Source organism: Rhipicephalus microplus, chromosome 9 (genome assembly GCF_043290135.1).
Source record: "Rhipicephalus microplus isolate Deutch F79 chromosome 9, USDA_Rmic, whole genome shotgun sequence".
In the NCBI taxonomy this organism is placed as follows: Eukaryota; Metazoa; Arthropoda; class Arachnida; order Ixodida; family Ixodidae; genus Rhipicephalus; species Rhipicephalus microplus.
In genome coordinates, this window is record NC_134708.1 from 39,581,972 (window position 1) to 39,654,060 (window position 72,089).

A 72,089-nucleotide genomic window follows, 5' to 3' on the forward strand; every position below is an offset into this window, starting at 1 on the left:
TGTGGGTGGGTGTGTGCGCGCATTCTTTCGGGATTTTCTCACTGTTCATCTTGTGAATTGTGAACACGCACGAAAAAAATAATGAGTGTTGTCCGAAGTGTACATACCGTATAAGTTTCTTTAGTAGCCGCCTTACTCCTTGTCAGCATTAGTTGAAACTGCGTTGCTTTTTGCGTTCATAAGAATGCTGATTAGCAATATCCTGTGGGAAGTAACATTCTAAAGGAAGGTCTGAGAATTGATTTCCGACTTCGACTGGCTAAGCGTACAAATAAACTGTTTCATGTCTATAATTGGCTTTACCAAGTAGTTAGTACGGTGACTTGTTATTACAGAGGAGCTAGGAGGATGGCCTAGATCGATTTTATGAGCTGCTGTTCAGAGTTAGAAAAGGGGAGCGGGTGGGTAAAGATCGAGAGGTAAGTCGGGTGTGCCACTGGGCGGGGGGGAGGGGGGGGAGCGCAAATTCGGTTCGGTTTCACACATTGACATAATAGGGAGGGGGACGATGTGACGAACCTCCCCCCCCCCCCCCCCGAAGGAGAATCCCGCGCGCACGCGCATGGAGGTGAGAAAAAATGTTGCTCATGAGAATGAATATAGTGATGCAACAAAACGTTCAATATCCGAAAACTGTTGACAGTCTCCTGTCTAGTTCCGCCTCGCACAAAATCTAGGTTATAGAGTTTTCAGGATATTGCGCTGATGGGGGTCCGAAAGGGACTTTTCCCGAGACTTGTACGAGCCTCGACAAAAAGGCGTCGATCGACTGCGTGATATCTCGCGAAATCGCATAGCGTACCCCGGGTAAACGCACTATAGGCGTTCAGTGGTCTCTGGCAGTGGAGTAATAAATCCATAAAGACCCAAGGGGGACACACTCTTGCAATGGCGGCCATTTTGTTTTTGACACAATGCCTTACTTTCAATCAAAGGAAATTAAGCTTATCCATTTGCATTTAATGAAATAATAATAATAATAATAATAATACTTCACCAAGCTTGAGCATCGGCACCCTTGGTCAGAAGTAGTAGTACTGAGTATGGATGGATGGATGGATATGGCTGTACCCTTTAGATCGGGCGGTGGCTAGCGCCACCAAGCCGTATCACCTAATGAACCAAATACTAGATTTATTTTTTCCTTTAAATAGCGAGGTGGAGGATTTGTACTTTGCAGCGAAGGGTTTAATTTTCACTCGTGCCTTGACTTTAGCCACCAATCAGATAACCTCCTTCTAGTTAATTCTACCCGCTTAAAGTCTATTTTTCCCTCCCTGTCCCTAAACCCCAGTGCTTTGAAAAACTCTGCGCCATCATCCTGAACTATAGGGTGAAGCCCTTTACAGAACATTATCAAGTTTCCGGTAGTTTCTTCTTCCTCTCATCTAAGAGTATATAAGCGACATCACGTGGCGAAGTTCTCGTTGGCAGCTGCGTCATTCAAGTTAAGGCATGAAATAAGTACAGTAGTAGCAATTTTTAGTGGTTACACATAAAGGTATTGTCCATTGTGTGCCGGCTACACGTACCTAAAGTTTCTGTTTAATGAAAGTGTTTCAGATATCATAGTTCGTTTTACGGAACTTGCGTTGTCCTCGACAGTCAACAAATTTAAATGAGGCACTGGGAACGTAAGTCCCGAGTGGGGGCAATTTCATGACGTGTCCCTCCCAGCCTGAACACATAGGGGAACCCCTGATTTATGCCACTGGTCTCACAGTTCGGGCTATCTGCACGCCCGATGAGGTGTAAGTAACGACATACATACATACATACATACATACACACACACACACACACACACACACACACACACACACACACACACACACACACACACACACACACACACACACATACATACACACACACACACATACATACATACATACATACATACATACATACATACATACATACATACATACATACATACATACATACATACATACATACATACATACATACATACATACATACATAAAAAGAAGAAGAAGAAGACATGTAACTCGGCACAGCGGCATCGAAGAGAAGAAATTCAAGCGGAAATCGGAAGAGAGTGAGCATGCGTGTCGAATCCAACACATGTGTGTGTGTGTGTGTATGCAATGGTGTGGTGACGCGGTTCCTCCTCCGCAGGAAGTCACGCGCGAAACGACGAGAAGCCGCGGGAGTCGGAACGAATTCGGTCTGTTTACCCGCGTGCGGCTCGCCTGCTGATTGGGTTAGGCGGTGATTAGGCCTAAACGAGTTATATGGAGCCGATTCGAGCTCCGCCGTGTTGCTGCTGGTACACTCCGGGCTTTTCTGTTTGTTTCGTTCTTCCTCTATTTTCTTTTTCTTCTTTTCTTTATTTTGGCTGATTCTTTCTTGCCGGCATCTTTCGCGTTATCCATGGTTGTTAATACCTCCAGCGCGCGTGCCTTATTTTGAAAACACGTTGCTGTGTTTTGTTGATCATTCCTGTCCATGCTGGTTGATACGAACAGTGATGTTGACTGGATCGAGTGTGTTTGTTTCTACTTCAGGAATAGAGTATACGAAATCTAAGAGGACAACGGCTAGCCGCTGTATTGTGCGTGTGCCAAAAACTCGAGAGTGAATTAAATCAATAGTACTGATAATTTGGGCGGTTTAGCGTTCCAAAACACCATATGATGATGAGAAGCGCCGTGGCGGAGGGATCCGGAAATTTCGACCGCCTGGGGTTCTTAACTAATCTAGGCACGTGGGTGGGAATCAAATTAAGAACTAAACAATTCGAGAGTGAATCAAGTTAATTGAGAGTGCCTGGAAGAGCATGGGCTTTCTCCTGTGATCTCGTTAGCGTTAAACGATAGGCACCCAGTGACTTTCATTTCTATTTGATAATCAGATGTTTAGTATTAACGAGTCGATGCGTTCCAAACGTGCAGTGCGGTTAAGGAAACACTGGAATCAGGCTTTTAGTGTTTACGGCTCCCTAATGGCGTGTCAATGTGGAAGCGTTTCGGTCGTCCTAACTATCATATAATCTTATTCAAATCTACACTTCTATGTTTTGTTTTGTTTTTGTTTTTTTGCAAAGGGACGAAATACGGATTTGTGCATTTCTTATTAACGGACGTTGAGTATTGTAAATGTGGGGGGGAGGGGGGATATATGAGGTTAACCATACTTTTTTTTAATTTTTGGTAAAGTTTATTTTTTATTAAAGATGTTGAGCGGAGTAGACAGGGGCTGATATAAAAGTTGAACACGCCAGGCGCCGGTGTTCCATTTAACAGCGGACCCATCTGTAAATGGTCTCGCATGCCTGAAAAATTGCGTGTCGCTGTCGCTTTCCTGGCGCTCTCTTTTGCGAGGAGGGGGGGAGGGAGGGGACAAGTAATTCACCTCGTCGAGTCCGAACGAAACAGACATCCGCAATGAATGCAAAATTGGCAGTGAGGCAATGACGCAATTCTCACGGTGAGTTATGATAGGTCCCCAGCTTCCTAGCGGGTGAAGGGGGATACTAAACAGCTCTTCGAAAGCAACATGATTATGGGGGGAGGGGGGAGGGGTGCTTGCTTGTGCAAGCCTACATGGTCGTATAGCACGTAAGGGGCGAGGCAGGCGATGTGGCTGCAACTAATAGTAATTATCTGGAGTTTTACATTCCAAAACCACAATGTGATAATAAGAGATGCCTGGCGTAGGACTCCGGAAATTTCGACCAACCGGGGTTCTCTTCAACGCGCACCTAAATCTGTACGTGTACACCGGCGTCGAGCATTTTCGCCTGCTCCGAAATTCGGCCGCCGGAACCGAACCCGCGACCTTCTGAGCAGAAGCCGAGCACCGCCACGCATCCACCGTGACGTACCGGCTGCAATCATAGAGTTTCTCGAAATTAACTAGAGGGCGCTCTGGCGCATCGATCGTTCAGTGACCATGGGAATGATGGGTAGTACACACATTTGCCTAGTCTTCTTACTTGTGGGCGGCAAATCGTACTTGCGGCTTCGTTTATTGCTGTGTTTCGGTTTCGTTTTGAAAGAAAGAACGAACTTTTTTGAACTTAGGGACTTGATTCGAAATGGTAAGCCTAAAGAAATAAGGTTGTGAAGCGCAAACGGTGAAAATTTGCTAATTTATGTTTTCGTGAAAAAAACAGCTCCAAGCCACACGAACACACATGGAGCCAGAAGCAGGCCAGAAGTTCGAAAATTAGACAAATGTGTGTACTACTCATCATTACCATCCATGCTCGTTGAAGTGCCGTGCGTTGTAGCTCCCATAGACACTAGCGCCAGAGTTCCCTCTAGTTAATATTGTGGGAAACTCTATGGCTGCAACTATAAGACTATTTTACGGATGGATTTCACTGCCGCCACATTGAGATAATGTTAACCTTTGTATTTTGCATTTATATCAACTAAGCTAACAACAGACCCATAGGCATGCAAACAGCTGGGTGTGCGTATACGGTGTTTAATGGCCTTTTTTTTTTAATTCTCGTCGCAATGTACACAAACAAGAAAACGTCGGGTTAACAGACCATTATGGCGGCGCCCATAGCAGACGACCCCGCCCCCGGCTTGGGCCAGACGATACGCGATGCGAGGCCTTGCTTAGGCCTAGCGTCTCTGGCGTCGACTGCTGTCGAGCCTCGGACGCCTGTAATAAAGCACGATTTATCAAAGGCGAGCACATCGTTGCTCATACGTATCTTTCGTTCGAGCTCTCTTTCATCCCTTCTCCCCAGAGAGATTTCTTTTTTTATTCTTTTTTTCGGTGACGCGAGCGCCGCTCCGCCCAAACGTGATATTAGAAAAGGAAGAAGTATAGAGAGATAAAAACGACGAGTAACGACGCGGCCCCTGTATGTACTAAACCGCCACGGGACTCTGTGTGTTCATCGCAACGAGATTTTAGTCCTCCACGGGCCCGACACACTTATTACTATACGCTTTGTTTACTACTTATTGTTCTTTGTGTGTAATTTTTCTTTAAGGTAGCGAGTTCTCGCCGTTCACATCACCGCATATAGCTTCGGCGCTACCCGTCTCGAGAGAATACGCAAGCGCGCAGCGCAATTTCGAAATAGTTTTTTTTTTTTTTGCGCTTATTTCGATCGTGCTTTGGGAATGATGAGCCGCCCGAACCTGCAAACGGAAGCTAGATAATAACGCGTTAGGCGAAACAAAGAAAAGTGAACACGCCGTAATGAAAAGCAGAATAAACAAAACACGGTTTATCAACACAATTAGAAAGATGGATTTTTTTTTTCGGGTGGTGCAAACGCACGGCAAAGCCGTTGCATAAGTAAATATACCTCGCGTATGTGAGGAAATTTCGAGTATTTTTGTTTTTCGATTTCATTTCTTATTAAAGACGTTGAGTATAAAAGTACGCAGGAGGGGCAGTGGGCGGGAGGGATGATGTTGGAGGCTAACCAATCTTTTGTTTTTTTCTCTTAATATTCTCTAAATTTTATTTCTCAATAAAGGCGTTCAGTGGAACGAAGAGGGACTGATATAGATGGTGAACCGCGTTCTCTGCTTTTTTTTTTTCCTCTTTCGACATTTCGCTTCTGTAATAACGGCCTAAGACAGAGATGTCTCGAAGAAATTTAAACGGAGCCCACTTCTATATTCAGCTATCTTCTATGCCATAATTCCATTCTTCTTTCTTCAACCGCGAATCCAGACGTAGTTCGGTTCATAATTCAATGCCGAGAGCCGGGTTTATTGTTCGGCGAAGCCTTTGTTTTTGTTCAAGCACCGAATATATATATATATATATATATATATATATATATATATATATATATATATATATATATATATATATATATATATATATATATATATATGTCATGTCTACATGAGCGCAGGCGCCCGGGTGGGTGGTTTAGTTTTGTGATTTCGCACTTCGAATATGCATATAAAGAAAGGCATAAGACAAAGAGCGCTACGCCAGTTTCCAAGATGTGTCTATGTGCTGCGCTCTTATTACGGAGATCGTTAAACTTAAGAAGGCCCCGTGCCGGTTTTTTTTTTTTCCCTTTCTCTTCTCGTCGCGATGGAGTGTCTGCTGTTATTCTCGGCACAACGGATTTCCTTTGCAGAATGAGGTTGCTATTTTTCTTTCTTAACTTCTTTTTTTTATCTTGTTGACGTTAAGGTTTCGTTGTCGAAGTGTCTACTGTTAGTCTTGAAAGGACGAATACCTAATGGCCTTCTTAGATTCGACTAGATTTCCTAACTCTCGTTCTTACGTTTTTTTTTTTTTTTTTTTTGTTAGGTTGTCGCGAAAGTGTCATCATTAGTATTACTCCTGTTCTCTTCATGCAAATGTATATAAAGACTGACCGATTCGGCGCGCGTGTCCGTATTGCTTCGATGTAGATTCGATTCACTTTATGGTTGGTTGTTTCGTTTTTTTTTTCATTGCGATAGCAATCATATTGACAATCTCGGCTGGTTTTTGCCGTCGTCGTTGCCGCCGCCGTCATTAACGTATATGTATATGTATGTATTCATATACAGGGGAAGGACGCGCTAGCTTCCACTCCATGCGGAGAGAACATCGCCTTTCCACCGGGGGCGTCTGCGCGCGAACTCATCCCGTAAGCTAACAGGGGGTGAGGGTGAGGGGGAGCTTATGGTTGTTGCGCTATCGCGGCGACGATCAGCAGGCGGGAGCTTCTAGGGCTGCGCTCTCAACACGAAACAAAATGGTGCCAAAAGTGTACCTGGAGCGACCGTGTTCTCTTACGCCAGCGTTTTTTTAGAGTTATGTCAGATCAGATATAAATGAGTTGACTGCCTGCCTCACTTCGTATAACGTTACAATTTGTAGCCATCACATTCATCGCTTCACCTTTTCGGTGAAACTGATTTTGCGCAATCACCTCCGCCACTGTCGCCAACTGCACTTGACAACATGCGCACGATTATACATAGCCACCGGAAAAGCTTATTGAGGCACAGCTATAGCTATCCAGCGGCTATGCACGTTTTGCAGGTTCTGTACCGCTCGTCACAAGTTATTTAAGCCTATAGGTGAAGGATCTCAAACGTGTGGTACCGCATAAAACCGCATGCGTGCCACGTAATTTTCTTTACTGCGTTCTGACCGTCTCGTTTATGTACGGACAGAGGCAAACCAATACCGCAATTGCTTTTATGTCCCGGTTCTGCACGACTTACCGACCGTGCGCATTTCACTTCGCCCGCATACGTCGGCGAACGCCTTTGCGCGCGCATTTCAAAATTTCAGGCTACAACAAACCAAGGTGTATGTATACGCATGCCCACTCGTACATACGAGTGCTTGCGCTGCCGCTCCTGTCCCTTGCTTCGTGAAACATTCGAAATTGGGTAAGTCCCGCTACTCAACACTGGTCCCTCTATAGAAACAAGGAAGGCAACAGATAGACAAAGGAGCGGGTGTACGTCAGTGTGCAGCCTATTAGAAGACTGTAATCATCAAGAACGGTCCGCAAGCACTTACATTAAGGCTTTTGCAAACGCGGACGTACCCTACATTGAAAATGTTACACATCATGTACCCTGACCTATACCCAAGCAATCTTTGCCCACATTGTGGGGAAATAGCTTCATTAGAACATTGCTTTGGCAGTGTACCAAATTCGCTCATTTATCAAACACCACCTCTGCCAGATGAAAGGCGGCAATCCGCAGCTCGTCCTTGGCAGATCAGCTCTGGGCTGTCCACCAAGGCCGCGAGGCGGCTGAGGAGCTCGGCATCTCGGTACCCACGTGGGAGCTGCCCGCAACACAGTGATCTGTGTCTTGGAGGACCGAATAACAGTTTATCCAATCCAATCCAATCAAGAACGGTTATGTGCCACGTAAATTGTGTAAGCCCCGGTGACTCACAATGGTGACTGAAACCGAAGAACGGCAACAGTTAGTCCCAACAAATGGCTCCGAAGCGACGGCGGTGAGCCGAGGACCCCCGAATATACGCGTGCAACGAGAGGATAAAGGCAACGACGGGCGCGAGAAGACCTTCGAAGCGATGGAAGGTCCTATACGCCAACGACAATGTGCCCGTGTCGTGTCCGTGATCGTGTGTGGTTTAACTCGGATCTGGTTGAAGCCTCGCAATTACTTAGAAGCAGCCTAGAAGCTATAGCATCACGTAGCTGTACGGCTAAGAACAAGCAACCAGATTAGTTTTTAGGGGCGAAGCTCCTTATAGCGGCACCCGTTCGTCCCTCGTAGTCGTAGTCGTAGTAGTGTGTAACCAGTCTTGCATATTGACCTCCAAGGTGGTGCCAGTGAGACATTTTTTCTGTGCGTTATTGAGCAATAAAACATTCGCAGCGTGCGCGTTAGCTAAAAGCCGAATTCTCCTGTCTCTCATTCCCAATTAGCAGCCAATGGCATGTACATTGAGCCCTATCTGACAAGAAAGGGTTGCTACGTTATACTCGCTGGGCGTAACCACCTTGGTTTTAGAAAGGTTTAGCGAGCGTTGGGCCGCAGGGCCATGAATACAGTGAACTAGTATATACCATGAACTCGAGGTGGTTAAAGGTGGGAAGTAGACGCGAAGCGCAAGCCGTAAGAAAGTGTGCGTGTGCCTCCTCTCGTTCAGTCCTAGGAATGTCCGCTGGATGGCGGTGCTTCTATATGGGGAATATATGATGAAAAGATGCGAGATGGTGGTACTTGGAGTGTTTAATAGATGGACGAACGGACACACAGACAGATGCATGGACGGACTCGCGGATGGCTGCACCGACGGATGGACGCATGGACGGACGCAAGAGCGGATGCATGGATGAACGCAGGGACGGACACACAGATGGACGTACGGACGCACCAACAGACGCACGCACGGACGTGTGGATGGACGCATGGACGGTCACACAGACGGACGCATGGACGGACGGAAGCAAAAACGAATGAACGGACGGATGCTTCGCCCCACTCTCCATCATTCATGCCGTAGATATGCTGCCATTTTTAGTCGTCCAGTCTCGCTCTTTCAAGGCGTGTGCGTTTTTCCCCCACTTTTTGATTTTTTTTAATTCTTTTTGTTTTTACACTGCTTTGTCTATGTGCTCGTTTCGTGCGCGCGTGCTTGCGTACGGAGGGGAAGGGGGCGGATTCTCTGGAAGAATTCTGATAGGGACAGACATCTCCGTCAACGTATCCTCCACCGTTTAGTCTGGCGGGTTATATATTGTTCGGCTGGTTGGACTCTGGCTAGTGACGCACTGTAAGCTTCTTTGTCCTGTATGTAGCATGTCACGTTATATGATCCGCTATGTCGGGACCATACAAGCCGTTTGGTGGTATGGGCACGCGGCCCCAAAACAGCACGAGCGTGCGTGGATACGCAGAGGCACTTCCTATGCAGCTGTGTTTATGTTCCACGTGTACTGCTTTCTGGTGGCCGCTTATATATATATATATATCTATCTATATATATATATATATATATATATATATATATATATATATATATATATATATATATATATATATATAATATACTGTCTGTTATATCTCATTTATCATTGTGTTAAACCACGGAAAAACGAGCCCTTAGGTATACACTTCTTTCCCTTATATATATATATATATATATATATATATATATATTCCCGTCATCAACGCGTTCCAAGAACAGTTGATGACTGGGATTCATTACCTCATGAGATTTTTCTCGGCCGACAATTTCGCTATATCGCTGGAAAGTTATTTACTTGGTGATTAGAGTGTTCAAATGTGTTATAAATTTTTTTGCTGTTTCACAGACATGTAGCCTCTGTTAGCGTATAGATACATGTGATTTTTTTTTGTTGTTGTTGTTGTTACGAATCACTTGATGTTTCTTATGCCCCTCCTGCCTAGACCAAAATGCTGGTCTGCAGTGCGTCTGAATAAATATATATATATATATATATATATATATATATATATATATATATATATATATATATATATATATATATATATATATATATATATATATATATAGTGTTTTTGTGTGCGTGCGTGTGGCATGGGCAGTTTTCTTCGGGAGTGGGAAGGTGACTTTGATTCAACCGTCTTCTGTATATATTAGTGCGTGTCTGTTGTATGAATACATTTACATACAAAATTCAAAAATCACGAGGAGGGGGGGGGGGGAGGCGCTGAAGTTTGAACCCCCTGGCTACTCCGCTGGTGTGTTTTTGGTGTGTGTTAACACTCAGCCTCTCTCCCGACACCCTCTAGTAGAGGAGGAAGGTAACTTCTGTGCGTTGTGTTTTGACTATTTTCTGGCTGTCGGTCGTGCTTCCTCCTCTCCATCTTTCCAGAGCCGTTGCCTCTGAGATAAAGCAGGCAGTGCATCTGACGAGGATCATATGTTGTACACAATTACACAGAGTAAAATAAATTGTTCTTGCGAGCCGCTCTGCTCATTGTGGCAGTAAATTATTCATAAGAGCCGGAAGAAACGCTAATGGCGATATGATTTGCTGTCTTCCTTGTTTCTTTTTTTTTCTATCTTGTCAGCTCTCGCGACGGTGGTATATAGAAATTTAAGAGGCTTAATTAAGAGCGTCTCGCTTCATTGGGCTTCAATTAATATCACTTAGTTTCCACTTCGTTATTTATATCGCCCACTAAGTGCTCGTCTTCGCGTTTGTATGCGTGACACGGACTAAGAAAAACGACCTTAATTCGCTTCTGCCCTCCATGGTGTCAGTGCGTGGTGAAACCATCGCGCTGGTCATGAAAGCGATACAGCACGCACAAAAGAGGAAATATGAAGTCGCTTGCGCTATTGAGAGCATAAGCCACAGCATATGCCCTCATGAGACATTAGTTTTTTTTTTCGTAGATCGAATACTTAGTGCATCCTCATTTTATGCTTCTGTTTATCTTGTAAAACTGCATTTCTTTGTCTGGTTCTCCTCATTGTCTTCCTTTAAATTTATTCCTAGAAACTATCGTTCTTGTTTAATTTTGTCTGTTTATATTTGTGTTGTCTCTATTGTTTGCCAGTGTTCTGCATCCACACCAACTCCTGCAATATCGTATCAGCTTTGTAGTATGTACAAATAAATAAAATAAATTGTATCATGATGCATGGTCATCCTTTTGTACTTTGTCTCGTCTCTTCTGAATTGTCATATCTGGTATAGTCTGAGATCACTATTTATGGTTGTATCCTGCTGAACTTGGCGTCATGTTTATCACTGTTAACTATTCTTTTTGTAGACTATTATTTATCCCTGTTACGTACACGTTAAGTGCCAGCTGGAATTATATTTGCAAGATGTTTCAGCGCGCGAACAAAAGAAAAAGGACCGGTAGACAGAAAGAGCGTTTTCTGTCTACCCTGTCCTTTTTCCTTTGTTCGCGCGCTGAAACATCTTGCAAATATGAATACGCACCAACTAGCCCAAGCTTCCACTCTTGTGAGCTGGAATCATTTCACTGGCTTCGTCGGAGGAGTGATGCAGTTGGTTAAGCTGTCTCCAAATGAAACCCGTCCCCTACCCCCTCGCCCACCCGAAACACATTAAATAAATCATCTGGTCTTTATTTTGTCCAGTGCCATGCGAACCCTGCTGGCCAAGCTGCCGAGGCCCTGGATAGTGGACGAGAAGAAAGACGACGGCTACACCGCACTTCACCTCGCTGCACTGAACAACCACGTGGAAGTCGCCGAGCTGCTCATTCATCAGGTGACCGTCGAACTGATTTTTTTTAAAGACGATAGTCTTTCTTGGGGACCTTCGACGCAAAAATTTTGGTATGTCTGTCTGTACATTTGTCTGTTTGTTCACACTTACCGGCATTGGGTACTTGAAACTGCCGACCCCATCCGCAGCGACCACCAATGTTGCTCAAGGTTGAGCGTTCATGCTTGTGCAATTGTCAATTAAAAAGCAATTATTGCGCATGTCTGAGGCACCATAACAACACGCATATATTCTGCATATGCATTTCTTACTAGAAAAAGCATACATAAGTTATCTTAAGGACTGTAGCGCTTATCAAGCTGCGCTTACTATGCAACGCTTGCACGGAACGGTGAGTGTTTCTAACGCTTTGCTAAGACGAGATGGTGGTGGCACCTACCCGTCGCCTCGCGTTCTACACCGTATCACCTCTGAGAGGGGCGTGCACGGCCACGCGCTTTGTTTTCCAAAAGAAACTGCCAGATGGCGCTCATGTCTCACGTGTGACGTGACTTGATGCGCTCGTTCGCCTCCGCTGCACGCTCGAGGCACTTCTAACGCAGCGCCTCCGGAATACCATTCACGATTTTCTTGCGCAGAACATCAAATGTTTTTTTCACTCTCTCTGGACGCAAGACTATCGTCTTTCGACGACATTTGCAGTGTAACATGCAGATCCGGGGCCATTTTTTTTTTTACAATGAGCTACTGTGAAGGCAGTGACAGAAATGTTTTCACTTTTCGTTATATCTGACGATTTGGTGTATCCGGTTTCGCTGTATCAGTGTTTCACTTTTACAAAAATAATTGGTTTGACATATTCCTGCAAAAGTCAAGTCGGGCCTCAATATAACGAAGTATCGCATGCAACGAAGTTCATGATGAGAATAACGGTTTCGCCGCTAGAACTAAGCACTAAATGCGACAGCAGTAAGTTGAAATGTTTCACGAAAGCAAGGCCAGTATTTGGGACTAGTCCAGTCGTGTGAGCACAAAATGAGTGGTAGCTTTAACGCCCGGGTTTCGCGTCTCCTAGGTGTAGGTTAACCTCGTTTTGCTGTGACCACAATCGGTGAACGTCTAAATAATCTTGTTATGCTAAGTACGTGTCCCCCGCCGCGGTGGTCTAGTGGCTAAGGTACTCGGCTGCTGACCCGCAAGTCGCGGGTTCAGATCCCGGCTGCGGCGGCTGCATTTCAGATGGAGGCGGAAATGCTGTAGGCCCGTGTGCTCAGATTTGGGTGCACGTTAAAGAACCCCAAATGGTCGAAATTTCCGGAGCCCTCCACTACGGCATCTCTCATAATCAAATGGTGGTTTTGGGACGTTAAACCCCACAAATCAATCAATTAAGTACGTGTCGTATGTATGCCGTGCATTTATTGCGTGTATCTGCCTGGCTAAAAAATAAAGAAGATAGTAGATACGGCTTTAAGGTTGTTGGTATACGCCTGCCAGCAACCTAGGTAAGATTTGCACCACTGTGCAAATAAAAATTTTGCGAATAAAAGACAAGAGGCGGTCCAGTACTTGTTTCGTAAAGTACACTGACTAGTTCACTGATCGCCGTACAGCTGTGGTGTATAAGGTTCCTTTTATCGGCGGCTGCTTTTACGTGAGACAGGCTGCATTAACTAGATATTATCGAGGCATAAAAGATCGCTAAACAGTGACTCACGTGCCGTCTAATCTTTATTCACCTTGCCGAGAGTGTAAGTGCGCGCCAAAATTTGCCGAGTGCGCAGTTTCGTACCGTGGCATATGGGAACGACGAAACGCGTCTGGCGGTTGAGGCATGCATGACATATCGATAACCGCGGTATAGCGCGTGCGTCAGCGCCACCTTCCGATTAGCTTGCATAAAGATGAAATCAAATTTCTCGCAGCTATCTTTCACGTAGACATACCCCCGTATTCAAGAACCTCCCTTCACTCAACGCTTCGTCTTCACTTGAGAAAGCCGATTGGAGCGCTATCTCTAAGCGCGGCAAGTGACTGCATATCAACGATAGTCTGCTGCGATTCTTGAGTGGCGCAGCGTCATTTTCAGCCGAGTGGTGGCGCAGTGGTCCCCTCTGTTAAGCGAAGGGTGAAAGTCGAGTCGAGGAGCGTTTGTGAATACGGGGGATAGGTTCGTCTATAGCATGGGCATGCGCAGAGATTTAGGCACTGCGCCGTGCTCCCGACCGGGTTGCAGAAATTAGGTGCCTTTTCTCATCTTCTAACCACTACCACCACCAGATAAGTTTCCGTGCCTTCTTTCTTCTCCGCCGTATATAGTGCGCCTCTTCTATCGGTGGTCGGCGTATCGCGGTGTCTTTACTGCTTCATTGCGACCATGTTTGCACGCCTCTGTCTTTAGAATAGCTAACTCGTGGATCCGGTGTCGCGTAGCTCTACAAAGGGCCGGTTTTAAGCGATGACAGCCGCACCAGGGAGCGAAAGGAATTCGCGCTGTCTGTCGTCTGCGCTGAGAGCACAGCTCGTCTGGTGATGTCTGTCGAGATAGCGCATGAGCCGACGCTCGCGACTGCGCCCTCACGATCAAAGTTCGCAAGTTCGCACGTAATGCTCTAACGGCGCAGCGAGACCACCGGCGCCCCTTCATGCGCCCTCGCACCGACAAAAGATTGGCGGGGCGTAGTAGTAAGTGATTCCTAAATGTAAAGCTGTTGCTTCGCCTGCGTACTGGCAGCGTCTGGCCTGCGGCACGCATGTATTCCGCGGGTCGCTCTTCATCGCCAGCGTGCCGAAGGTGCGGTGATGACGAAACGCTGCAGCATATTGTTTGCTCCTGCCCTGACCTGGCCACTGAGCGTTGCGCACTGGTAAGCCGCTATCGTCTGCTTGGACTACCTGCCGAAACAATGGAAGACATACTTTTTCCCGCGCGTTCGAAGACGAAAGCCCTTCGAGCCTTCCTCGAGTTCTGTGCTTGCGCGGACCTCGCCGCCTTATAGACGGACTCTTTTCACTCGCACTACTGACTGTACTGACAAGACGTTCTCTTGCCATGACATTCACTTTTTCTTTCCTTCCTCTCTTCTTCCTATCATCTTTACTTCCCCTTCCCCGATCCCTAAAGGCGCTGAGCCGTGCCCCCGCGACGGGAGGCAGAAAATAGCGTCCTTTTTGTCTCTTCCTCTTTCATTAATCTCTCTCACCCCTAAATGTAAAGAAGATAAATGTGAGCCCCGTAACTGTCTCTCAGGGGGAGGACACCTCAACAGCAGCTCACAAGGGGTTGGAATAAGGAGGGATTAAAAGGATAGGGTTAAAAGGTATAGAGATAGAGAGAGCGGAAGGAGAGGCGCCGGGACAGCCCCATACGGAAGTAAGGAGAAGATAGGAAAGATGGACGCGGTCGCAGGAGTCCGAGGACGGGGCACCACTCGGCGAGAACTCTTGTCGGCGGCAGGAGATGGCGTAGGGCGAACCAGTCGGCAAGAGCTGCGCTGTCGTCGCAGATCGCGGGGGCACAACCGGTCGGCACGAAATCTAGCGATCGAGTCTCCGGCGGGGCGTTTCCTTTCAGCCTGAGAAACAATCCACTGCATTTCTCGCACTTCTTGCACACTAGACGACGTTATCGCATGCGCCCTTTTGGTGGCAGCGATGGCCGGCTCGTTTCACATCTGCTTCGACCGGGTTGGTCGCCAGCACTCGCGCGCTTTTTTTTTTTTTTTTTTTGGCTAGTAGATCGTGCGATGCGCAGGGCACCGCTATCGATCTCGACTTTGTACGGAACATGACGACGGCGGTAAAGACCCGCCGGAAGTTTTTATATAATTGGTGTCGGGATGAAGCTGTGTTGCTACTGATAGAGTGCCCCAAATAGAGTGAAACGTTTTTGTAGCGAAGTCGCATCTGGCATATTTTAACCGTTTTTTTTTTTTACGTAAGAAATTTCTCTTAACATGCATTTGCAGCACCGCACGAATTTGTGAAACTGTGTCTGCAGGGAGGCAATTATTATTTTGTTCCATCCTTACTTCTTGTATGTATTGTGTTTGTATGGTTCGTGTGTAGTTGAGCGTACAGTTTTCTGTGTTAGTGCCATATACCAGGATATAATAAGCTTGGACCTAATGTTTTATTTGTTGTAATGAATTACTAGGTATAATAAAGCAAATGTGAAGTTGTCTCGCATCACTAATGCAGGTATGTGTTAATAAAAAACAGTTTTTATTTAACTAAGCTGTTTTTTTTGTGAGATGGGGCACTATAAAAGCAGAATTTTGCTTAACTAAAAGCTACTTTCTGTGGAAGCTGCATGTGAAGGGGTTCTGTTAGCCTAAAAATTGGTGGTTCGTGCACTTATGTGGATTAACTCCCCATTTTAAACTTCAAATTGGTTTTGTGATGTTGCGAAGAGAAATCTTCTTGTATAAAGTAATTTCGTTATGTATGAAGGAACTCAATATTCTCATATGTGTGCATAGGCATTCATTGGTGTCTTGTATTTTATTACAATCGTATGGTAATTAAGAAAGTTAAAATGCCATGCTTACCTCTACATTGTCTTTAGCCACAACCACATAGAGTAGACTAATTGATTTAAAAAGATTCTATCAATTATTTCTCATTCGTGTGGTAGCTGAATGATTATTGCTACAGAATTTTCTCTTGAAATTTTACTAAATAAATCAAACCAGTTTTGCACGTCAGAAGTGTACAAGCTGCAAATCAGAGCTGCAAGTTTGCCTGCCTCTGTTGACTCTTGGCTTGTGTTTGACAGAGAAACGAATTGGGCTAGTTGGTGGGGGTTCATGGTTGTGCACCACAGTTCATTGCACACCATCTGTACTGAACTCCCTGTATTGTCCCCGTCTCGTCTCGTCAATGCAAACAAGAAACCATGAACTTGTGTTTGATTCTAATTCTGTGGATTCGCCTCCCTTTCTTGGCGTTGCATTGCATACGACTTTTTACAAAGCTGAGGGTTACTTCACACTCGCTTCTTTTCTCTGTAGATCTGCGTCTCTAGTCCCAGTACTGGTGTTTCGCTATCACGTAGCCTATTTGGGCAGACGACTTAGCACTTTGGCGACGCTGCCGTTCCCATCGTGCAGAATGCTCAGCATCTGTGGTGGAAAAGGAAACCTTTATTTGGGATGCAGTGGCGCTCTCGGTTGATCTGTTTTGAAATTGACTAGACTTGTAGCACCATCTCTTGACCTATTTTGGCACTGGCTTACCTGTAGCACGCTCGATCCTTTACTCTATTTTGTTCTTTGAGCATGGCACCAAGTGGCGACATAAAATGACAGCCCGGTCCCCTAAAGGGCTCAAAACGTGAAACAGTGGTATAGATTATAAGTTTTCTACAGAAGGTACAGCGTTCGTATTCTAATGCCACTAGAACATGCAAGTTTTTGTTATGGTAGGGATGTCCCTTGGTGCGACCGTGCTTGGCTGTTTGGTGTGCCCTCACCTCACTTGGGCACTCCATCGATATTTTCTGGTGCAGTGACAAGGTGCCCTCTGCTCAGCTCAGATGGCTCAGTAGTGGAGCATCCATCTGATCCAGCGGCATTAGAAGAAGACTATGAGTGCTGCTGGAAAGAATAAAGAGCACAGCTAGTTGGTTTGTGCCCATTACAAAGGACAGGACGTGTAAGCACAAACACAAGAAGCCACAACATCACAAGCACACCAGCAGTGTGGCTTGTGGCGCCTTGTCTTCTTTCTTGTCTTCTGTTGTCTTCTTCCACGGCCAGTCTTTTAGAAAGAATACTGCTAGAGATTGTTCTGGCAAAATAGGCACAGGCATACTCCCAGCAAAGTGTTGGCCATCATGGTACTTTAAGCATTTAGTAAGTAATTGCATCTTTTTAACCCAATGCATATTTCTAACCCAAGGGAGTCCCACTTAACTTAATTAGGTGTTTTAGAATACTATATGGAAAAATTGCTTCAGTGAAAGGGGCCAAGAAAAAAGTAAATTATCACAGTGGAAAGTGCCTGGACAGAATCAGGCTCTGCTTACTACGAATATTCGCATCTGTCACTTCTGTTTTGCACTACTCTTAGTTTATTCTGGTCCCCTCTGTAATGCAGATCATGATTTGTATAGAGAGATTAAGGCTTGAAGTGATGAGCTGCTGTAGAACACTGAATGTTGCTGAAGTCAACATTTTGATGTCGAAATGTTGGTATCAGTGTCATTTCATCTTGTACCATTGCTAGTCATTTCAGTGCCGATAACTTGGTAGCATCTGTGCCAGTATTCATGGGTTAATCTGTATATTGTCACTGGGAACTAACTGGTGACCTTTCATTTCATTTTAAATCCAGGGCCATGCCAATATGGATCTGCAGAACGTAAACCTGCAGACTCCACTGCACCTGGCTGTAGAAAGGCAACATGCCCAGATAGTGAGGGTGAGTGTGCAATACATTCCTAGTGATTGCATGTGCAGTGTTTTTTCTTCTCTCTCACCCTCTTTTTTTGTTAGAACGTTTTAATGTTATAGCATTAAACAGCTCGTCTTGCAAAAATTCTGGTCTTAGGATTAGTGTTGTCAGTGAAAAACCAGCATTATCTGCAACTTAAAAACCTATTAAGATGCAAATAAAATAAATAATGAATATTTTTGGCTTTGTAAATTCTAGTATCATTGAAATAATCCAACTTGTTTTTACCGATTGAGCTAGAGGCCTGCATTTGGTTTTAATTCTCAGGAGTATAGAGAAAGTTGAACATGGATTTTTTCTGAATTGAATTTTAAAGTATCGCATCTTTAAAGACATGTCTTCACTTATTCATTTTTCCTTTATGTTTGGCATCATTCTTGGCAGTCATACTTAACATAATTGTTGAACTAATGTGTGGCAACACCCTGCGAAATTTTGGAGATTCTGAGGGTTATAGACGCCGAGCAAAAACAAAATCTTCCAGAGCATTATTGAGCAATCTGTCGTACTTGCAATGGTTTTCATAAAACTCGAGCTACAAAACTGCGAGATAACAAAATTTTGTGACACTGGTTAATTACATTATGCCCAGGAAAATTTTGAGACTTTCAACTACAATTGTTCTTTTGCAGGATCACGTCATAGTTTCCTTTCTGTGCGATTTTCAAAAATCAGTTCTGCTAAATGGAGGCTTCCGAGTTTTCTTTTTTTTTTATTAAGGGAAATTTTTTTTTTCACAAGACTAAAATTATTTTCATGGCCCTGGGAAATCAGAAGGCAAAATATATTTTTCAGCAAAATTAAAGGGGGCCTACGGACATGCACCAACGTTCTTATCTGAACACAATAATTATGATACGAATGGAAAGAATTTAAAGTGGATGGAAAACCAACTTGACACAGGCAGGGACCATATGCACACTCTTTTGATAATGTGTCCAATGCTCTACCAACTGAGCTACAGCAGTGGTTGCTTTCCCGTCTACTTTATGAGACATTTATATTTCTTTATTTCTTGAAATGTTAGCCAACATGGCTCGCAGCCTTCACAGTGAGCCTAGTACACTCTCATTTTGTCGGCTGATGTCACTTAGCAGGCACTAAGCACATTCACTGTAACTTTTATCTCATGCTCGACAATTTGCAGCACCTGGTACGCGAGGGGTGCAACCTGAACATCCCGGACAAGGATGGCGACACCCCGCTGCATGAGGCACTGCGTCACCACACGCTCTCACAGCTGAGACACCTGCAGGACATGCAGGACGTTACCAAGGCCGGTGGAGCACGCTTGAGCACAGCAGCTGGGTCGAGCTCTACCGCTGGAAACCTGGAGGTGAAAACAAGAAAAGCATATGCACATAAAGTAATGCCTCTGATCTGTCTTCCACTTAGCCACACAAAGCTTAGCACAGCGAAGCTCGTTGATCCTCAAGTCTCGAGACTAACACCAGTGACTGCTATGTTGTCACTAGTTCTTGCTAGGTTCTGCTGTTACAACATGGCCAGACAGGAAAGGCGTGCGAGCATTTCGTGTTACGGCAGAACATGGGAGATGCCTTTGCCCTGCAATGGGTGTAATCAGGCTAATTAAGATGACGAAGTAAAGGATTATCTACATTTCCTTTGTCATTGACTGGCTATTCTACTCGTAGTGGCATTTACATTACTGTTTGGGCTACGCACATGGTCAGCAGGAATACATTCATGTGTTTGCATGGAACACGTGTAAGCAGCAAAACAGAGCTTAGTCAGAGCTGATATGAGTGCAGTGGGGTAGTCAAACGCACAGTGCTTAGCTGCAGGCATTCTACATCTCTACACTGTGGCTGTCCGCCATTTTTATGACAGCATGCCAATGCAAGTGAAAACAATTTTATTTTATTTATACAGGAACCTTACAGGTTCCAATAAGAACATTATCTGAGGAGGGGCTGTATGTCAAAAGTAAAACAGCATGGAGCTTGTGTTAGTGACTTCGCAGACAGGTAAGTTGCGCAAAATGAAAGTACAAATCCTTTCAACCCACTGAACATTTCGGATTAGTATTGATTAGGCAGCAAACGACACAGGAAATGCGCAACGAAATTGCGGCTACTGGGGAAGAGGGAGAGAGAAATTAATAACAGAAAGGTAGAGAGGTCGGCTTGAGTTACAGTTTGCCCTTACCTGCTACTCCGCACTGGGGAAGGGTAACAGGCGAGCGAAAAAGTTATGAATGACGGTGATAAGGTAGGCAGATGAGAATATGGTCTTGTTACTTCGGGGTAACTCTAAAGACATGCATCCAGTCCAGGATGGATGGATGGATGAAAAATTTTATTATGGTCCTTCAGTGCGTGCGTTTAGCTCGCAGTGGGCTGCCCCAAGTCTGGACAGAGAGACCTTGCCCCTCCGCCGCGTCGCGGGCTCGGTGGACAGCCAAGAGCTGTGCTTCAAGGTCCGAGCAGCGTCGAGCTCGCTCCCACTCTTCTTTAGTGATCCTGGCCCCCGGTGCTACCCCGGGCATGTGAGCTAAACTAGCTGTATCTTCACAATAGCGACACGCACCATGAGGGTGCGCGCCCGGAAAGATTTTGTGCAAGATTTCCGGGCTTGAGTATGTGCCGATCTGAAGCTGCCTGAACATGACTTCTTGTGCTTTGTGTGGTTGCGCCATAGTTCTCTTAACAAACCGGTAGTGCTGCGTGAGATCATTATAAGTGATGAGGGTGTCGCGCTCGCTCTCCCATTCTGCCGAGAGGGAGTCCAGGCTCGCACGGTGAGTTAAGTCTCGTGCGGCCTTGTGTGCCGTCTCGTAGAGGTTGGGTAGCGGCCCCTCCAATGGTTCCATATGTGCCGGGAACCAATTGATGTAGTGGAGTGTGAGGTGTTGGGTGACAAGTATTCTGTTAACTGTCGGGAATATTCTCTCTGTTCCGAAGGACTGGATTGCCCTTTTCGAATTGCAGTATACCAAGGTTTTTCTGCCTTCAAGGAGTTCAAGGCCAATGGCTGCCTGCTCGGCCACTTCAGGACTCTCGGTGCAGACCGTTCACGCATTGATAACCAGGCCATCTTTGTTGACCACCACTGCTATGTAGGCTCGTCTGCCAGGATATTTGGCTGTGTCCGTAAAGCAGAATGCTTTCTCACTAACTAGCCGTGCCTGTCGGAGGAGTGCTTTGGCTCGAACGAGTCTCCTGTCGATCTTGTGCTCTTGGTTCATATTCCTGGGAAGGGGTGCTGCTCTAATCTTTTTCTTCTGCTCTGGCGTTAGCCTGTGGCTATTACACTCGATCTCCCGAAGCGCGACGAGATTTTCCATAGGATCTGCCCACAGGTCTGCCAGACAGCCTGGTGATTTGTGCCCGTTCCTGTGCCTCCACAATCTCCCTTAGCATGTTGTACATGCCTAATGCGTTGAAAGCTTCTGTGCTCGTGTGCATGGGAAGACCCATGGCTCTCTTGGCAACCTTACGCAGGAGCGTTTCTAGCTTGTCTCTTTCCACTTTCGTCTTATTGTGCATGGCCGAGATGTATACAAAGTTACTTATCATGAATGCTTGTGCCAGTCCAAGCAAGTTGTACTCTTTGAGCCCGTGATGCCGGTTGGCCACTCGTCTCAGTAGGCGTGTGGCGTTCTCTGCCTTCGTGGTGAGCTTAGTGACTGCTATGGTGCTCGAGCCATTAGCCTTCATTGTCATGCCCAACATCTTGATGTGACCGACCATAGGTATCATGTTGCCTTCAGTGGTGTACAGGCGAATGCATGGGTCGGCGCCTCATTCCTTCCGTTCGGGCCCTCGTCTCTTGTGTGTATATAGCAGCAGCTCAGACTTGCTCTGTGAGCACTGTCGGTTTGAGGTATTCCTCAGTGATTCGGATCGCATTTTGTAAAGTGCACTCAATTTGTTCTTCACTCCTCTTCACCACCCACATGGTTACATCATCTGCATAGATGGAATGTTGGAAATTCTCGATTTTACTCGATTGGCTGGACAGTCCTAGCATGGCCAGGTTGAAGAGGGTAGGGGATTTTACCGAGCCCTGCGGGGTACCCTTGTCGCCCAGCTCGACTGGCTGTGACTGCAGAGACCCGACCCATAGAGGCGCCTGCCTTCCGCTGAGGAAGTCCCGAATATAGTCGTGAAGACGCTGTCCAAGCCCAAATTAAGATTTGTTGTAGAATGAAGGAATGCTGTTTGTTATCAAAGGCCTTTTCTATGTCTAGGCCTAGGATGGCCCTAGCTCCTCTTGTTAGACTGTCTAGTATCCGACTCTTCACCAACTTCATAGCGTCTTGTAGTTGCCAGCCCCTGACGAAAGCCAATGACGTTGGGAGGATATATCTCGTTGTCCTCCAGGTGAGGCCTCATACAGTTAAGCACCGCATGCTCCATGGTCTTACCCATGCACGATGTGAGTGATATTGGACGAAGATTGTCCAAGCTTGGAGGTTTGCCAGGTTTTGGTACTAATACCCTTTTTGCCGTTTTCCATTCTATGGGAAATTTGCCTGAACACCACGTTTCATTAACTATTGCAATGAGCTGTTCCGCACCATCCTCGTCCAGATTGCGGAGGGCCTTATTGGTAACGAGATTTAGCCCCAGTGCGGATCGGCTGTTCAGACCTCTGAGCGTTGTACTATTTCTTCCTTAGTGAAGTCAGCATCGAGCTCCGCATTATGTTTCCCTAGGTATTGGGAGGTCACGTCCTCGGTAGCTGCAGCATCTGCCACGGGGAGGTTCTTGACCATCAGTCTTCTTACAATGTTGTCCGGCGTTTTGGTCTTGCATGCCTGATATAGCAGCTTGCTCGTGGCATCCCTCTGAGAGGCCTTGGTGTTCGTGCCGTTTAAGACGTGTTTCAGAAGGTTCCAAGAGCCTCCTTTGCGCACCTGCCCATCAGTCATGTTACATACTTTGTCTGATTGCTGCTTTGTCAATGTAGAGCAGTGTTGTTCGATGCTCCGGTTTAGTTCCGCAATCTTCTTCCGCAGCCGACGGTTCAGGCGTTACTTTTCCATCTTTGCAGCAATGATTGCTTGGCTTCAAGCATGTGGGCAAGTCTGCTGTCCATCTTCACAGTTTCCAGCTCGTTGGTGACTGTTCTCGTTGCTGCTTCGAGACCCGTCTTGGGTTGCGTCATCCACTCGTGTAGGGATGCCTCTGGGTTCTTTGCGTGTCGACTGGTCCTCAGCTCTCTGATTTGTCCTAGTCCACTAGCTTGAATATCTTTTCCTCGATTTTGCGCGAGCCTATGGTCATTACTGTGATGTAGTGGTCGCTGCCAAAGTCGACCCCTGTACTATACCACGACGCTCAAGTAATGTTCTTGATGAAGGCGAGGTCAGGCGGGACTGCAGGTGGAAGTTCTCCGTCTCATTGGTTCTGTCGGCTCGGTTATGAGCTGGAGGCCAGCCTCGATGCTTTCTTCCCATAGATCTTTGCCCTTAGTTGTACTCTGCGCGTATCTCCAGGTCGGATGCGTAACATTAAAGTCTCCCGCCGCAAGCAGGGGATTACTGCCTGCCAGGTGTGTGGCCTTGGTTAGGAAAGCCTGAAACCTCTGCCTGTACTATTTCAGGCTGTTTATGTAACCTGTACTATTTCAGTGATCCCTAAGTGCAAATTATATGTCACGAGTGAGCTCTACATTATTGCCAACCTACACTTGCAGCTTCTAATGGGCTTGGGTAGCCAGGGTGCAGACAAAAAGTCTAGCGCCTCAATCGCCTGCTTCCTGGTGTCCAACGGAGCCGAGCTCTACATCAAGAACAAGAAGGGACAAGCTCCATTGGACCTGTGCCCCGACCCGAATCTCTGCAATGCACTCGTCAAGTGCCGCAAGGACAAGTCAGGGTGAGTCCACAAAGTATCTTTTGCTAAATAACATTCATGAAGACCATTGTATTGTTAATAGGTTTTTTGTGGCTGTTCACACATGAAGCAGAAAAACAAAGCACTGTTATTAAAAAATGTAATTTAGGAGCAGTGGTGTTTTTTGCATAGATTGTTTTATATTGTTTTTCTACTGCTTTGCTAATCCAGTGGAATCAGTCTTAATAAATGTTGTTCATTTCTATGCTTTTTCTTTCTTGTGTTGGCAGTTATGGTGTCTCCATGCGCTTAAAAGTACAGCGCAATATTACGAGCAAGTGCCCCCTCTCCCCAACAAAGTCGAAATTGCCGGCAAAGAGGGGGGGGGGGGGTTGGTCGCTACCTCAGAACGGCACCAAAATTCAAGACGGTGGCGAAATTTTCAAGCCAGAAAAAAAATTGTTGTGCATATGGATTAAAATTTTATTACAATGAACAATATTTAGGCCCAGGATTTGTTAGCTTTTCATTGCTCTCAATACTATCGAAAGGCTCGTTCGAGTCAGTTGCAAAAAAAGAGGTCGTAGCATAGGTATTCCGCTTGTGGTACTACTTCCAAAAACTTGTCTGGCTTCGTCTCAGTTTAGAGGCAACACAATCTATTGCCTAAAGAATGTAAATAAATTTAAGTTGCAAACTTTATTGCTACTGAGGAAGTACTGGTTTGCTAGCTAGTTGCATGTGTTCGACAAAGCAGCAGCGCAGATGATAAGACAGTGATGAACAACCAAGACGTATGCTGACACACATATCGGCACTGTTGTCCGTCGTCTCTTCAACTCTGCTTCTGCCTTATTGATCACGTAGTTGCTGCACTGTGTGCTGCTAAGTGCTGAGCACTTGAAGGCGCCGTGCTGTCGTATGCTTCTGTCGTCACTCTACGTTACGCAGGTGGAACCACGTATTGCACAGCCATCAGAAGGATATCGAGGGTGCTCTCATGTTGAAAAAAAGTCCTCTTCGTCATGTTCTTTAAGAGCCTTGACGATGATATTAGTGCGTTTTTGACTTGATATTAACGCATCCATAACCACATATAGCATAGCCACTTGTAAGATATTGAGCGTGTGCTCGCACCAATGGCAAGTCTTCCCCCTCTTCTTCCCCGAGTGCCTTAATGATGACATTAAGTGCGGACATTTTTAATAATCGTCACAGCAAATCACCCTGTTCGTTTCTCAGCACTGAGACGTGGCCTCCGAAGAGCGACCCCGTGCCCTTTTAACGCACACGTTTTGCATGCCATCAGGTCACAGATGCTCACGCCATCAACAAGCCCGCAGCCAAACGAGCAGGAGGCCCTAGAGGACTGCATTGTGTGCTCGGACATGAAACGCGACACCCTCTTCGACCCGTGCGGCCACATCGCCACCTGCGCCCTGTGCGCACCGCGCGTCAAGAAGTGCCTGCTCTGCAAGGAGCCCGTCCTTGCACGCACAAAGGTTAGTTTTACTGAGAGCAATTTTAGGTCAATCGTGACCCTCATATCACAGCACTACAGCAATGTTCTATCAGGTGCTTATATGATATGAGAGCATCAGCACGACGAGTGACAATGTGAGAAGTACGACACGGCACAAACGCCATTGGATGACGTTCAGCCGTATTGCTGTAAGCAGTTCATATCCATGCCGATGTTTGGTGAGATGACGAAATTGTTTTACACACAAAGGTTAGATTGCATGAAAGTATGCCATTATTGCCATCAGCACATATGGGAAGCAATGCTAAGTTGTGACCAGCAGGGTACCCCTATCCTGGGACTATAAAAGTTTATTCATGCATTCTTCTAAGGCAGTATAAACAATCAAGAGAAAATGTTTAAAAGACCGACAACCAGTTTTTGCAGGACATAGGACATTCAAACCTCGTTTAACGAAACCGGATATAACGAAATATTGGTTATAACAAAAAATGAAAAATAGTGTTGCAATAGATGTAGTGTTAAAAATAAGCCTTTATAATGAATTTTTGGATATAACGTAATTATTTTCATGCAAGGTGCCAATTTGTTATAATGAGGTTTGAGTGTTTTTTTTTTAAGTGCAGCGAAATGGCCACCTGAAAGAGCCGATAACAAAAAAACGTCGTGAAACACTTAAAGTCGGATTTTTTTCTCACTGCAGCGGATATAAAGTCGTGTACACCCAAGATAAGGCGCGCTGCAAACATTGGGTGTCAGAGTGGTTCGTGTTCGAGCTTGGTGGTTTACTGCGCATGCATGCTCACCGTGCTCAAGCACCCCAGCTTATCAAGGTTTTCTGGCAGTAACAAAGGTGGCAAAGGTGGCACCGCCTCTCACCCTGCAGCTCTTTTTACCTAGTAAGCCGCGCAGTATAGAGCGTGGCTGGACAATAATATATATACTGTAGCGAAGAGGAATGCCCAGCAGTGTAGCCGAATCGACAGCCTTTCGCGAGGCATGAGCTGGGACTACCTTTGGCCTGTTTTTCTGCTGCAGCACTGCCTGCACCCATCCAGTTCTTGCTGCTACTGTTCCGACACCTCTAGCTCTTTTTTTAGTTTAGTGCTTGCGTTATAATACTCTAATTTTGAGTACTAATTATGGCACACATAACAGCACCAGACTACGTGACTACATGCAGCAAAGTAATCGACTCGATAATAAAGTTCAAAGCTCTTCCACTAGGCTATGCAACATACCGGTTTTCGCTACTTTTTAAGCACAACTTAAAAATATGGGTCGTGCTTATCTCACGGAAGGAATGCTTGAATCTGTCACTATAATTCACGTTTCTTTTTAATTTTTTGCACGTTCTGGCTAGTTGTCGGTCCTTTGAAAGCCTCACAGTAAGTGATAGTAAAAAATGATGGGCTTAACTCTAAGAGAAAGTAGGATGACAGTGTGGATCAGATAGAAAATGAGGATAACCAATATCCTACTTTAATTGAATAACAATAAATTGGGCTGGTTAGGCCACTTAACATAGGACAGATAACCAATGGTCTAACTCAATGGTCGAACTTTCGTAGGAAAGACAACCAATGGACAAATAACCAAGGACACTAAAGTCAACTATTAAGTCGAAGTTGATCGTTGAAATGACACTCCAGAAACCTAATAGTGTTGCTTTTGTGCCTATTTTGAAGTAAAATCACGTTTTAGTCTCCGCATAGGGTTAGCGCATATTAAATTACCCGCCTCTAGAAGCGGACCAACCGAACCAACTCGCGTCACTGTTGCCATGCACAATATTGCCCGGCCTTACTGCGCTATTAGCAGTAGACCGAAAGCAGCGGGAGCCTCAGCAGCAACAACGGCTAGTGATTAATTTTCCACCATTGGCTTCGAGATTGCAGGCGCTTTTGTTTCAACTCTGCCCCGCTAGATGGCACCACCTGTCCCGTGTAACCACACGAAAATTGAATTATTGAACCACTCGCACCATTCCCCATAATAACGTCCGGCAGTTCTTTTTTCAATGAATGAAACAGAAACGAATAAGCAGCATGTTATTGCATTTCTTGATGCATGGAAGGTTCTTTATTTAGTGCAGTTACATCAATTACTAGTGACTAATTGTAGGCGGTCCATCTGATGTCATCGGGATCATTTTGAGAATTTCCTACTGCGGCACTTGTGTTCTTGTGCATTTACCTTAATTTCTCGGTAAGTAGGGCACTGTTGTTGATAATATGGTCGCTTTAGTTGTTGTCACACATTGAGCCTTCACTCTGACGTAATGTTGTCTTGGGGTTATTGCCTTGGGCGATCCGAATGCTGCACATTGTTTTGATTATTGTGGAATTTTCATCAATTTTTGTGGTTTCTGCATTTTTTTTCTCTAATACATATTACTTTTTTGACGCAGCTGTCCTCGGTGCAGCTGTGTATGGTTTGTGTCTTGCAAATGTATTTATTTTCTTTTTTTTTCTTTTTTTTACACAAACTTATGTAAACTTATGTAAACCTGCAAATTTTCATGTTCTTTCCTTGTACCCCTCCCCACTATAATGCCTCTATGGGTGCTGTGGGTATTAAATAATAATAATAATAATAAATTGTTATTTGACTTTAGTGTCCCTTTAAAGACAGAATGGGGCATTCAAGTGCATTGCCTTTGGCTTTTAGCTTAGCGGAAATTTCGGCAAACTGCTTTTGGTATATAGACACGTCACACGGTAAATTTTACGTTGCTTTCAGTATCGTACTCTGTGTGTGTTTTTAAGTAGTGTCGATGGTAAACAAACTCCTGCAGTCCTTGCTAAACACCGGCAAGCCCATATGATATAACCTGACACATGGCGACGAAGCCAGCAGCGGGGGCCTACGTATGCTATGCAAGCTGTTCTTGCTGCTTTCATCGGTGCACTATCGCAGAATAGCATGAGAGCCTGCAAAAGTGCGTACACGTAGCAGTGAGTAAATGCCGCACTTCAACTATTCGGGAGTAGGTTAGCTGTGAGTCCCTGCTGCACACCTGTGTGTCTGACAAGTAATGATCGGGTCATCAATTTCAACTCGCTCAGCCTCCAACCTCGCCAATGAGCAAAGTTTGTATCCATACTTGAAGACATGGCCAGCTACACGCCGGTGGGCAACGAGAACACACCTCGTCAGTGGAGGCAGTTTGAAACACACCAGCAAGCACAAGCTCTCGTGCACCATCTCAGAATAAGGGCACACTTTGCAATCACGCAGTGAAAACTGCTTTTTCACCCTTAAGTTTAGAAGAGCGCTCTCTGCCTGCTAGAGTGCGCTCGAGCTTCTTAACCTAATGTGTCCATTGGCTACAGTGGAATAGTAAGGATAACCAAGAGCAGTACAATGTTAAGTCCCCAAATCAAATAGAATTTGTTGTCTGAAACTGAAATCTGCTTGTGCAATACAGGGTAAACAGTAACTTTTTTTCGAAAAGGCTTTATCCTTCTGTAGACACAAACATGATGGTGATTGATCTCAGAAAAGGCTGTCAGTTTTTATGCCCTATTATTGCATTCACAAAGCGTTCAACTCCTGAAGAGGCTGAATTTTTATTGCAGGTAGAGGAGTGCGTGGTCTGTTCAGACAAGAAGGCATCCGTACTTTTCAAGCCTTGTGGCCACATGTGTGCCTGCGAAGGTAAGTTATGTCCAAACATCTTGAGTAACACATTTTTCATGCACATTGGTGTTTCACGCATGTCACTTCAGTTTGGGATACTGGCCGTGTCGTGGGGTTCTAAAAAGTGAAGTGAATATGAATGCACATTGTGTTCTGGCATTCATCAGTACAACTCATAATGAATATCTTTTATATATTCCCTTGCTTTATTGTGTAAAGTGTGGTTGTGTAAATGCGACCCTATACATTTACCGTATTTACTCGCATAATAGGTGCATTTTTCCTTTCAGAAAATCCAGCTTGAAGTTAGGGGTGCGCCAATTACGTGGGGTAAAATTTTCGAACATTTTTTCGACTTGGTTATCGCGCTTTAAATCTGCACATTTTTGAAGTAAAAGGCAACCTAATCGTTTATGAATTAACGAAGCATAAAACAAACATACCTACATACCTTTTAATGAACATGTGAGAGCTGTCAACTGCACAGACATGCGTAAAATTTATTTACAAAAAAGTCGTAGATGTTCCTCCTTTTCCCTATTCGGAGTCAGAGTCGGAGAGTACACATTCATCCTCGCCGAGCGGGGATTCGTTTTCGGTGTTTGAATCAGCCGCACGTCATAACATGTCATATCCTCACTCGGATCGAGTGCGTTTGAGATACCCATCTTCTTGAAGCTTTTCCTGACGACTTCGTTGGAAATCGCCTGCCACACTTTCACGATCCAAGCGCACAGCATTTCCACAGGCGGCCTCTTAATCTTACCACCTGGAGTCAGCTGATGTTGTCCTCCAGCCATCCAGGTGGTGTACAGCCTTCGAACATTGTCCTTGAAAGGCTTATTCGAGGACACGTCCAAAAATTTCAGTATTGATTTGAGGCCGGCCGGAATCGCGGCCAGATCTGTGCACAGCTCCTTTAGCTCATCTCGTACGCGGTCTACTAGGTGCCCACGAAAACTGTCCAGGACAAGCATGGACGCGAACAACATACCACCCGTCCGCCGACCCCAGACTGTTTTCACCCAATCCACCATGAGTTCTGCGCTCATACAGCCTTGTTCCTGGACAGCCTTATTCCTGGAGCGCCAGACGTTCTGACGATGACGCTCCGTGCACCTTTCTCCTCTACTGTTGTGTTCCGCGGCATATCAAAGCAAAGGGGGGTCTGATCAACATTGCCGATCTGGGACAAAATGAAGTCTTTCTGCTGTCAGAGGTTTATAACTAAATGGTGGAAGTCCACCACTTTGTCTTCATATGCTGCGGGCAAGCACTGGCACAAGGTGGTCTGCCTTCGCATTGCGAGGCCATGGCGTTGCATGAAACGAGTTGTCCATCCGGAGCTGGCTTTGAACTCTTTTGCTTCTATGCGCTGCGCTCGGGCTATTCTGCGCACCTCTGTCTGCACAATATCCAATGACATAGCACAGCCGTCTTGTCATAGCTCCCGTATATGCCGGACCAGTTGCTTTTCGATGTTTGGATACCAGGCGGTCTTGGCAGCGCGGAAAGCCTGTCGCGTCTTTTTTGTCGCCTTAAGTTTTTTTTTTTAATCCCTCCAGTACTGAATACTGGTTTCTCCAACACCGAAATGCCTGCTTGCAGCCTGGTTGCTGTGCTCCAGCACGTGCTGCACCGCCTTCAGTTTAAATCCAGCCGTGTAGCTTGCGTACTTCCCTATGGTGGAACCAAAGTTGAATACACGACCGCAACATACGCACACCGCTTGCAAAATGGCGTTTCTTTCTTTTTCTCTGATGGTGGTGATGGCAATCGAGCCCTCGGCGTTGTACATGTGACCTTCAAGGAGCGCGGCGACTTGGGGGGTATCAGTAATTGATAGAACAGCCTTTTTTTTTCATGTTTTATTTCAACAGACACATTGGTTAGGTTGTTGCGCTTCAATTTTTTTTTATTTGCTCGTCAATTTGCCTTCTTTTTTTCTTCAGGATACGGGGACCGCGTTTCAACTGTACCGCTGGGGGGTAGGATCGTTTCTGATCACGGCCAAGTTCGGGGTGCGCCTATTATGCACGGAATTAATAAAATCGAATTTTTAGCGACCAAACTATGGGTGCACCTATTATGCGAGTGCACAGATTATTCGAGTAAATGCAGTATATTGATTGGGCATCATTACAGAGCTTACTTCTTTATTACAACATTACAAGCAGTTGTGCAGAAAGGTTGTTGCGAGGAGTTCCTGAGATATTTATTTGGTCGCGGGCAGCGGTTTACTTCGCAGCACTTGGCATTCTGTCCCAAGTTTTTCTTCTACAGCACAACTAATAGGGATGATAAAATAAAAGTCACCTTGTAAACACATTGCACATAGAGACAACAATGTTTTGTGTTTTTACTTTCAGCCGCTAATCCATAAATAATACTGCACTAGGTACTTAACAGACTTGTCATTCAGTAGCCAGTGCACAAAACTCTCTGATCTATATTTGTAGCAGGCACCAGAGCATCTTCTCTTCATGCTTGCTGGAGTGTTACTGTGCAGGGTCACTGTGGGTAATGAATTTTTACTGTAGAAGTTGCAATAACACATTGGACCTTAGACAGTGTTGTCAGGTTTAAATCTCAAACACCAATGAAAAGAGGTGTAAAACGTCAGCGTGATTACTTACGTTGACAAGCAGTGGCAGTTACCCACTTCAGAACCTCACATCTTTTCACAAGAGTAGGATTGTGCCAAATCAATGCATAATTTTGTCATACAGCAAGAACCCATTGTTTTTCACTTCTTGCGGTCGTATGGCCTTGCACTATTTCTCTTTCAGGTTGTGCGGCCCTGATGAAGAAATGTGTCCAGTGTCGAGCCCAGATCGACAAGGTGGTTCCGTTCATCGTCTGCTGCGGAGGCTCGGGTGAGCACGCTTGTCCAACGCGACCGTACATCCCACTAGCTTTGCTGTATTTGGAACTGGCATGCCCACACTATGCAAACATTGAGATGATGAAACATGAAACATCTTCTGAAAGAAGAGCATGGCTGCAGCAATTTAAAAGGTCAACAGCATTAGCTTTGCATTTTAGTAGCCAATCATGCAGTTTTCAAGCCTCGCATGTTTGTAAAGCATTCTCTGCAGTACCTGGCCCTGCTAAAAACAAACTGAATCTTGATTGAACTAGATTGCTAAGCGTAATTTAGAAGGTTACATGGAAATTTGTGTGTTGGCTTTACACATTTGGGTTAATGGCTGGAGAACTATACTCATGAAGTCGATGCACAGAGAGTGCTAGAATTTTAATGGTGCAATACAGGGGCAGACAAACAATGCATTTAGGGCGGCAGACGTATGATTCATACTTCATTTCATATATGGCAGGCGACACTATAATAACTGTCGGGGTTTAACGTCCCGAAATCATGACGTGGTTAAAGGCTGGTGAGGTTTGCCTGACTGCTTACATTCTCAGAAAAAAGTAGTGTCATGCCTGAAAGACGTGAATCTGTAGCATCTAATCCAACGTCTCTCCGAGTGTCACACTTTTACGTCGCACAATAAGATGTAGTTATTGTGCAGAAGGTGCCAAAGTTGGTCCTGAATCTGTTTACTTCTAAACAAGCTGAGGAACATGTTTGTGCTAACATATGTCAGGATAACGTACATCCCGCTAACGTATATCAGGATAAAAAAAAAGAATGGCGGTCGCTACATTGTGCAACAAAATACACACTCCCACAGCGTCTGATTGTCCAGCGAGTGCCTTTTAAAAGCAACTGCACCCCAAAGAAACGGGTGGAATAATGAAATGTCACAGGTAGAAAGAAGAGTGCAGCAAATATGAAGTTGTAACCTTGCCATCTCTATTATCTAGCTTGTCTCACAGTTCAAGAACATGAATGTCGCATCAGATTGCATGTCACACATGATAACAATAAGAGCAGTTACCTAGTTAACTGCCCTGCTTCACAGAAATAGCTACGTGTGAATTGAGCATGAGTTGCATTTTTTTCTGCGCTGTGCCCATAGTGTCGGTTCGCTTTCTGCATCTGTCTTGTGCTGCTTGAATGCCTCAATAACTAATCTAATTTTACTAAACCACGAGCTATGTCATGCCTATTGTTTACCACATTGTGGCTTGAAAGTGTCGCTGAAGTGTCATAAGATCAATTTTGATGTACGAATAGTTTTTCAAAAAAAAAAAGTTTCACTGAAATGTTTCATTGGTAGGAACGGGCAAATTTAGGCTGGCTGAAATGAGCAAGCAAATTGATAATGAATGCACCAAGAGTTGCAACTGTTTCTAAAATCCAGAGAAAGTCATTTGCAGTCATTTCAACATTGAGGGCGTTGCATGATCTTATACACAAAATTTTTAACACAAAATTCTTGATTTTGTTTTCTTTTTCGTTTTTTCGCGTCATATAAGTGGATGCATATAGGACATGCTTACTACTTGAAGAGATGAACAAAGGAACACACACATTCTCCTGCTCAAATTTCATCTGTTTTGTTGCAGGAAACTATCCACGTACATACTTATCGCATTTCTAGCTTCCGCATTCCTACAGGAAAATTGCCGTGTCATTACTGTCAGCATTTTATGTTCCTGCATCCACACCAATATGGAAGCAGAAGCTGCTACAACAGTGTTTTTTCGTGATTTTGGTGAATTTTCACATTTATACAAATACAGAGATCCGTCACGGTGGTCTAGTGGTTATAGTGGTCGACAGCCGACCCAGAGGATGCGGTAGCCAATCTCAGGTTCCACTGAATTTTGATGAAGGCGAAACGTAAGGGGCACATTAAATGCTAGATTTAGGTTCACGAAGAAGAAGACCAGGTTGTAAAAATTTACGGACTCCTTCACTTCAGCGCCTCTATTACTCGTGCCATGGTCTTGGGAAGTAAGACCCCAACAATTATTAAACAGTCAAATCTTGGCGTTTCGAACTCATAGGGGTCTGAAAATTCGTTAAATGTAAAAAAACAGCTTGAACTTAAAGAAGCAAATTGAATTGAGCACTTACCTGCGGCAGTATGTGTGCGAGCGAACATGCAAGTGGGAAGTACAGCGGGCATTGTTGATGCCTACTTGCATTTAACTCCACAGCATACTCATATTAGGAAACGTAGTCAACCGTGTGCGTCTACACATGCTTTTCTCGCAATAAATTTGTGAACATGGCTTGAAGCTCGACAGACCGGTAGTTACATTTTGCTGGAAAAAGGTCCGGTGCGTGGCGATGTCACGGCTACTTTGTTTGCATTTAGTGCAGTCGAAAGGGCAAGGAGCACTTAGTCACTGGTGTCATTCTTTTCCCCACTGAGAGCAGAAGGCCCCTCAGAAGTACCCTGTCGAGGGCTTGTAGCCTGTAGACTGGGCATGCATGTCTTATCGCATTTTCCCTGAGGCGGGGTCAGAAATACCCTGGTCGTAGGTGCCAACACATGATTCGAGGCATTTTCAGAGCGAAACATGTTTGAACTAACTCTCACTGGCGCTTGCGCATCTGTGAATCGCCGAGTGTTTGCGGCCATATAAAGACACATAACCTTGCTGGAACCGTAGCGTCATTTCGAATAAGCCAGAAGATTGAATAAAGCATTTTCGAATTAAGCATGTTGTAGTATTAATGAGACTCGGCTGCATCAATTATGGAAGCAGGAAAAACAAACTGCCGCTGTATGGGCAGTCTTATTCCTGCGTTCATCTCTTCATCTCTCCAGCAGTAAACATGTTCTTCGGCAAACACCAGCTGGCACGTGAAAAGTTCATCTGATGCCTCTGCTTTGTGTTTACGAAAATCGCGCCCATTTTCCGGGCTTCTCATTCAAGCTTCGAAGCGGCTTGACTACGGTGTGCAAGAGGCTTTCGACAGTCAAGACTTCGCGATGGAAACGAAATGCTGTCAGTCTTTTTTTGTTCTCTGCTTGCAGCTTCAATTTACAGATCTACCCAAGCAATACAATCAACCTGTCAATCAATCAACTTTTATTTTTGTTGTAAACAATACAATATTTAGTAATTAAGCTCCGAAAGGTATTTCTAGAAAGTAGCATGACTACTTCGTGACCTTACCTGGCTTTCAGAGATGTTACTGTAACAACATCAGGCAACACTCGCAAAGCACGAGCATTTTTCTGTCATTGTCTACGAATTTTTTGTTGATACTGTGAAACTGCCATAATCATTGAGACGCTGCTTTTCACATGATGCAAGCAAGCAAGGCGTAACCGCCATCACCAGCTGGTATCTTGGGATGCTGTCTTTGAAGGAGTACTTAAAAACATTGTCAAAGCGCATACTATTTCGTAAAATTACCCCTTCAAAGCATCAAATGTAAATACATTTAATTTAGAAAGTACTTAGGTTGGTAGTATCTTGTTTTCTTAGCTACTGTTTTAAATTGACGCTAAACTTGGCCATGTATGGGTTATGCATAAGGCCATGTATGATGACATTGCTCATGAAAAGTTGACAGTGGCAGAAAATGCAGGAAGCAATAGCAGATTTATATGAGCACACGTTTTCATCTTTGGGTGCCAATCGCAAATGTGGTTCTCAGAAACTGGCCCTAAAATAAGTTGTGAATGTCATATACCTTCCAGTATTCATTCTCTTTTAAGAGGGGGTGGTGGAGGGTTAAATCTTAGTTGAATAAAAAAAAATCACAAGAGATATTTCATGTATGTTCCTTGTCACTTGAACAATGGTGAGGAGGGGGACAACACTAAGAAAAGTCACCAGCTTCGTAGCCGGCTGGACTGTCGCCCCCTGATGCAAAGACGAAATGTGTTTCAAAATGTGGAGCCAGTTTTTAACTTTACTATTGCAAACTATTGAGTAAAAGTAGCTGGAGAGTTTGTTTTGTTTATATGATTCATATATCTCATCAACAAAATATGTATGCAAAGAATTTATTGCAGTACGCTGCTGCATCGAACTTCTGGCGCTTAATACGGTGGATCATAAGGTTGCACGAGCAAAACTGTTGCCTACAGAGTGGTCTACTTTAAAAGGAACACCTCATCTTTCCAGTGCCAACATTTCCTGTGAACAAATTATCAACTTCGTAGAGTCAAAAAACATTGCTTGATGTGATGCATTGCGTATTCATATAGCAATAAAAAAAAAAACGGGATTGCCAAGGTCCTCATACCTAGACTTGGTTGTGAATGATCACGAGACAGAAATTCGGTGCTTTGCGTGGTGTACTGTTCATGCGTTCATTGCCTGCAGTTACGGCTAGTGAAATGCGAACTGTTAACAATGAACGATGTGCCTCAAAAATTAATTCTGCTTCTTCTGCTGTCCAGTTGGTGCCGAGGACGCCGAGACGACGAAGAAGAAAGTGGTGAACCTGCGTGGCCCCACGACCAAGTCGGACATCCCGCTCAACATATCGAAGTTTCCCGTCGACAAGAATGACAACTGTGAGAAGAATTTCTACGCATTTCGTGACTGCTGTTTCCACATCTTTTTTCGTAAATTTATTTTCTTATGGCACTAGAAGGGTGGGCGCTGTGTTTGCTCATATAAGACGTACAGCTAGCGGTATGTTCAAGAATTCGTCGACTCTCAGTCCACGAAAGTCTCTTTCATGGAATTGTTATTTAAGTGGAACAACTAACTCCAGTATGTTTGGTTTCATATTTATGAACCACTGATTATCTATCAGCAAATAGAGCCTTTGCTAAATGGAACATATTTTCTTGGGCCCTTCAGGTTCCATTTAACGAGAAGTTGCTTGATTGAATCCAATGAAGGTTGGACCGAATTTCTTTACAAGAAGCCATTGTAGTGCACAAAGTATTCAATAGGGTGAGGCGTTTTTTTTTTTTTCATTTGTAGAGAGGCACATTTATTGTTTTATGATACTGCACATGTAGTAATGCATATGCATTGTTTTACATCAGATATCCAACAATACACAGACCTGTTATCATCTATGTAAATGCAGTGAGCATCACGCAAGCAGTGTGATCAAATGTTCATATTGTCATGGGCGAATGGTACATGGGCGAAACAGGACAGCCTGTCAGTATTTGATCAAGCGGTCATCACACGGTCACGGGAAAGAAATTACCAAAAGCATTCACACAGCATTTTAATGTAGCGACTCACAACTTCGATCGCCTCAAACTCTGCCTACTACAGTCAAACTTTCTCTCCAAAAGAGACAGGAAATGTACAGAATCATATCTTGTTAGCAAGGTAAATACACTCCAGCCAGTCCCCAGGTGAGCGAAATTCCCGGAGCCTTCCACTACGGTGTTTCTAATAATCAAACGGTGGTTTTGGGATGTTAAGCCCCACATATCAATCAATCAATCCAAGCCAGTTGGCATAACTGTTCTTAAAGGGGCTCTTGAATCCATTTGATATGGTACATACACAACGAAAACCAATGCGAGTTAAACCATCCATCTAGGAATTTCAAACCTATCAATCTTAACTTCTGACAACCATGATTCAGTGAAACACGTACATCCTCACCTCCCAATCGTTTACGTTTCTTCTTAATCATAGAATGCCTGTTCCTTCTTCAGTCACACAATTCGTCATAGTTAAGTGACGATGGCGTCGATGTTGCGAAGAGTAACACTGAAGAACAGAACTCGATTACTTGCATTGAATGTTGGGTATGTGTCATGTGCAGTGTCTAGCCATGTGTTTTTACATATTCAGAATTTACGCCAGCCAAATCTCCCAAATTTGTTGTTTGTTTGCGAGTTGGTGCTTGATCTACGACATCGAGAAATGCTCTCCCAAATAAAAGTGCGTAACTGAGAATCCAACTAGTTTCAACTGGTATTAACTGGTATCAGCTGGTCCCAGTTGGGAACTAACTGGTACAAGTTGATTCCAGTTGGCAGCATTGATTCCAGTTGATTCCAGTTTACCAGTTGAAACTCAACTGGTCCCAGTTGATTCCAGTTGTAGCTGATTTCAGTTAGCAGTTGGTATATTATGTGAAACCTGGAATCTATGCTTTTCTTAAGACAGAATTGTTGAGAAGCATAGTGTCACAACCTTGCACATCCTTCTCACTAAACTAAACATTTACAGTGATGTCTCGTTGATGCACTATTCCTGGAAATTGATGAAAGAAAGGCATCAGATTAGGCCTACTCAGTCACAAATTCAAATGCCATCATTTGTGTGGCTTTGCTCTGGGTGGCAATCTTTTCATGCTGTAGCTGTCTCTGAATCTTCAGGGATGTGGGCAACATTCCAAAGTACATGCTTGCATATTTTCGAAGTGTTATTTGAGCTATTACACTGAAATATGAAAGCTGCAACTTGTATGAGTACCTGTGAAAGCCAACTTCTCATCGGGTTTTATAGTGTCAGGTGAAAGTTCGATCGCGTTAGTCATCTGTAAACGCATTTCACCAATTGGATTTTGACAAGGAAAAGAAAAGAAAGCGTTCTGTTGGGAAAAACTTGTTATGCAGAGCTATACTAATGATATTACATTGTATCCTTTTTAAATGGAATTCAGTTCTTCATATCTCGAGTTTTTGCTTTACAGGGTTTCTATTGTAGTTTTGACACTTTTTTTCACAGACTTTCCTTTGGCTTGAGGTTTGTCCTGGTTCCATCTCGTTAGTCTGCCATTAACGAACCTCTTATCTACACAGCACACTCTGCTTCCAATCGTCCTGGAGGGCCTGGGCCGCTGATGAACAATGGTGCGCACGACACTTCGGTCCACGACCTTCAGAAGCTTCAGCAGCAGCTGCAGGACATTAAAGAACAGGTGCAGTGCTAAAAGCTGTTTTTCTCCAATTTCTATTGAAAGTGCTATTAGCATACCTGTTGGCTAGCACACTCCATATCAGCCCTATTAAAGAAATAATGAACCGCCTTTTGAAATAATCATCGAATGACTTCCGTATTGGAATTTATCGCCATACAAATCGATTGCCACGATAACTTGTCATATCTGTCTAGGGCACTTTTACAGGGGTTTATTGTGCACCTGGAGCACTCTATTTTCTCATCTCGATGAGTGAACTGCTAAGCAGGAAAGGATGGCAAGGGGGTAATAATTCGGCCAAGTCACAACTTTCGACGCACATGATGAAACGCAGTCTCCTGTTACATTTAAGTGCGAGTGCGGCTGACTGTGTAATTTTGGCAGACTATGGAGCACTGCGCCGGTGCATCGTGGCACCCCCGGGCAAGAAGTGCGTCTGATCGAAATGCCGCACTTGCTATTGGCCAGTAGTGTGCTGACCGCCATTTGACATACAGCAGCAGAGGCCAGCAGTTTCAAAGCAAGTGAAGACAGGCCTCTGTATGAAATGAGATAATGGCAACTTGGCACTCTGCTTGCTTCACACGACTGCACGATTTTATGAGAACTTGTTGTAGAGGTCTAAGTTGGTAACTCTTCATATTGAAGAAACTTGTGCAACTCGTAATCCCCTCATTCACAGCCACATTATTGCAAACAATAATGATTGTTTTGTTAGTGACCTATACGTAGCTTTGTTTCTGAAGGAAATGTCTTGCCTGGAAGCAAGAATTTGATGTGCTCCTAGCAGGTTTTTCTTTATTCTTAATTCTTTGCCTTATTATGTTAGGCTGTATTTTTACTCATGCATATCATGGTTGATCATTGCACATATGCATCATTGTAGGTCACTGCTATTGCGCATCACCATATAAGTATATATATGTGGGCGCTGTCATGCGCAACGAGCACTACAGTGGAACTTCGATTATACATTTTTGGTTTCACAATGACCCACTTTTTATGACAAATCGGCTTGGTCCCGGCGAAATTCTCTTAGATATGACGTATTAAGGACCTTCGTTATACGACACTATTTAACGTCGACCCCGCATCTTACAACGACTTTCCAGTTCTGTCTAAAATGAAAAATGCATCTTTACTCGCATTTAACATTGAACAAATACTCACAAGGGCACAATATGAGCTTGCGTTCCCCTAGGTTGATTATTAGCAAAATATATATTGAGACAAGATGTCTTCTTAAAACGGAAAAGTTATTCTAGTGGCTGTTCATGCACTTCTGCATACGCCTCGATCGCATACGTACGCAGGGTGCTTACCCAGAAAAGCTCCACCCAGAGTAGCTTCAGCTGGCCGAAAAGCTCATTTCTGGGATCCTTTTATTTTCAAATTTTCAGTCTGTGAAACTTCCTGGTTGACATACAACAGATCTCCTGCCATGGTATGTGGCACTCACAAGCTGGAGCACGCAAAAGGGCACGATGCAGCTGTTTCTCAAAATAACTCACTTGATGTCAGCATTCATTATGACAGCGGAACATCACTAGCTGCACATCACAAGGCAACAAATTACAATGTGCACAGCTCAGTCGTGCATGAAGGCGTTCTCGCAACCTTGGGAACTCGTCCATCGCTGTTATGTGATGGCAATGACACTGTGTCTTTTCTGATGGTAGGCTGTAGGTGACGTGGTTTCAGTTTTTTTTTTTTTATGCACAGGCAATTTTCGAACTCAAGTTAATGATAGAAAGATTCGCTCACACCTGCTTCGACTTATTAATGCTGCCAATTGGCAAGAATAATTTAAATCTACCTGCATTCGAGAAGCTCAAGGTCGCGTCATGGGCTTATTCAGGTGGTCTGTACACGTTTTTGTTTCGTAAGGTTGTGTGTCACTGCCTGTATCCTCAGTTTTTTTTTATTATGATACTCGTATTACACGATGGTTTTATGTGGTCCCGTGAAAGTCGTATAATAAAGGTTCCGCTGTTATTTGGTAGTGAACATTGTGTGCGGGGTGTGTTCTTGTGTGCATGCATGTGTAAATGTGTGCAAGAATGCAGGAATGTGAAGGTTTGTGCCTATTTCTTCAATGTGACTGTAACATTTGGCTGAGAGACGTCCATAGGGCGGTCTGCTATACGCTGGACGTTTTTTCATGCCAAGCAAGAGAGATAGTTAATGACCCCTTTAATCTCACAATTCTTTTCTAAGAGAAGTCTGCAAACTGTATATTTTATTCCTGCTCCCATAAACTGTGGCATGATGCATCCACACTTGAAAAATATATTGTATACATGGTTTGTCTGTTACTACAATCCAAAATATACCGTCCTATGTCAAGGGGTACCGTGCAGTACCCAAAACTATGCACCACCCGCTCAAACTCTTCGTTGCACCACCCGCTCAAACTCTTCGTTGCACCACCCGCTCAAACCCGTTCAAACCGATTCTGAAAGCATAATGACAGCAGCGAGCACAGACATCAGAAGGTGTAATACGATCTAGGAATTGCGTGTGTCAGCTATTTCAGCTTTTTTAGGTTACATCACATCTTTCACCGCAATCACCGGTGGATTTCATCCTCCAGAAAGTATGCACCAGTGTCACTTTGTAAGAATTTTAGCGAAACTCCCACAAGCACTTATACATTCACACACTCTTTCACCCAAGAAACACACAGAGCTCTGTCTACAAAGTGTATGTTTTATACTACAATGTGTTTTATACTGCAAGTGGTGCGTGTTTCTCAAGTGAAAGAAGGAGTAAATGTACGAGTGTCTGTGGGAGTACAAAGTTGGGCTAAATTTGTTACAATATCACGAATTACCAAATAGTCCTAACAACAAGTTTTATTGTGCATCGGTATCACTGGCGTACATCCTGAGAAATCACAAAGAGAGACAAACAACTTGTCATATTTACTGTCTTGTTTTTGTAGATATAGGTTTCAATTCTATTTATATAGAATGATAACTGTGCTTCAAAATAAATTTAAAATTGAGGTGTTGTTCCTAGCTTTCGTATTTTAATTGTTCTGTTGAGTGTTCTCGGACACCGATGAGGCATCAGTTGTGTTTTCAGTAGTCTCACACAGCCGATGAGTACTGAACACAGGTGCACACTACAAAATACAGTAGACTTCAGTAAATGGAAGCCTGTTAAACAAAACTACTGCATAAACAGAACTGTTTCCTCTGCAATGCTTGGTTTCGAGCTTGTATTCTGCCCCATGTTCACCTCTCGGTAAACGGACCTCCCGTTAAATGAAAACATTTTCCCTGTCCCTTCAGGGGCCGTTTACTGAGAGTCTACTGTAAATGGGCAGTAAAAAGAGATTGTGGTACACTTGACTATCAAGCTGTCCAGATGCGTGATGTTTGAAACATAAGTATAAAGGGGGGACAATCCCAAGAGTTGTCTTCTCAGCCTGCACACTGATGGGAAGGTGAGGGCCCCCCTGACCCTTCCTTGCGATTAATGCCTGTGGCCAGTGTCAAGTTGAGATGTCTCACTTGAAACAAATTTTTACATAACTTGTATTGCATTTCCTGTAATTAATTGTCTTATAATAAAACATTGGAAAGCAAAAGTAACGTTCCAAAGGCAGAACTCTAAGGTTTGGCTGGTCTCTGCCTAATAAGGCTGAAAGAGCCGTTTCGTGGACGAGTACGGCTTTAGCTTTTGCTCGTAGATTCTTAAAGAGAAGACCCTAGAGTCAGCATGGTAGTACAATTTCTTACAACCATCAATGTAAGGCATTGTATCTGCACCATTGTAGCTGAGTGAACACTCTAAAAACTTGCGAGGTTCTGTCTTGGGTTCTTTCGGAATAAGGTCTTAATTTTGCCAATGAAACCTTCATCAGACGCGAGCAGACACTAGCAGTAACTGTCATTGTGGCAAGTTTCTGTGGGACATGCAAGCCTGCGTCTATATGAATTTGTTGTCTCTATGCTTTTTGTTGGCTTGCCAAGCTCCTCACGCCAAGCGTGGGTTTTGTGTCAGCATATTTTGCAGTCTTTTCGAGCCTCACCCATTTAGCACATTGTATATGACTTTTCTTGTACACTGTCAAAGCAACACTAAAGTCAAATAACAATTTACGTCAGAGTGAAAGCTCGATGTATGGCAACATCTTAAACGGCAGTATTATCAAAAACAGTGCCCTACTTACCGAGAAATTAAGGTAAATGCACAAGAACACAAGCGCCGCAGTAGGACATTTTCAAAATGATCTCAACGACATCAGGCGGGCCGCCTACAATTAATCACCAGAAATGATCTTACTGCACTAAATAAAGAACCTTCCGTGCATCTAGAGACACAATAAAATGCTGCTTGTTCGTTTCTGTTTGATTCATGTAAAAAAGAACCGCCGAACATTACTTGGGGAATTGGGCGAGTGATTTAAAAATTCAATTTTCGCGTGGTTACATGGGCAGGTAGTGCCATCTAGCGGGGCGCAGTTGAAACAAAAGCATCTGCTATCTCGGAGCCAATGAAGGGAAATCGATCAGTGGACGTTGTTGCTGCTGAGGCTCCCACTGCTTTCGGTCTGCTGCTACTAGCGCAGTAAAGCTGGGCAACATTGTGCACAGCAACAGTGACGCGAGTCGGTCCGGTCGGTTCGCTTCTTGAGGCGGGTAATTTAATTGAAGTGCGCTAATTCGATGTGGACCACGAAAATGTGATTTCGTTTCAAAATAGGCCCTTTCTTGGCACACTGTGAGGTTTCTGGACTGCAATTTCAACAATCAATGTCGACCTAATAGTTGACTTTAGTGTCCTTTTAACGGAATCATCTACTAGCTTAGCAATGTGGTGGCTACTTTGCTGGCAAGAAAACAACATATGTCTACATGTAAAACAGAGCAAAGTAACAAACATCAGCTATCAGTCGACACTCACACTTTGTTCCTATTTCTCATTATCATATAAATGACTACTTGATATTATACGTATATAATATATATAGTAAACATTCTTTTTTATGTAAATACGTACTTGTATGGTGTTTCAGCTAACCTACACCTAGTACTGAAGAGATTATGATATGTGCTATGCATGTCAAAGTGGCCCAGCATTGTTCTGAGCCATATGTAGCACATCAGGTAAGCTGAGTAATTAACAAAGATTACCCGTCACAGTGATCCAGTGGCTAAGGCACTCAGCCGCAGACCTACAGGTCGCGGGTTCAAATGCCGGCCGCAGTGGCTGTATTTCTGACGAAGGCGAAAATGCTTGACGCTCATATGCTTAGATTTAGGTGCATGCTAAAGAACTCCAGGTGGTCGAAATTTCTGGAGCTCTCCTCTATGGCGTCTCTGATAATCATGTGGAGGTTCCCTGACGTTAAACCCCGACAGTTAATACTATTAATTAACAGAGATTGCTTTGTCAACCTTGGGGATTGTCAGCAGAAAAGCTGTAACTCTTGTTCAGCAATGATGGATTATTTCATCTATGCTAAGATAACTGCCATCTCATTTTTTTCGACCTTTTTTTAGAGCGTGCAGTTGGCACTAGTTAGCTGAAACACCCTGTAGAGGTGAACCTTGAGTCTCTTCCAGAATGGTCGGAATGATCTAACAGTTCTTTTTTTTAATCCTCTCTCTCCTTCAGACCATGTGCCCGGTGTGCCTAGACCGGCTCAAGAACATGATCTTTCTGTGCGGTCATGGGACTTGCCAAATGTGTGGCGACCGCATGTCCGAGTGCCCCATCTGCCGCAAGGCGGTCGAGAAGCGCATCCTGCTCTACTGACTGTTCCCCGGTGTAACAGACTGCGCGTCTGGCAGTCGCTGGTGCGACCACTATGGCAGTCTTCTTAGTCACAGTCAAGTAGACGGTCGCGCTCTTTTTGGATTGAGACGAAATGTTCACGTTGTCGAGACTTAGCGCTTCCCGGTTCTGTGTCCCTTCCCCACCACATTTTGCTGATTTTATCCTTACTAATGCATTCGCATACTCGTATATCTAGAGTTTTTCATTCCTTTTGCAGTTTGGGAAGTTATTTTGCATTAACCTATGATCCTTGTGGTGAGCTTTTTCTTTTTGTTGTTGCATTTAGACTATGCTATTTATCCTCCTCTGTCGAATTGAAATGGAATTTTTTTCACCTGCTTGTCAAATGTGGTGTGTTGCCAAACATCACTTAGTAAATGTCTATGGAGTATTGTGCCTAAAAAGTAACGTGTTATCCCTGAGGTTACCGAAAACATTGTCTGAAAATAATATAGGTGTCACTCGGTCACTTTTGATCGCGGTCACGTTGATGGCAATTTGAGTGACTTCTGCGCCAAACTCCGTCTGGAGTTTGGATGGTGTGGTAGTGACCTTGCTGATTGTAGTCAACTAATCCAATCTAGATCTGCCCCGATCGTTATCAGAATTGCCCACGTTGAAATCATCTTAGCTGTAAAATTAAACGCACAATAAACAGACAGGTGGACAAAAAGTCTTGGCCATAGCAGACGATGCATCTTGCCCAGGAAGTCAGCAAGCTCATTACGCTGTTTTATTTCTTTATAATTGCTCTCAAATTTTTTTGCGCATGTTACTAAGGGCTGTGTTAAATTATGTATTCCCAAGGATACAAATATTTATCTTAGGCAGCTTCTTTAGGTTGCTTTCTTAGCTGGGTATAATATGAAATAAGAAGTGCTCGTAAGAGCTTTTGTCTTTCGGTATTTTTCCCTCCCTCAGTGTATTTGCTTTCACTAGATTATTCAATGTATTGTAATCTTTGAAGATGCACGTTACTGAAAGCCACGTAATTATTAGTCTGCTGTATAAGTTAGCCATCACTCTAATTGAATGTTTGAGTAAATCTTCAAGTAATTCAAGCATATGCAATGACTCTATGGATGCTTCCCTAAGCATGTCATTCATCCTTAAATCAACATTAATAACAGGATTGTTATATTGATCACTTGATACTTAATGAGGCCCTGTTCTCATTAGGTCACTGAAAATTCATTTAAGACAATGCCAAAGATCTGCTGTGCTGAAAATTCCTGTCATGCTTTGTCTCATATGCTTTGCTAACGTGAATTTAGTTACTTTTCTTTCTCAGCTACGTTGAACTGTGCTAGTCTCTGGAAAACTCTTTACATAGAACACTATCACGAACCCACGTATATTTGCACCTAATGGCTAGCTTCTCTACAAACAGTGCTTCACTTTAGTTCTATAATTAGTGAGTTGTAGCTATAATTAACGACCACATTAATTTGTGTATTGAGGTATGTACTGGGCCTCCCTATCAGATTGTAGATGTCCATTCACCCAGAATTGTGAAATGATTGTCGTGTTGAAAACTTCTGTGCCGATACACTTACTGCTTAGGCTCTTTGTAAATTAATGATAGCTTTTGCTAGCCAAGTTGGCTGAAAGACCGTCAGACCTTGAGAATTGGCTACCCAGGGATAAATGCCACTAAACTAGTACTACACGTCTCTACAATAACATGAGCTTATTCATGTAACAAGAACTTTTGCTTGAAATCACGTAATATATCTGAAATGTGTCGAATTGTAATCACAACATCAGTGTGATAACACGTGATCAATGAATGTCTTAGGTACGCTGTATGATGTTAAGTCAAGTCAGAATTATCTACAATATGTAGATATATGTAGTAATATATAATACCGTCGAGATAATAAATCCATCAAAGGGGTGTGGCCCTTTGACACTATGACCGACTCTTTGTTAGTTGTGTATGCCACAACTTGAAAAGTGAATGACAGCACTGTTGATATCATGCCCGCAATGAAATGTATTCTTGTCACCAAGCGACTCGTCACGGAGACGCGTTGCAACTTTCCTTGTTATGGGAACCGCCTACTTGGAATTTGTACTAATGTATCCGTGTTCATTTCTGTAAACTTTTGGTGTCCTTACGTCTTACCTAGCATTTTATGATGCTTAACTCGACAAGGGACAAAACGTTAGGAAAACTAATGCACTATTGTATATGCACAAACACTGTTGACCACTGCTGTTCTGTGCTGTCTCATTTTAGTGAACCATTTACACGCGAACCCAATCCAAGCTATTCTACACAGAATATTCATTAGGCTTCAATTAGTATTTGTTGCCACGATTGCCGGTATCACTGGGAGTATAGAACGGTCTCCTTACCTTACACAGATATGATGTTATATTTCAGGGGCAGTTGATATGACAGAAACTAATGAGTCAGCAAACGAGCCTGAGGGTTCCTTTATCCACCAGATGCTGGTCAGTTCATGGATAGTTAATGAACGGTAATACTTATAACCATCCTGTCTTGTTTATGTTTCTGGTGAAAGTCTGCACATCGTGATAATCTTTTGGGCAAACTCAAACTATTCTTTAGCCTGCACAAACTGTATAGTCTTTTAGTGACCAATTTTAACGATAAGCAGGTTTGTTTATTTCTCTAAATTCTTCGCAACCCTCATATGCAGTTGCGCTTGCTTGCACGTGGTCGATTTTTTTGTGTAGCTTATCTCAGTAATAGGTATTCAGGCACACTTGTTTCTAATTTCTCCCAGCCAAGCCTGTAATCTTGAATGGAATGTTGACAACCACATATGTAAACCACAGTAAACAAAGTTTCAACTTTTGAAGTTTAGTTTGTGGTCTGTGGTCTAGAATACACATTATTATTATACACTTAAACCGCATTATAACAAAGTCACATCTTCCATGAAAATACTTCGTTATATCCAAAAATTTGTAATAAATGAATATTTGTAACATTGTATTTATTACAAAGCTATTCTTCACTTACTTTGTTTTAAACAACAATTTGTAATAATTAAATTCATTATATCAAGATCTGGGTGTAGTAGTTTCAAGTCTATGGACATGGTATGCACGCTCAAACACGGTGTCCCAGGCAAAAGACGAAAATACTTCAAGTTTAAGCCACAATGTGTGCATGTGCACTGTTGTGACATGATTAAGGAGCGAAAAAATTTGCAAAAATGCAAGAAAAGCACCCAACTTATCTAATGGGACTGGACAGGAAGGGACGGAAACACAAGCAAGTCTTGTCCCGTCATACAACTTCTATGCTTAGCACTGAATATGTCACACCAACAAGGCATGCAGTCTAAAATTCCTCCCCCCAAAAATGCAATCTGAATCGTCTGTAACGTTGTTGAAAACTAATAAATGGACATATCCTGGGCACTAGAATGCCAAGAATAGACATGAAAGCAAAAGCAAAATGCTCCCTTTGTTATTTTGTTTGCATTACACTCACCAACAGTATACCTTTCAGTGTATTGTATGTACTGCCAACATTGTTTTGTGCCTTAAGCAGGAGTCCACCGTATGTAAGGGCAATGAGAATGTGTTTGATTGATTAGAAATCTACAGAACAAGTTTAATGAAATTGCTTGGCTAGAAGTGTGCCTGCCCAGATGAGTGAGGGTTTATCGAATGACAGTAGTTTAGATGCTTTGGATGACTTCGATTTTCACGTCTGGTGACCACTGCTGGTTTAAATCTGATTTTCAACATTCGTCTGTTGAAAGTTTGCAAGAAGTAAATGCCGGCAAGTGTTTTTGACAACATCTTTGATTGTGTGCTTTCACATTTTGCTGCTCTTATTCTATAGGAATGAAGATGTGTCTTTCCATATTCAAGATGTTGCTTTCGCCCTTACTAGTTCAGTCCAGCCTTGGTCTTATTCCTCGAAATCCAAGTTACAGCTCTGCCTCATAGCTGCACTTTTTCGTTTGTCTTATTTATGATTGTGTGGTTCGTAGTGCATAATAAAAAAAATGGTGCAAACCAACAATCTCTCATGCTTTGGTGCGTGCCTCGGCATACTCATTGCTAGGAGTGCACCTGAACATAATAACTAGTATAGTCAACTGCAAGAGTTAAAGGACCGCACAAGCACTTGCTGAACTGCCTGTCAAGGTCACATAGCCCTCACTATCCAAGAGCTGGAAACCGTACCCCAGAGCTGGAAACTTGCCAACCTCATCCTGATTCCCAATCCGGGAAAAAGCCCCACGCTAGCAAACTTGCGTCCCATTTCTCTCACATCCTGTGTAGGCAAATTGATGGAGCACGTTGTCCAGACCCGTCTTATCCGCTAGTTGGAGGATCATCATCTACTCCCCGACACCACGTTCGGCTTCCGCCCACACCTGGCGGCACCGGATGTCATGCACCTACTCAAACACCAGGGGCTCTGCAACCGCGCTCTAGACACCCAAGTCATTGTTGGTCTTGATGTTTCCAAAGCCTTTGATAATATACAGCACACCGTCATCCTGCAGAATTTACAGGCTTTGGGAGTGGGGAACAGGACGTATGCATACGTGAAGGATTTCCTAACCAATCGCCAAGTGCGACTTGACATTGGTGAAGGAGAGCCTTCCACCATCACTATCTCTTGTAACCCTGTGGGTTACAGGAGGTAGTGATGGCCAAATCGAAGAAACCCTACGAACAACAATTGACCGCGTGGGCAGCTATCTCTCTACGGTAGGCCTGTCTTGCTCGGTGACCAAATCTGAATACATTGTTATCAGATCACAGGGACGCAAACCCAAACAGGTCTCTTTTAATCTCCAAGTGCAGGGGATGCAAATTCCCCAAATAGATCACATTGCACCTACAGGCCAATGGTGGCAACTCTACCACTCTTCAGCGAATCGACCAATCTGCCAACCAAAATGGTCGCCTTCTTTAGCGCGTTGACAACAAGCATGCAGGCATGCACGAATCCAACCTTCTTCGACTGGTTCAGGAATTTGTCTGCACACGCATCACCTACGTGGCTCCCTACCTCTGCCTTACATGCACTAATCTCGATCGCCTCGATACTTCGCTGCACAAGGCATACAAGACCGCCTCAGGACTCCCGATGTCCACTTCTACTTCCAAAACTATGGCCCTTGGGATGTCGAAAACGGTCAATGAGCTTATAGAAGCTACCCTTACGTCCCAGTACCAGCGGCACTCACTCACGCATGCGGGAGGGACGTGCTGTATTGCAACAAACAGGACTTATCCCCACGCGGGCGGCCACCACTTACCAAGATGTACCGACAGATCAACGACTCAGTCTTCGTATTCCTCCAATCCCCAAGCACATGCTCCCTGAACATCATGCGGATCGTAGGGCTGACTGAGCACGCCAACTACACAAACGTCTCCCAAATCGCTCCGATGTCACGTACACAGACGCCTCACGACACCCACATCGATCAACAATGGTGGATGTCGCCCTGGCCCCACACCGGGGGTGGAGCACGGCATGTAGTGTGATTCACTCCACCGATATAACAGTTGCCGAAGAGGTTGCCATTGCTTTGACAATGACCGACCCAATAAACAAGGTGATCGTAAGTTATTCCCAACTCGCCATCCGAAATTTTGACCCGGGCCGTATCTCTCCACAGGCATATTCAATCATAAAGCATCACACAGGGCCTGTCTCACCTCGTTTTCTTATCTGGGCTTGAGCTCATGAATTCCTTAGTGGAAATGTGCAAGCACACACTCTTGCCCGAGATCTCAACTGCCGGGCGTACTTCATTACGCCTTACACTTCTCATTTTTCACCCTCCCAGGCCTGCGAAGAGCTAACTTCTTTGGTCACTTACACAGACATTCTAGAGCACTACAGACTAGGCGGTCTCCGCTATCCTCTTACTCGTAAAGATCTTCCTCGACGTGATGCTGTCCTGTGGCGTAAGCTCCAGACAGGTGTCTTCCCAACCCCTGGCTTTATAGCAAGGTATACCCACACCTCGTGACCGCACACTGTAAATACTGGTCACAATCGGCCACCCTCATACACGTGGCATGGACGTGCCCACAGTACACTGAGGCTTCTCACAAAGAAGATGCATGGGAGTCCCTTCTGCATATCACTGACTGGGCACAGCAACGCCGGGTAATCTCACGCGCATCGGAGGCCGCGGTGTCCCAAGGGAACTCCGCTGACCTCCTCTAAGCAGCGTAACCGACCTCTCGGCCGGTCCCCTCTTTTGGAAGTAATAAAGCTTTGATCATCATCACACAGAGGTGTGACCTACCAAATCAGCGACAGCCGTGGGGTGCAGTGAGGCGAGCCTCGCAGAGCCACTTGAGCAGTGAAACTGTTCGTAATCGAGGCCTCAGTGGTCTTTTCCCGTGTTTAGCGGTGCCCGCGTAGCCAATAAAGTGAACGGGGACGAAAGGGAGTGGTGGTGGTGGTAGTGGTTAGAAGATGAGAAAAGGCACCTAATTTCTGCAACCCGGTCGGGAGCACGGCGCAGTGCCTGAAAGGGAGTGAATGCGGAGTGCAGCGGAAGATGAAAGGCGACAGAAGCGAGGGGAGCCGTGTTGGGGGAGCGCGGTATCGTTGCCTCCTCCTCGCCACTGTTGACAGTGCCTCCAAGGCTAGCCGGCGACGCGCCGTAATTGATCTCGGAGGTCATGACAGTGACGCGACAGGCTCCGCTGCGCTACAGTAAAGTGCGCTTTCATGTGCGGCTCTGATAAAACGCACCCACCATCTGCTTTCCCCGGTCTTCTGGTTGGCGAGGCAGTCTTGCTACGCTCAGGTTGCAAGGGTTGACTTACGTCAAATCGGCTTAGAAGTGTGGCAGCTTGGGCTAGTTGGTATGGCATGACGATAGTTATAGCGCGAGAACAGAACGACGACACAGAGACAAGAAGGACACGAAAGACACGAGCGCTATCGCGAACTAATGCCAGTTTTTAATTGGAAGTTCAATTCCCCGAAAATTTCTATGTTATCCCTTATACATTCTAATACCTCATCGTGAGGCAGAGAGTAGTATAGGTCCTTTATGTCAATTGAAAAACCGAAAATATTAGATTGATTTGACTGTTTGAAAAATTCTATCGGAGCCTCCGAGTTTTTGATCACAAATGGGTCATCAATCTTTAGACACTTTAGATGGGTCTGAATAAACAAGCCGAGTTGCTTTTGCCACGTACCACTTTCGCTCGTGTCCTTCTTGTCTCTGTGTCGTCGTTTTGTTCTCGCGCTATAACTATCGTCAAATCGGCCGCACGAAATTGTCCGCGCTATTCACGCTACTCATGGCATTCTCTTCTTAATGTAAACCTTGCGCCTATACACGAAATGGTTTCAATCATTTCATTCTTAACAATGAGCGATCGCAACTGCGTGAAAGTGCGTCGTCTGCTGTTGCTGCTAAACGGGCTGCCCGAGCAGTGGATGAATGCCGCTGACCCCAGAATCCAGGTGTGGGCGCCGCCGAAGCAGGAGCGTTTGCCTCAACTTAACCCAAGATCAAAACACCCAGACAGCTGCGCTCAGAATTTGCATTAGGCAATACCGTAATCGTAAGTGATTTTTTTTCTGTCGTTTTATTCGCCGCGCTCCTCAGAAGAAAAAAAAAGAAATGTAATGAGTCTCATGCGCCCGGCTACCGCGAGATGGTGCATTTACTGAAACGTCCATTTACTGAAAAGTTCGGTTCGGGCTGTCACGGTGGATGGACGTGTTTTTTGAGCGCTCCGGATCGACTGCGCAGATAAGTGCTTTTGCATGTTTTGAGCTTGTCTTTATAATTATAAGGCAGCAGCTGAAATCTTCGTAGCACTTATTTTATGGTACGGCTTTTTCGGGGGCCAGTCACCAAGTATTTATTAGTTAGTGCGGGTGTGTGTGTTTAAAATTTTTTATAGGGTTTTTTTTTTTCCTTTTGCCACCCCGTGGGGGAGGTGCGCGTACATTGAACACGCAAATTTTTGTAGTAGAGCTTAGACTTTCTTTCTTTTTCGTAGTGCAGGGCTCGAGTTTAGTAATTATCGAGAATAGGGACAATTGGTGTCAGAAAGACATGGTTAAAAAGACTGTAAAGTGTTCAGGATGTGGAGTGGTTTTGAAAGTGGACCCAAGTGTAGAAGCCGATGGAGAAGAGGCTGACGCGAAGTGTAGGCAATGTGAGGTCGAGGAAAAAATGGGGAAAATGATGGTTGCCCAGAGCGAACTGCTGATGAGAATCGCCGAGCTCGAGACTGCGTTGGCGACAGAGCACGAGAAAACGAGGGCAATGGGAGAAAGACTGAAGTCCGCCGAGGAAGCACTAGCGAAGCTGAACAAAGAAGCGGCCTACGGGGAGAACAGCAGGGAACCAGCAACCAGAACGGTGGAGAAGGAAGAGCAAGCAAGCTTGGAAAAAACAGATTCAGCCGGTTCAATTGTCGCAAGGCCCAGCTTCAGCGAGGTAGTGGTGGGGCTGGGAGGTGACAAAGCAGCCGGCGTCACAGGTGCAAGTAGCCCCCAGGTGCAGAACGCTCCAGCTGAAAAGTCACAGCATGTGATAATCGCCGGGGACTCGAATTTAAATCGATGCACAGAAGCCATCAAAGAGAGGGTAAGAGGTGACAAGAGGGTTGCAGTAGGGATGTTCCCATGACGCAAGCTTGAAGCAGTCATGAGGCAAGCAAGCGCAAAACTCAAAACTACAGCTGATAGACGAAACCTCGTGATAATTTCAGGCGGTTTAAACGATGTCTTAAATGAAGATACAGCAGGACTAGCAGCCACACTGGCGAAAGGCGTCGATGACATGCGTGCCACTTCTCCTAAGGTACAGGTAGTGATATGCACGATACCGGAGGTACCGGTGCGTGATAGCCACCTGCAAAGAGCGGTTGTCAACGCAAACCAAGAGATATGGCGGATGAGTCGAGAGAAAGGCTTTGAGGTGGTGGAAATAAACAGAGAGGTGCATAGGTGGGGTGGTTTTCAACGAGACAGAATTCACTTCGATGGGCGGCTAGGTCATGAGGTGGGCTGGCGGCTTGCAGGACGCGCAGTAGCTTTTTTGGGGGGCAAGCGAGCCCTTCGGGGTGCAGGATAGCTAGTAACGAGGAAAACAGCCAGGGAGACTCTTCGACAGGTGGTATGGACAGATACGATTCCAAAGTGGCACCGCTAACCTCCCTGTCCTTCCTCATTTATTCCTCCTCCTCCAAAGTGGCACCAGTATCTAAGATAGGTAGAGTCCGGGGCATAAATAGACGTAGCCACAAGCGCCGAGCCAATTCAGACATAGGGTATATTAACATGCAGGGTGGTAGGAAAAGGCTCAAGTGGGAAGAGATAGAAGAACAGCTAAGGGAAGAGAGGCCGATGGTATACGGTTTTGTAGAAACACATCTCAGGGACATGGAACAACCTCCGAACAATCTGGACTACGCGTGGGAATATTGTAATAGAACAGAAGGCAGCAGAAAGGGGGGTGGTATTGGGGCATTCATTCATAAAAGTACAGACTGGCAAAGGGTGAAGCAGGAGTGCAAGGAACATTTATGGCTAAAGGGGAAAGTGGCAGGTCAAATGACACTCCTTGGTTTCGTGTACTTGTGGACGGGAGCAAAGGCCAGAGAGGAAAACCAGGCAATGGTAGAGTGTATATCAAAGGACATTCAAGAGTTAGGAAGAGAGTGCGAGATAATTATACTAGGAGACATGAATGCGCACATAGAAGATATAGATGGGTATACTGACCCGACAGGCAAAATGATCTTGGATATGTGTGAAAGGCTTGATTTGATCATTTGCAACAGTACCGAGAAGTGTGAAGGGCAAATAACATGGGAGGTAGGAAGGCTGCAGTCGACGATAGATTATGCACTGCTGTCACATAGGATGTATGATAAGCTCAGGGGAATGCACATAGATGAAGGTGGCTCCAGAAGTCTGGGTAGTGATCACAAACGTATCGAGCTAAGTTTTGGAAGAGCAGTGAAAGTGGGAAGGAGACAAGATGAGCAACTACAGCAAAATTTTTATTCAGAAAGGCAAATTGAAATAGCCACGAAACAAATTGAGAAAGTAATCACGGAGGATAATAAGACAGTGTGGACATACACGAATCTAATTAGACTGTTTGAGCTAGAGCTTGCTAAGACGCCTGACAAGTCACCCCGGAAAAGAAGACACAAACCCAAAAGTTGGTGGGATGAGGAAGTTAAGAGAGCCATAGCAAAACGTCAGGAAGCCTCTAGGGAACACAGACATGCTAAGCAGCGGGGTGAACCGACAGATGATGTTGAAAAAAAATGGGAAAGCTTTCTAAGCTGTAGAAGGGATGCATCCCTTCTGATCAATGAAAAGATTAGAAGAAAAGGAGCTCAGTGGCTGGCAGAAGTACATAAAAAAGATAGAAAGGCAGCTGCGAAATTTTGGAACCATCTAAACTCCCTAAGAAATGAGACGAGCCGAGAGCAGAGGTTTATAACTACAGCCCAAAATGCTAGGCTAGAAGGGGACGAAGCTATTGAATATATAAGAACAAGGGTGACAGAAAAATTTCAACAAAGAAGTGCTTTATGCACCACAATAGACAAGGACGAACCAAGTGGTGCAATGGCTCCATTTTCACAACGTGAGTGGGAAAGGGCTAAGAAAAGGGTTCCGAGTAGTACATCAACAGGTCCAGATGGCATTCCAATTATGGTGATAAAGACATTAGGTCCGAAGTCTAAGCAGGCTTTGAGAGAGGCAGTGAGCAAACTAATAATCGATGGGGAAGTTCCCGATGGATGGAAACTTAGCAGGATGAGCATGATCTATAAAGAAAAGGGGGACAAAGCTGACATAAACAACTACCGTCCCATAACAGTCACATCAGTGGTCTACAGGCTGGCGATGCAGATTATAAAGGAAAGACTGCAGGCATGGATAGAGGATGAGGGGGGGCTGGGAGAACTGCAGAATGGGTTTCGGAAATACAGGAGGCTGGAAGACAATCTGTTCTCACTGACGCAGTGCATAGAAATAGCAGAAAAGGAACACAGGCCCCTGTGGCTAGCATTTTTGGATATCAAGGGAGCGTACGATAGCGTGGTTCAAGAGGAATTGTGTGGAATACTGGACGCACTAGGCGTGGAACATGTAGTCACTAATCTTTTAAAGGATATCTATAAAGGTAACAAGGTAGTTATAAAGTGGGAAAAACAGGTATCCAAGCCTGCAGAGGTAAAACGGGGGCTTAGGCAGGGGTGTCCCCTGTCACCCTTATTATTCATGATGTACCTACAAGGATTAGAGGCCAAATTAGAGGGAAGTGGACTGGGCTTCAACCTCTCTTTAGTCAAACAAGGAAAACTCATTGATCAGGCACTATACCAGCATTAATGTACGCAGATGATATAGTGCTAATGGCCAACAACAAGGAAGATTTGCAGAGATTGATGGACATCTGCGGTAATGAGGGACATAGGTTAGATTTCAGATTCAGTAAGGAAAAATCAGCAGTCATGATTTTCAATGATAACGAAGGTAGTGAGCTTAGAATACAGGAGGTCACGCTAGAGATAACAGATAAATACAAATATCTGGGCGTATGGATAAGCAATGGGACCGAGTACCTGAGGGAACACGAAATATACGTGACGACTAAAGGTAACAGGAATGCAGCAGTGATGAAAAATAGGGCACTATGGAATTACAACAGGTATGATGTTGTGAGAGGAATATGGAAAGGGGTCATGGTTCCTGGGCTGACGTTCGGCAATGCGGTCTTGTGCATGAGATCAGAAGTTCAAGGAAGATTAGAAATTAAGCAACGTGGAATAGGTAGGCTTGCTTTAGGAGCTCACGGGAATACACCAAATCAGGGAGTACAAGGTGATATGGGATGGACATCATTTGAGGGCAGGGAAGCTAGCAGCAAGATAAAATTTGAGAAGCGATTGAGAGAAATGGGGGAGGAGCGTTGGGCTAGGAAGGTTTTCAGCTACTTGTACATGAAGAATGTCGATACAAAATGGCGGAAGCGAACCAGGAAATTCACTGGTAAATACTTAGAAAACAGCAGGTGGCCAAACCAAAAAGAACTATCGGTTAAGAAGAAAGTGAAGGAAACTGAGACTGACATGTGGAGAATGGGCATGATTAAGAAGTCCGCACTAGAGACCTATCGAACCTTTAAGCAGGAAATTGCCAAGGAAAGGATCTATGATAATACTCGGGGTAGTTCTCTACTGTTTGAGGCCAGGACGGGAGTACTGCGAACCAAGACATATCGGGCCAAATACGAAGGGGTAGACACAGTATGCAGTGCGTGTGGAGAGGAAGAAGAAACTGCCGGACACTTGATAATGTTCTGCAAAGGGCTTCACCCTATAGTTCAGGATGACGGCGCTGAGTTTTTCAAAGCACTGGGGTTTAGGGACCGGGAGGGCAAAATAGACTTTAAGCGGGTAGACTTAACTAGAAGAAGGTTATCTGATTGGTGGCTAAAGTCAAGGCAAGAGTGAAAATTAAACCCTTCACTGCAAAGTACGAATCCTCAAACTCACTTTTTAAAGGAAAAAAAATAAATCTAGTTTTTGGTTCATTCAAGTATTACGGCTTGGTGGCGCTAGCCACCGCCCGATATAAAGGGTACAGCCATATCCATCCATCCATCCATCCATCCATCCATCCGTAACGCCCCCAAACCGAAGTTTCGGGGGCTGTAGGTGTTTGGCGGCTGCAGAGGCTGCGGAGAAAGGAAATCACATGGCATCTTAGCTCTGTCTTAGCGTGCGCATCCACTCTTTTTTTCGTCTTTTGCGGTGCATTTTTGCATCAAAGCAAAGAATTGGCACGCGATTCGAAATGCACTGAAGCCACGAATTTCACAGCGAAAGCTCTATACGCTAGGTGAAAGGAAAAATCGTTCGCCGCGAGAAACAGTAATGGTTTTCATTGGCTGTGCCGTCAGTTACGTCGTTCTCGACGGTGCATCCAAGCGCACGTGTTATTGGAAGCGCTGTTAGTGACGCCATTATCTTCGCCGTACCCAAGCATGCGTGCCATTGGCTGCATCGGCAAATGACGTCGTTCTTCCCTTCGCAGACGTGCTGCCAAGCTCGCTCGCTACAACCTCGACATGGGGAGGGCATGGATCGTATGAACGCCCAAATGGCAGACAACTTTCCAAGAACAGCGCCGACACCTAATGCGTGCAGAATTCATGTTCGCCAGGCCAGTGCAGCAGTACGGGCACCAGAACATGCCCGAGTGAGAAAGCACAAGCAGCAAATACACATACACGCATAAAAATATTACCCCTTAATTACAAGTCTATGTCACAATAAAAAAAAAAAAAACTGCGCACCGAGGTTCCGGCAACCTTCCGAGCCGACTGCAAGCGACAATGGCGAGCGGAGGAAGCGGCGCTGCAGGCACAGCGTACGTGGCAATAGAAAGCTTTAGTCTGTCCGCTCACTTTGCGTTAGCGTCATACCGAATACCGTAGCCGTTGACGGGACTTGCTGTATAGATAGTGCAGTCTGGTGGGGTCGATATGAACCGAGCAAGCATAGAACTGTTATTGCAGAAACGTAGTGCATTAATGGTGGTGCAAGTTCGCGGCAGCGGCTGCGTTTACTCTTTTTTTTTATTGGAAGAGACAAAAAAAAAACAGGTCTGTAATGGTAGTTGCATGAAGCCTCGCAAGATGTCGGCACTATCGACTGGTAACCCGGTCACTTTCGGTGGAAGTTTCCTGAGCTATAAAGTGTACCCCGAGTGGCACATTGACTTCGGCTGTGATGTTTCAACTTCACTAGTTAACCATATCTACGAAGTGCTCGAGTGGTGTTTTTTTTTTTTTTTTTTTTGCACAACTTGATTTATTCTGGCTCAATTTTCCAAGTGAAGCGCGGCGGCTGCTCAGTTTTCCAAGTATGGATCACTGAAAGGAGATGTGTTGTCGTTCAGGGTATACTATTACGTGTTATGATAGTGTACGTTTTTTTTTATTTGCAGCGCGAAATATCTGCTTGTTGCTTCTCTGCTAGTAATATGGGCGAGAAGTGGGCTTTTTCGTCGATGGATCCTATGGTCCTCCTCTTGTGACACATGGCTCCATTATTAGAAAATCTTGCGAAAAAAATGTCTTTGGTTGTGAGATTCGAAGCCACGAATTCAGTGCGAAGAAAAGAGTGAAAAAGATTGGAAAGAAAGCAGCAAGTACAAGTAAAGAAAAAATGAACAAAAGAAAAACTCAAAAGGAACTAAGTGGGCCGCCCAGCTCTCTGAAGAAATGGGTAGCCCCAGTAGGCTTCGGCAGGGCCGTGCTTAGTTTTACCAAATGAGTGTTTGATGCCTGGATTCGTGTTTTCTTATTTATTTAAAAATTCCTTACAGGCCCTTTACAGGGCATTGAGTAAGGGGGGTAATTGGTGAAGTTTTACAGATCACACAAAATTAATTCACGCGTTACAAAGCGTATCAGCACAATGAAAATATGACGCGGTTAGCAATACAAGTTGAAGTTAACAGGCGATAACAAGAAAAAATAAAAGGCGATTTCTTATTTGTTCGTGAATGTGTCGTGTGTTTGGGGTCAAATTGATTTTTTTGAAACGTTTTACCAAGCTTTGCGCAACATAGTGCAAGCTTGCGCATTTTTTTTAATAGTTCGGAAACCTCGCAATGACAGACAAGGTGATTTGGACGATAGCTAAGTGTGTTTGTCGGTGCTCGTGTACATATTAACTTGGATTAATTAGAACTAACAGTGCAATCAGGAAAGCGAAGGAAGGTTGTACATTTCAAGAAAGTGGACGAAAAGATCCGCTGGCAGGGATCTAACCTGCGAACTTGTAATAACGTGTCTGATGCTCTGTAGCCAACTGAGCCTAATTACAGCTCCACTTTATGGTGTATATATATGCATTTAATTAAGCCTGGTAATTGCAGGAATAGGTTAGAATCTGTTTGCTCCGAAAGAGCATGTACCTGTGGCGCTTTACTGGAACGCCACGCCCACTGCATTGTGGGAAAGCTGATTCTGGGAAAAGTAGCAAGCATGAACAAACGTAGAGGAAACGGCGTGCGGTTCATCTTCTCGCCGGAAGATCTGCGGACGATTGAAGACGTAGAGAAGCACTCGCAAGACGTTTTATTAAACGTTGATGAAAACAGTGACGCACATAGAAAGGATGACCTGCGTGAGAGGTGAAATACGAGTTGACGTGTGCAAGGACAGACAGTTGTAAAAGCGGCACGATCGAGTGATGGCAACTTGAATGATTAGCGGTAAGAGTTCACTGTGTGCTGAAAGTTTCAAGTTAATGTCTGCCGATGAAATGAAAGATATGAGAGATGTTTTTTTGCAGTTTTCTCGTCTTCTGGATAAAATTTAGTCACAATTAAGATGCATTTTTTATGCTGCATTAGCAGCAGCGCCATGACATGTCGGTGATGACGGTTCAATTGGCCTAGAGCCGACAAAAGTTCCGGTTCTGCGGCTTTTCCACTCCCACGAACGTAGAGGTACAGCACAGCACGCCCGAGTCCTCTTCGACGATGACAACGTCGGTGCAGCGTTCGGCGCGATCCATGAACCAGCCGCGCACCCGTCTAACCCACGTGACACGTCGTTCGAAGCCGCCGCTAACTTCCGCAGCGTAGTGGACGTGCAGGGAGACGAGAAGTGGCAATGCCGTCAGAAGGTCGTCGGCGAACCGCGCGACCGCCACAGTGCGAGCGCCGATCTTCGAGAGTAGGCTTAGGGAGCGCAGCTGGGATGGCGCGCATGCGCGCAGTGCGGTCAGCTCGCGCCGCAGGCTCTTGCCGAACAGGGGAAGCTTGTCGTGTTGGACCAGCAGAGACGTGAGGTGCGGAGACGTCCTCACGATGAGCCCGAGTCTGTTACCGGATAGAAAGTCTACTCCGCAAAGTCGCAGCTCGCTGACGTTGAAAGCGCATGGAAACGGGTGTAGCGGTTCGAGTAGCTTGACGTTGTACAATGTTAGACGTCGAAGAGCGTACTTCCAGTTGCGGAAGGCCGGATCGGACAGGTGGCTGTGCCGCAGGATCAAGCCGACCGAGCAGTTGGGGCAATGGACGGAGTTCTCGTCGTCGTCCCGGCCCGAGCGGCGCACGTCCAGCTCCTCAAGCCTGGTGCAGAGTTGAGCCAATATCTGCAAGGGCTCACCGTGCGGTACGAGGGCGCACGGTGCCACGGACAGGGCCCGAAGCTGCTTGAACTCGTCAGACGCGGCACCAGCGTTGAAGACTACCAGTCCTTCCCGAAAGTGGAACGCGTTCAGATTCAGCTCCGTGAGGCTGCGGCTGCAGGCGCTTAGGAGAAAGCCGAGAGAACGAGCCAGCAGGGGTCGAGGTTCTGCGTTTGTCGAGACAACTGTCAGAGCCCGGAGACGCGTCAGAGACAGTTCGCTCGCTGCCTGTAGGATCTTTTGCGGAGTTTCGGGCGTGTTCTGTACAACCAGGACTAACTGGTCGAGCTGGTTCAACTCGGAACCGCAGCTGCTGCTCTGCACGAAGTTGTCCAAGAAGACCCAGTGTGGTGACCTCGTTCCAAGAAAGGAGTCCCCACCTGGATGCGTCGCGTTTCTGCATACGGAGTGCGGCGAGGAGCTTGTGGCCGCCAACGCGTGGCGCTCGCACGCCGAGACGTCACCGTCCGTAGAAAACTTGAGCGCGCCGCCGCAGGAGGCGATCCGGTAGGCAAGATATTCAGCGTCGTGGCAACAGCACTCGTCGCGGCGCACTTCGTGCACGTGAAGGCGCTTCAAGCTGGGGAACCGGTGCACGAGCTCAGCCAAGAAAGAGTAACTTGTGGGCGTCCCGCGTTCGACTTCGACGTAGACGCGTTCCAGCGCGAACGCGGGCTTCAGGCACGCGATCTCGCCAGCGTCCAGGAGGTATTGAAGCCGTCGGCCCTGGTTGCCGCGGTGACGCAACGACCAGTAGAGCCTCTCTAGCGAAGGTAGACACTCTGTGACGACCTTCAAGAGGAGGTACGTGTCGAGAGGACAGCCTACGCAGCGAAGTTCGGTCAACCGCTCGCAGAGGGCAACGCATGCCAGTAGGGAATCCGGGTTGGTCACGATGCAGTTTGTAAGGTGCAAAGTGCGTACGTGGTTTGCCCGGCCGCCCTGAAGAAGCGATCGGAGGGCCGCCGACTCGCTGTTGACGCCGCAATGGACTGTCCTCATGCAGCTCTCGCAGTTGACCAGCTCCTCGAAGTACGGGCCCAGGTCGGCGACGGCGAGCCGCGCTTCGGCGTCGAGGTGGTCGAGAATGATCTGCCATGGTATGCGTGGAAGGAGGCCGAAGTCGGGTCCGTTTGACGGCGCTTCATTGGTTTCGCAGTTTGAGAACATTGGTGCTGCTGCTGGACGGCCGTTCAATTCTTCCATGGCAGTGTAAACGCCGGGCTGGTGTGACGGCCGGGCAGTGTAGGCACCGGACCCGTTTGCGTGAAGAGCGCAACGATGACTCTTTTATGATGCGTAACTTATCGCATAAAAGAGAGGGAGGAACAGGCGTGTCATGCGCACTTGTACTTGCAGTTATCTATGCATGTGCCATACTAGCGCGGAAGTTCACAATGTTAGCAAAAAAGGCCGCGTTGTTGGGGTGGGGGGGTCATCTTCGAACAGCGCGCTAAAAACACGGGTTACGCTTCGTCACCGTAACGCTTGCTTCTCGCCGTCACGGGGTTGGTGCGCATGCGCGTGGCCGGCGTAAAGACTGGAGGGGGGGGGGGGGGGAGTACGTTCTGTTGCAAAAGTAACGAAGGGCATTAAGTGCGTGGTTAAGAGGCGGTGGTTGCATTGAACAGAAAAAAAATTATAAAAAAAAGTGTGTGAGAGGCAGCTGGGTGTGACAAACCATACCTCCACTAGCTTCAGCCACCCGCCAGGCCTGGTAGAGGAGTGCGAGTAAGGTGAATATTTGTCCTGAATATTTGCTCAGAAATCCGGGACGCGTTAATTTTGGGTGGCGTAAGTTCACATACTTACTGAATGTGAGTGTGGGTTGGCTGTCCCACACACCAAGGGCAAGTACCAGCGTGTGATATGTGGGGTGTGTATAGCATAGGTGGACGTGTGTTATCGGTACCGGTGGTATGTGCCATCTGCAGCACCACCACACGGGAGTGGAATACGTACCGCCGGGTGATGGTGCGGTGGCAAAGGTAGCGCACCTCGTGGCCGCCAATGTTTCTTCGATGGCGGTCGTCGTATGACATGTCAATGACATGCCGGCTGGCTCAGGTAGTGATTCTCTTTTACCGAAGTTATGGTGGCTAGCCACCATACACAAGTCAACTAAAGGTTGAATAATTTTCCAACATTTGCGAGAGCGATTACGTCAACACACGAGCATTTTTGCCGCCGCAGTCACTTTCCGCATAAAGGCTGAACCAATAAGGGCCAAACCTCATAAGCGCGAAAATTCACGCGACAGCGACGAGCGACGCGACGTAGATCGTCTTTGCGCGATCAGTCGCTAGCGCAGGCAAACCTCATTCACGCGACGGCTTCGGCGAGCGAATTACACTGTTGCTGGCATGAGGCCGTCTACTCGCACCAAGAAAACCGCGTAGCGAGCGGTATGCAATTTAAAAATAAGATATATTGTTGCGTAATGGAACGGAAAGTGTTTATGAATGCCTTGCAGCACTTTTTTTATATGCACATGCGTAAACATTGCGTTATTTCTTGTTGCACATACGTGACTCGGGCAGGGTCACGTGCACCTATGTAGTCTTTGTCTTTTTCGGTTTTTCGCTATAGGCTGCTTGAACCCAGCACTTCCGGGCGATGAGCGACGGTTTCCAAATCTGGAGAACCGAGCGATCGCGCGAAAACGAGCACGCGACACGTCGCGCGAACGCCCTGTTTCGTCGCTCATAGCGTCGCTCGTCGCTGTCGCGTGCATTTTCGCGCTTATGGAGTTTGCTCCTAACATCGCCGCGAGCGTCGTATTTGTTTTATATTTGTGAGTGAAAGCGCGCGAAGGTTGTCGACAGGTGCGGCTCAAGCAGATATGAAGCACGCAAAAAAAAACAATTTAAAATAGAAAAAAAAACTCAGAATTTTGTTAGAAAAATTGGAAGCTTATATTTTTACAGATGTACAAAAAAAGTGCAAGAAACATTGCAGCGTGTACGCACGTCCGCTCTCTATACACCAGAACACAGCGAGCTCAGAGCGTTTTGCCATATTGAATAGAGTTACTGTACCTAAAGGTAACATATGCAGTAACTCTAATATTGAATAAGGTCCCTAGATGAAACAAGTTTCCAAGGTAGCGACACCCTCCCTTTTCCTCCTCGCTTATTTGCCTGAAGCGCCCCCTCGAAGGTTCAAAACTTTCATCCAAAAGCGAATGTTTGGGTTCTGTTGCTACGGTGAATAGATGTAAATGAAACAAAATGGAACGAAATAAGACGTAGAATAAACAGTTACCTTTATGAACATAAACGGCACAACACAAGAGCAAGCGGGATGTGCGTTACTCAACCGGCAACGTTGTGCAGTTCTATACTTCACACCACTAGCCATGGCGTCTCGCGTAGTACATTTTAGTTCCACGGCCGCGGTATTTCGTCCAGTTCTAACTAGTCCACTTCTCTGATTGTGTTTTGTTCGTGTTGTGACACTGTGAACGTGCTTCTTGCTGGATCCTGTAAGTGGCCACAGGGCGTGACGTTGTGACGATTGATTACAACCGGCTTGTGCACACGCAAGAAAAAAAACTACGACCAGACTGGCACGAACACTCGTCCAGCAGCACTGCGATGACGTTTTTTTTTTAAATGTGCCCATTTGGACAATCGTGATGCCAAGTGATTCTGATGCGGTGCTGGGAACTTCCTGAAAAGTGAGAGTTCTACTGGTGAGGTGTCTCAAAGCAGCGCGTTTCGGCTCAAGCGGGAACTGGTCAAGAGTGAAATGTTTCTGAAGGTGCGTTGATTACAACCTACAGCTGCTCTGTATACGTGCATACCCACATGTATTTTTACCAACTGGCATGCACTAGACACGCATTAGACGCGCGCCTGGCGTTTCAATAAAAACCGACAAGTGAACTCGCTTCGCAGATCCGCGTCGACATACGTTGACGGAGTTGCACGAAAGCATTCGCGTGAAATGGTTCATAGTTGCACTTCATGGTGCGCTTCATCTCGGAAAGCACGAGGTAAGTTGAAGAGGGCGAAACCATTTTCTGTTGTTTACGGCAACGCAGCATTGCTGAAAAACGCAGATGTTGCATTGAACGAGCATGGCGAAACAATCTTGGTCGACTTAGCGCACACCGAAACGCTCCTCCTCTTCAGTTTATGTTCTGGCTACGATTTTGTCTTCTGGTCACGGCGAGAATCTGGCTGGAGCCATATGCGCATGCGTACTCGTTTTGAACCTTTTGCATAATAATAAATAACACCACCAGCCATTTGCAAGATCACGTGCAAGTAATGCACCAATTACAGACGCGGATGGCAGAGAAAAAGAGGAGTAATCGAGAGAGTGACGAGGACGGCTCGAGAACAATGAGTGACGCTACCTTGTTTCATCTAGGGACCTTAATATTGAATAGGGTGCCTGAATGGTTTCCCTCGCCCGCCGCTCCTTGCAGGGTGGGGACATTGTTTGACGGGGTGCTCGCCGCCGCGACCGGTTTTTCCTGACGGCCGCCGCCATTGCAGATCTCACTTCGCATAGCGACGGGAGCAAAGAAGGAGCTGTGGCCGCTCTGTCATATACTTTTTTAGGGAAATGACTGGGTGCTGCGTGCCCATGTGCACGAACAACTCCAGAAATGGTTGGAAACTCTACCATTTTCCGACAGAGCCCAAAAGAAGGCTGCTATGGATGGTGAAGATTAAGCGAGACAAGTGGCAGCCTACGAAGTCCTCGTGTGTATGCAGTGTGAGTATCCCGACATGTGTTCTTTTCTCGTCGAGAACTTTGAAACTTGTTTTTTTAAATGTGTATACGTGTCTGTGGGTCACTTTGTCGGTGCTGTAAACGCTTCACGTCTAAGTTGCAGTTTTTCTCTCTTTTTTTGCGATCTCTAAAAGTGCAGCTATGGAAACGTGTGGCGCAGCCGCAGTATTTGAAGTTTGTACCAGTTTTTAGTCACTATATGTATAAACAAAATAGGCTGCTTGTTATTAAATTGCGTATTTACAGAAAAGTGTTTTTCATTCGTTTATTGCAAATCACGAAATTCAATAAAAGTTGTGTGGTATACTGTGTCTTTCTAGTAATTCTGTCTAGGCTAAGCTAAGCTAAAATTCATGGTTCATAACGGACTTACAGGCACATTTTGAAGCAAGCCATTTCGAGCAGCACCGAGCTGACCAGTGGATAAAACTGAAGCCGAACGCTGTGCCAACGGTGTTCCCTTTCAGGGGTAAGTTACTGTTTCACTGTGCGTCAAAGATTCTGTATGAACCTAACAGGTGGCAACAGTACAAGGCTAAAATGATTTAGTTTCAAAAATTAGGATGATCCGTGGAATTCCTCGTTTGAGGATATTAAGAAAGTCGGGGTACGTGCCTGCGACCTGAGAAAAGGCATATGTCTGCAACCTATAATACTGCTAAAATCCAGTACAGGCCTGTGATTAGAGCTGGCTACCTTGTAATACTTGCAGCTTGTGACTGTCCTTTTTTGCACTGCAGGCTTGCCTCCACAAAGGAAGGCGCCAAAGGACAGGGCAGGACCTGCTGTGTTGCCTGATGCATGCCAAGAAACACGCGGTGACAACTCTACGGCCATTAATTGTACGCCACTCACAAGTGCACAGGCGAATTTAAATTCACGCACAGACAGTCTTGGCGCACAGCAACCGCAAAGCTGCAATTCTCAGACGCCTGATTCAGTACCGCACATTATGGAAAGGGAAGAAGTTGTGATCTCGGCCGATGCACCTGACGGGGCACGTGAAAACAAGCAGTTAAATAAGCAGCTCTCCGATATGGGCAGAAAATACACTCAGCTACATCAAGTCCATCGGAAAGCCACCTCAACCATTCAAGCACTAAAAAAACAGGTGAAAAAATTGGAAACCAAAATGGAATTATTCGGACAGCGTTTGAAATTCCTCAATGATGACCAGCTGCAGGCTCTTGGGCGCCAGAGTAATAAGGGAAGCACTTGGTCTGCAGAAACAATCAAGCAGGCGCTTCAGATTAAGTTTTCCTGTGGAAAAACTGGTTACCAGACACTAAGAAATCTGGGCTACCCCTTGCCATCCGGAAAAACCCTTGCACGTCGCCTTCAGGGCCTCAAGTTTCTTCCCGGAATTTTGACGGAAGTCATCGATGTTCTCAAAATCAAAGCAGAGAACATGCAAGACATTGAAAAAGACTGTGCTTTGTTCTTGGATGAAATGGAGATTGCTCGCGGGTACGAGCTCGATCGCGCTGAGGATGTGGTGTTGGGGGGGCAAACTATGCCAGAAAATCCAGACGAACCTGCACATCACGCACTAGTGTTCATGGTAGGAGGCCTGAATACGAGATGGAAGCAAGTGATTGCCTACCACTTCACCGGAAGTCATGTAGAGGGTAGTATCCTCAAGGACTACGTCATGAAGATAGTGCAGCTCTGCGCGGAAATCTCTTTAAGAATCCGTGTCGTCACTTGCGACATGGGGGCTTCTAATCGGGCTATGTGGCGCGAGCTCGGATTCTCCAGCCACAGGAATTCCATTACTGTATGTTCAGTGCCTCACCCCTGTCTGGAAGACAAAGAATTGTTTTTCACAGCAGATGCTGCACACGTGCTGAAGAATGTCAAGTCACAGTTGCTTTCATCGGAAGTATTCTTTCTGAGTGATGCAACAGTATGCCAGCACAATCTGCCATCAAAAGAAGTGAACGTGGACCATGTGCGCAGTGTAATTAAGTATGATGCTGAACGAGAGCTGAAAGTCGCCCCGAGGCTCTCAGAGTTACACATTTCGCGAGGCCATTTCACAAAAATGAAAGTGGGAGTTGCTGTCCGCTTCTTCAGGGAAGCTCCTGCAGCGATTCGGTACCTAATTAAAGAGGACGCGATAGAGCCGGAGGCAGAGACAACAGCTTGGTTTCTAGAATTAGTATTCAACTGGTACACGCTAATGTCTTCCCGCCACCCATCAGTTGCTCTCAGCCTTCGAGACATGCGGAGGTACCACGAATCAATTGAGCTACTGAACTCGGCCCTCGAAGTTTTTCAAGGAATGAAGATGGGAAGCAAGGCACAGTGGAAGCCTTCGCAAGCAGGTTTACTAATAACAACAAAAGTCGTTCTTCGTCTCCAAGACATTCTCTTGCGCAGTGAAGGATACGAATTCTTCCTCACGAGCAGAATCTTGCAAGACTGCCTCGAAAATTTGTTTTCGGTGGTGCGCATCAGGAAGCCTGTTCCTAACGCATATGACTTAAAGTGTGCCCTGAAGCTTGTGTGCGTGAGTCAGTTCCTTCATGCACCCGGAACGTCAAGCTACGAAGTCGACGATGCTAAGTACCTCGCCGACATGCTTGCAAAAGGCAAACAAGAGCACGGGGAGGTGGAAGCTGATGTCATTGATGACTCGGAAATTTTGTTCATTGAAGAACTTCAAGAAAACGAATGCAACATCCTTTTCTACATCGGCGGCTTCCTTTTAAAAGGTATGCTGAGTGTTGTAGCGGGATGCGGGCATTGTAATTCTGCCTTGTTAGGCTCAACTGAAAGCGAGCACGCAACTCTGACTATTCTGAAGGAGTACAGGAGTGAAGGTGGCAACCTCACATATCCCAGCAAGGATGTTTTGCTGACACTCAAGTCGTGTGAAGAGCATTTCAGGGGCATCATAAGTTGGAGTGAGGGCTTGCTGCGCTTAAGGTCCCCGTTGAAGGCCGTGACCGATTATTTGAACGAGATGGTGCGCCCTTGCGTAAAGACTTGCTCCGAGCACAGTGACGCCGTAGCAAAACTCCTTATTGCGAATTATGCAAGACTGAGGCTTCGCGTGCATTTGCGCCACGTTAGTTCAAACGGCGTCAATGAACACGGAAGCAAGACGTGCGCTGGGGTAAGCCTTCCGTGACCAGCCGAACTGGACCAGTCACTTATAAATTTTATTATTTTTTCTTTCAGAACACTTATTGTTTGATTAAAATATTTTGAGTTCATTGTGAACTGGCTAACCTCCCTGTCCTTTCTTCATCCTCCTCCTTAAGTTCATAGACATTTTTCTTATTTGTTATACAATATCACATTCTTAGATAAAAACAGCGTTGTGATCTTTAAGCTGACTAAGGTTGTGATCTTTGGAGAATGTTTATGGTAAGTTAATATTATTGCGGTCGAAGCAATACCGACACAGCGTCACAGAGGCAGAATACGAGAGTGATACTTCTCGGATAATTAGATTGCTCGCTTACATATATCTATGGAAAGTAGAAAAACTGAACAGGTATAGGGCATCAAAATCGTTATTACTGCATTTCATCTTGTATTTTCCAATAACTTAGTAAGATTTTTTTCTCAGTGGTCACATAAAAACGAGAGATTCAATTGATGTTTACGCTGTTTCACTATCTCAACCAGCTATAACAGAAAAATAGCTGTGTAACAAATCTGAATCTCATTCCCGCAAGATTATTCAGAGCTGCGAGGGCACGCAAGGCGGGGGAAAAAGCAGGATGAAGTAAGTTCAACGCGTACAATGCGAGCACTACTGAGTGGCTGGCACGCTGCACAGCCACTGAGGAGTGCGGTGAGTTTAGGTAACAGGAAAAGGCGTGCGCTTCATGAATTAATGTAGATTTATCCTGCAAACAGTCTCCAATGACAGACGCACATATTCAGACTGCTTTTTTATAGCGCGAAATACCATTTCTCGCACTAAACTCTTCTCAAACTCTCCTCATACGCGCGCGCAGGCAGTGTGTTTCGTTGGGGTGAGATATGTAATGGCGGACGCTCTAGCAGACGACGCGGTTGTCCCCACCCTGTACGGAGCGGCGGGCGAGGGAAACCATTCAGGCACCCTAATATTGAAAAGCGCGTCACGCCATCTGTCGCAGGCGGGGCGAAGCAACACCCAGGCACTGCCACGCGAGCAGACGCTCCGCAAATCAAACGCGAAACTGCGCAACCCGAGTCCGGTTGTAAGCATGTTTCGCGCTCGTCCTCTCCTGGAATTTTGTGCTGATTTCGTGTGAAACGTCCAGGACGCCTTTCTCGACAGTCCGGAATGTCTACAGCACTTGCACTGCAGACTACGGAAGCAACTTCATCAGGTACGTGCTATTGCGATTGAAAGAAACGCGAACCGCGGAAAGCGTTGTTTTCGACTCAATGATCCTGCGGCGTGCCTTGACTGTGACAAGGCAGAATTGGTGTTGTAGGTCGGCGTCAACGTAGCGCTTGAATCTCGCTCCAACTTGCGCTCATCCACTGCATGTGTTTATCATTTGCCACTCATGCATGCCGGGCACTGGGAACACACACGCGGTGCGAAAGTGCCAACCAGAACAAGATTTTAAAACACGGTGACACCGACCAAAAGCTCAGATTCGCCTAGCGAGTCGAGGCATGCCGCAGTTTGACCGAGTCGAAAGCTATGCTTTTCGCGCCGTTCACGTCTCAGTGCATCGCTATGGTAGGCCGTTACCATTGTATACGTGCGCGGTGCTTGAATCCACGCGTGAGTCATAACACATACCATTACTGGCATGCAGCCGGCGAAAGAGTACGGCAATGAATTGGTGCCGAATACTATGCAGGTATACCGCACGCAGATCGCTGCTGTAAAACGGAGCAGCTGGTGTTGCCCTAAAACGCAATAATTATATTTACTCGTACACTTTTACTGGACTCGTAGTTTTTCCTGCCGATTGCGATTATATCCACTGGTGGCAGAGCTCGGCGTTTTTTGTTGCGGATGGAAATTTGTGCTATCGGAAAACACCGTACTGGCACGTTTGCCGCATCGTGTTGGGATCTTCACAGACAGTTAATTCTGACCGATATCTTACTCTTGCGCTGGTTGTTTTTGCATCCGATGACGGCGCAGTGGTACCCTGAAGACTTCTGATAAGCTGGCGCAGCGTGAACAGGTGCTTTTTTTTTACATTTTAAAATCCCGGAGCCACTGCTTGCTATGCTAGGGAGGCACGCCTTGGCAGTTTAAAACAAATTATGGCATCCCTGGGAGCGAGAGTATATCGCAGAAGGCGCCTGAGTGCGAGATAGGCGTGCTCTCGTCTATAGGATCCATAGCCTCCTAGATTTCCCTTGCCTGCCGGATGAGCGCGAAACGCCGGTCATCTATGGCGGCGCTGCCTACGTAGAGGTAATGGTCTTTATACTTGGCCTTTGAGATCGGCACTGAAGTTAAAAGTGCGTCGATTTTTCAGTGGAATGCCAGAGGCATGAAGTCCCGTATCTCGGACTTTCGCCAATTTGTCCGGGCCAATCAATTCCCTATACTTGTCATATGTGAACCAAACGTATCAACGCCTTATAGATTGTCCGGTTATGAAGCTTTTTGTTCAGCCGCTTGCGAAGAACGAAGCAAAGTAATTGTTTACATTCGCACAGACTTGACTTATCTTTCACACCCAATAAGTTCAAATGACGACAATCAGTACGTGTGTCTTCGTGTGAAGAAGAATGCAGTTTCGTTCACGCTTATTGGTGGATATATATCTCCGTCATCGCGATTTGACTGCGACAGATTAAAATACATCCTAGTGAGGACCGATGGGCCTTGGATCATCACCGGTGACTTCAACGCCCATCACATGCTTTGGGGGAGCACTAGAATGAATGCCAGGGGCCGGAACATTGTTACATTCGCTTCCGATTACGACCTTTCCATCATGAGCGATGGTACCCCCACGTATCTGCGGGGTCTCACGTATGGCAGTTGCCTTGACCTGACATTGGTGTCACGGTGCTTCTCTCACAAAGTAAAATGGTTTTGCGATATTGAGACTCATGGGAGGGATCACATACCCACCTATGTGACGATCGATGGTATCATAAAAAAGTTCTCTTCCGGTGTTGTAACTGGCACTGACTGGTCAATGTTTACAACGCGTGTTGAGGACGCTTGCCAAGAAGGCCTCGCCTGCAGCCTGGAAAATACCATAGCGGAAACTATGCAAGCGTCCAAATGTAAATTACCATTTTCGTCTAAAATAACACAGTTTGACATCGAACTGGAAAGATTACGAGCTATACGAAGGCGTGCTGAACGACGATACAGACGCACAAGATCAATTTACGATCTGAGGGAAGCAAGGCGGCTCCAGAAAAAGATTCAACGACGCATTTACAAGCTGGAGAGCGAACGCTGGAAAGCATTCTGCGAATCTCTAGACCCTCATAAACCGCTGTCATATATCTGGAGAACCGTTCGTGGTCTTCGCTCCTCTCCGCAACAACGGCACCCTTTTAAAGCTTTGGCACTCCATCATGGAAAAACAGAACTCGAGGTGGCTGAAGAATTTTGCACGAGAGTTGCCGGGAATATTATGAACGAGAGCATCGACGCCGTGATCGTTCCTGAGACGC

General features: G+C 45.4%; 2 protein-coding genes and 1 pseudogene across 2 annotated transcripts; all 3 read left to right on the plus strand.

The window, feature by feature from the left end:
* Positions 1-11,558: 11,558 nt before the first annotated feature.
* Positions 11,559-44,874, plus strand: LOC142771673 (E3 ubiquitin-protein ligase MIB1-like). Its single transcript, XM_075873463.1, has 10 exons — positions 11,559-11,689; positions 17,984-18,070; positions 19,251-19,439; positions 23,768-23,949; positions 25,217-25,409; positions 28,972-29,050; positions 31,822-31,908; positions 36,313-36,429; positions 38,641-38,759; positions 44,388-44,874. The coding sequence occupies exons 1-10, from the start codon at positions 11,561-11,563 to the stop codon at positions 44,526-44,528; spliced, it is 1,323 nt and encodes a 440-aa protein (XP_075729578.1). The 5' UTR covers positions 11,559-11,560; the 3' UTR covers positions 44,529-44,874.
* A 3,813-nt stretch (positions 44,875-48,687) lies between these two features.
* LOC119164984 (uncharacterized) lies at positions 48,688-50,736 on the plus strand (annotated as a pseudogene).
* Positions 50,737-65,161: 14,425 nt separating this feature from the next.
* Positions 65,162-68,702, plus strand: LOC142771674 (uncharacterized). Its single transcript, XM_075873464.1, has 3 exons — positions 65,162-65,456; positions 65,850-65,943; positions 66,215-68,702. Exons 1-3 carry the CDS (start codon positions 65,304-65,306, stop codon positions 68,608-68,610), a joined length of 2,643 nt encoding a protein of 880 aa, XP_075729579.1. The 5' UTR covers positions 65,162-65,303; the 3' UTR covers positions 68,611-68,702.
* Positions 68,703-72,089: the final 3,387 nt, after the last annotated feature.

Excerpts from the sequence above, each read along its gene's own strand:
- LOC142771673 (XM_075873463.1), top strand. The coding sequence starts at position 11,561 with ATGCGAACCCTGCTGGCCAAGCTGCCGAGGCCCTGGATAGTGGACGAG. Across the intron at positions 11,690-17,983 it reads CCGAGCTGCTCATTCATCAG|GGCCATGCCAATATGGATCT; the intron begins GTGACCGTCGAA and ends TTTTAAATCCAG. Across the intron at positions 36,430-38,640 it reads CGTCGACAAGAATGACAACT|CACACTCTGCTTCCAATCGT; the intron begins GTGAGAAGAATT and ends TTATCTACACAG.
- LOC142771674 (XM_075873464.1), top strand. The coding sequence starts at position 65,304 with ATGACTGGGTGCTGCGTGCCCATGTGCACGAACAACTCCAGAAATGGT. Across the intron at positions 65,457-65,849 it reads AGTCCTCGTGTGTATGCAGT|GCACATTTTGAAGCAAGCCA; the intron begins GTGAGTATCCCG and ends ACGGACTTACAG. Across the intron at positions 65,944-66,214 it reads AACGGTGTTCCCTTTCAGGG|GCTTGCCTCCACAAAGGAAG; the intron begins GTAAGTTACTGT and ends TTTGCACTGCAG.